Source organism: Diadema antillarum, unplaced genomic scaffold (assembly GCF_040938485.1).
Source record: "Diadema antillarum isolate AM-2024a unplaced genomic scaffold, OU_Dant_1.0 scf00000068, whole genome shotgun sequence".
Taxonomy (NCBI): Eukaryota; Metazoa; Echinodermata; class Echinoidea; order Diadematoida; family Diadematidae; genus Diadema; species Diadema antillarum.
In genome coordinates, this window is record NW_027270957.1 from 362,145 (window position 1) to 417,550 (window position 55,406).

General features: G+C 37.3%; 1 protein-coding gene across 1 annotated transcript; it reads right to left on the bottom strand.

Annotated features, from left to right (window-relative positions):
• Positions 1 to 5,491: 5,491 nt before the first annotated feature.
• LOC139716637 (synapsin-like) lies at positions 5,492 to 43,916 on the bottom strand. The gene is made up of 7 exons (XM_071628165.1): positions 43,905 to 43,916; positions 41,784 to 41,846; positions 37,363 to 37,505; positions 13,500 to 13,574; positions 7,706 to 7,808; positions 6,944 to 7,056; positions 5,492 to 5,798 (listed from the first exon to the last, which is right to left on the bottom strand). Exons 1-7 carry the CDS (start codon positions 43,914 to 43,916, stop codon positions 5,492 to 5,494), a joined length of 816 nt encoding a protein of 271 aa, XP_071484266.1.
• Between the last annotated feature and the right edge of the window lie 11,490 nt (positions 43,917 to 55,406).

A 55,406-nucleotide genomic window follows, 5' to 3' on the forward strand; every position in this document is an offset into this window, starting at 1 on the left:
TTCAACTTGTCTTGCTGATTTGCATAATCATCCATATGCATATTCTTTTTTGTTTGTGTGTTTATTGTTTGTCTGTGTATATTAAAGAAGTGTAGCTGTGGACTAATGATGTTTCAAAAAGAGGAATGTACAGATTTATATTGAGTGAAGAAATAATTAGATAATGTTACACCCTTTGGTATCGCTTTGCTCATATCAACCACCACAAATAAAACTGTATTTATCAAAGCAAAGAGAAACTTTAAACTGTCAGTACCGATAGCAGCATAGTATGCTCATGATAGGGTCATCTTCTTCCATATTTCGCTTTTGAAAGATACATGTACACTCCTGCTATCATCCCTGTGAAGTCTGAACAGCACTGAACGTATTTACACCATTTAACCTTTTCTGCAAAGGTGTATGTCTGTACCCTCAGCGAAGTCACATATTTCATTTTACACCAACTTGTTGCAAGCAGTAATTGTTTTTCTTTTGAGAAATACTTTTTGTGACACCTGTGTCAGGGCTTCATGACAATGTTACATTTGTGTCACACATGTCCTATTGATGTTATTCTATTGAAATGAAAACTATGCAAGAAAGTTTTTCTTCACTGCTGCAGATTATTACTGTACTGTGACACGAATATATAAAGATATCTGCTTAAGAAGATATCACGAGATTGTAAAGGAAAGAGGTATAAATATATCTTTCTCTAGATTGCTTCATTGAATATTGGAAAGTGTGAAAAGAGACAATTTTATTACCTTCACTGCAGCTTGAATTCTGCAAAGAATTTCTTTTAGAGGAATGCAAGTGCAAAGTTATTGCATTTGAATATCATATCGACACAAACTCTTTTCCTTTTGAGATTTGTGTGGTTTTTTTTTTCAAAGTTTGGCATAATATTTCATAATTGTTTATTGCATAGATGCAATTCACTGCAAAGGTGCAATTCACATTGCAATACCATCATTTTTCTATTTTCTATGTTTTCTTTATATTAGTAAGATCTGGCCACAAAAGTTTCATACAACTAATTCATCTTGAGACATAATAAGCACAAACATAAACTGCATTTTAATTTAACGAGAGTACAAAGAATAAGTACAGTGCATATGTACAGCCAGCAAGAGATATCACATAAATTTAAAATACTCATAGCCCATATAGTTCAAGAATTTTCATAATGTATTCATTTTTTAGAATCATCATTCAACAACTTTGTGTTACTACCACTACATTGTTATTACTATTACTGTTATTAAGAATGATAGGGATCTGAAAAAAAAGCTTTTTAAGAATAGTTTGCACACGATGCAATGTGAAATGAGAATTAACTGTTATATGTCATGAAATAAAACATGAAGTAGCATGCTCATAAGAAGTTATGTGAATTATACCTGATTCACTAACATACCATTTTCATTGATGAACACTGATAAAATCCTGCAAAATGATTACAAAAATTGGGATTTTAATTGTACATTGCACTATGAGCAGAGGATCAAAAGAAGAAATCAAATGATAGTTCGCCTATCTTAACCCATATCGGGCCATCTACGGGATATTCCGTAGTTCGTTCAAACGCCGCAGGGGCCACATACGGAATATCCCGTAGTGAATAAAATGACATATGAACGACGTCATTCACTTCCGCCGAGTACTATGAGTGTATTATGCATTAAATGGCAGCATGTTATATACCATATTAAAGAGATGTTTTTCCTCTTTCAAATGATATATAACTTGGCTATGTTTTTTTCATTGCTTGCTAATGAAGAGCGATTGTTTGGAGAGTTGTCTGTTTGTCGGCGTGTGTGCGCGAACGGTGCTGGGCCACTTGGGTGTTTGTTTACACAGGTGCATTGGCCCGATATGGGTTAAGAATGGCACCCTGTAGGACCCTACTTCATGCACAAAATGTCCTTTTCTCTTTTTTATTTGAGAATGAAATGTTATGCTTAATCCACAACTTTTTACTTTATTAAAGACACAACTTATTTGCCACATAAGGTAAGCCTCTAACGTGCTACATGTATGCTTTGGGTAATGTTGTTTGAAATATGGATTTTCAGACATGAATACATTATGAAAATGATCCATCAAATAAAAAAAAGAGTCACTTTACAGTGACATCTCAAAAGCTTTTGGAAGATTCATCCCCAACAATAGCAAGTAATTGAAGAAAAAATATAATTATATAAATGACGGTTTAGTGCTGTGTCACCTATAAAATTGAATAAATTTGTCTGTGTCGAGGGTAAGTGGAGTACGGGAAAGGAAGAAATTGAAAACTTTATAAATAGAGTAAGCCTATTTACAATACAGACTGGCGACAGGATGATAAATGGAAGATACGAAAGAGGAATGTATGGTGAGGTTAGTGTATGTACACAATGCACAGTCCAGTGGTATGCATAATAATGGTTTTCTCCTTTTTTTTTTTTCACAGAGGTACAGGTAAGGGACAAGGTCAATGTCCTTCAGTACAATCAATACATGGTAATACTTGCCATTTAATCCATTTACAAAATACTTCTGTATTTTTTATCACATATACATGAGACAATTAATGCATGCAGTAAATACAATGTACATAATAAGATCACAAAAAAAATACAGAAAAAAAATATTTGAACGAATGTATGCCAGACCATTGAAATGAACATCGGAAAAAAATATTTTGCTTTCGAGGGAGCAAAATCATATTTCTTTTTTGTCTGTTTTCATGATTTAAAAACCATATGCATGATATATGAGCAAAGTGAACAGATAGCTACAACCTTGTACAGGCAAAGAAACCGTGTGCCTGTAATGTCGACATCTACTGGTCAAACCAGTACGCCTCGTTTCCCTTCGACCAATCAACTGCACATCTCCACATGTGAGTGATTTGTGAGTGTATTGCCCAAGAGTAACAAAATCTTGAGTTCCATGGAAGTCAATACAAACTGATTCTATAGCCTAAACATACTCTATTTCTCCAACATCGTGTACACATTCATGATATTACGAAAATAACACATTGCTACAGTACTTCTCAGCCATAGAATTGGATTGTTCAGCAGTATTTGAATGAAAGAAGCAGACCAGTTTAAAACATAAATGCAGCACTAAATCAAATGCCACTATTCTGCACTTTAATACATACAATGTACTTGATATTATACAAACCTATAATTCCTATCTCAGTTTCTAATGATTTTGAACATTTGTACAGATGATTATCACAATGTTGAGTGATTGCCTTATACATGACAATTGTGAAAAAAAAAATTCAAATGGAAATGGGAAGGTTACAGGGAAATCTGAAAACTGAAGTCAAGATTTTTTTTTTGTTTTGTTTTAGGTGACTCCAATCCATGTTTCAATTGACTCAACCAATTACAGGTAAATCCAACAGCACAGTGTTCAGAACCCAACCCTAAATTTGTTTAATTTATCATCTAATTGGTTGTTGACAAAGTTGTGTTTGTGTATTCATATCCCCAGGTGCAATGCAGTCTTTAGCACCTGTTGCATATTTGCAAATCCATGCACCTGTCTTCAAATCAATAGTACTATTGTGACAGGAATGTAGATTTCTCTCTACAGCTGCAATGTTATTCAGGAATGTGTATTTTCAATGTAACTATTGATCTGTTTATGTACATGAAGCATGCTATGCTATAAATATATACAGGTGTATTTTGCAGACTCAAACTAATACAATGCAGCATAAACAACTCTGCATTTTAAATATAGGTAATAAAAGAAGCAGAAAATATCTCAATGATATTAAACAGAAAGAAAGAGCATGTTGCAAGCGTCTTTGGGAATATCGCTGGATGAATACTCTGCCATAGAGGTCCAGATAAACAGATTGTCCATACATGTACATATTCATTTGACCACACCTTGTACAATTCACCCTTGCACCAAACCGACATGACTCAAAATAGGACATGAACTGTATTCTGAACATGAAGACATACTTATACTGTTGATAAGTGGTATATGATAATGGACGTCAATAACAAAACAAAACAAAAATATAAAAAAAGATGTTTATGCCCTGCTCTCCTGATTATTTGTAGTTGCATGATGAAGTGTGCCCTCTCTTGTTTTACTAGTGAACAGTGTTTTATTTGATGGATTTTGTGGTGTGCTATACTGCCCTCTTACAACACATATCAGCAAAGCCTCTTGTTTGAGTTAAAAAAAAAACCCAAACACAAAACAAGACAAAAATGGCAAGAATGATATAACATGAGATCAACAAGCTTAAGCAAGCTTGTTTCTGAACTGTCAATATTCCTAAGAGGGGGTTAATTAAGAGGTGATAAATCTTGACAACAGACTGTAACAAAAGTAACATAAAATGATATTGTCACTTGTTTGAATAAATGCAGGGTAGCTGATCAGCATGTGTGTAGCCACTCACTATTGAAAATCACCCCAATTTTTCAAATCATCATATGGCAGTAGGCACCAAATTTTTCTCTTCTATGCTATTCTTGTTCATTGCATACAACTTCAAAACATGTCGCTTCCAAAGTTTAGAAAATAATACATATGCATGCATTTATCTGAGCCCTTGATATCTGTGATATTCTTTAGAGAAAATTCAACCCAGATGAAACAATTCTCTTTAATACAAGTAAAAGAAAGCAGTAGCAATACAGCAGAAAACAATTACAAAATCATGCTGAACTCATGGAAAACAAGCTGATTTTGTTATAAAACACATTTCCCATGCATAGACACCTGTCCAAGTATACTCTGGACTAGTCTTCAAGGGGTTAATCAGATTGAAAGAGAGCCATGACCATCTAAATTTCAGTGTATCAACTACCATGATATGTGGGCATTACTCCAAACCACTGCCCCAGGTTACTTGATCTAGACTTGCTTGGTACTCTTTACTATGCACTGAAATCATATTCAAAATTATCACTTTTCCATGGTTGAAACATTTGTCTTTTCCTTGACCCTCCTCACTGCATATCACAATGGACATCGACAAACTCTTAACCTGTCAGAGTCATCAACATCCCCCCCAAAAAAGAGAAAAACATTATTTTTAGTGATTTTTTAAACACTTAATAAATGCAGAGAACTGCAGAAAGGAGTCACAGTCAAATGCAAAGACACCATATTGCACTTAACACTGATACTGACATAGCTATGTAACTTCTCCATCTACATGCCATAACTTTGTTCACCAGGCTGCCACTTTTTTTATATGACAGCGATGAAGCTTCCCACTTTAAGGTACAATGTAAATCCCTTTGAAAATAGAAGAAAACTGTCACGATTTCTCACATATGCCAACTACTGGGGTCACAACAATTGTGTTAAGTTTGTAGTTACAGATTTATTTCTAAAGGAAAAATGACCAATGGCATACAATTATAGAGTGAGAGCTCCTAACTTGAGAAAAACACAAAACATTGAAAATTTATTATTTTCAAGTATTTCATTTTTGCCAGAAAGAGGAACACATAAACAGGACGATGCTGTGCGATCACAAATCTCCAAAGATGCTTGCAAATGTCTTCTTTAGATTCTTGAACGTGTCCTCTTCCTCTGTGGGGGTCACCCTGGCTGACGAGGAGGCCTGCGATCCCCCGGCAGTGGCGTTCGACGTCGACATCGATGCTAGACTGCCGGCCGCGGAGGATTTGATGCTGTTGGGCGTGAGGTTGTTGGAAACGGGCGGGGCCTTCAGCGGGGTCATGGCAGGGGAGGTGGAGGAAGGGGAGTGGGGGGCGGAGCGGGATGTCAGCATATTGGGACTGGTGCTTAGTAACAGGGAGGAGTTGGACTTGGCACTGGAAGAAACATGGAAGGAAGAGAGAAAGAGAGAGAATTTATGGAAGATGCAGTCATCACAATATTGTCACTTTGCTGATGATGGTATATGAAATCGACTCATTTAAAGGGACTGTACAGTACTGGTTGAGGTAGGGATTCATGTTTTGAACATTTCTAAGTGAGATAATGAAAAGCCTCTTATGAAATATGAAAGAGCGTGTAATTTTAAGAAGGATTTAACATTTATTTGATGAAAATTCGTTTTCAAATGGCTGAGATATCCAAAAAAGTGCTAATAATAAAAGGCGACATGCCTCAACTTTATTAGTATCTCTTTGTTTCACCTTGTTTTTGGATATCTCAGCCATTTCAAAACCGATTTTCATTGAATAAACTTTTGATACCCCTTAGAAGCGCATGCTCTTTGACATCTCATAGAGTGGTTTCTGAATATCTCACAAAACGTTAAAACCTAAATCTTCACCTCGACCAGAACTGTACCCTCCCTTTAACTGATTCGAAATAAAGGAGAAATTTCCTCAAGGTTTTCTCACATTTACCTTTTTGTTTTGCACTCTTGACTTTACAGAGGAGAATGTTGTCAACTATACTTGACAGGGTCTAAACATTTCAATGGCCATTAATATTGCCCAAGAAAAAATGTTATACATGTACCTTTATCATGATTACTTTTTATCAACTATGTAAGTTATTCTGTATGGAGAGCCTAGAGAAATAATGACTACAGAAATATAATTATATATTTCCCCAATTATTTTGCCTGTGGTGAACAACAAGAACAACAACAAAAAGACAGAAAGACAGACAATTCATATCCTGAAGGTATTTGATAAAATGACTGAAAGACAAACAAATCAGTTATAAGATCTTGCTTTTCATATTAAAAAAGATGTATTTCATGCAGACATCTAAGTAATGAAGTTCAAGCGCACATGGTCTTCATTATTATCCCCCCCCCCTTTTACTGCACCCTCTCCAACTAATCCTACAGTAAATTATGTTGTGGACATTAATTTCAACTTCATAAACAATCAACAACACCAATATTTGTCTTGAAAAAAACAACAACAACAACAAAAACCCACCCCAGTTGTTAAATTATAAGGAAGGGGTAAAACAAGAAGGGAAACGCTGAATTTACTTGATGGAGCTGCGGATGAGAGTGGCGTGCATCTTCTGGATGACGAGGTCAGCTATCAACTTCCTGTCCTCCTCCTGATTCTCTCCCATCAAGGACATGGAGGAGTCATTGACCTGGTCATAGGTCAAAGTATGAGAGGTCAGAGGTCACATATATGTGTGTGGATTTAATTCTATAAAATCCTATTCAAATCAACATTCTTCCTTGAAATCATGTATAGAATATTTCACAAGTGGATATCACACATGTATAAAGAAAAAAAATACCGTAAAGATTTGGTAATTCAAAATTTCAAAGTAATTGTCAAATGCAATGAGTATTGTCTGACTTCATAGAAAACCCTGAAATTGAAGAACAGTCAGCTACAGTAGGAATTCATTGCTCAATTATTGCAGCATATCCTAGAAAATTCTCACATGATGTCATAAGAGTAACAAAAATAAATCTTCTCTTGATTACCTAAATTTCAGTCCTTTAAGCCCCTTCTTGATCCCAAGCAACTTTATACCAACACATCAATTATCAAAAACTAAGAGTTGTGAAAAAAAAAACCCTAAATCAAAAACAACATTATAAAAGCAAATTCACCACACTCTGCACTGATAATGCTAGGGCAGCATGCAGTGTAATATAATATAACATTATTCAAGGTTATTGGAACGTGATCTAATGCTACCACTACAACGATCTTGGCCATAGAATCACTGTCATTAATCCGTTGAGGATAACCATGACCTCGTAGATATAGGACCCTGTGCTTACCTCGATGATAAAGTCCTTCCCGTCCTTGGTGTGAATGGCCTCCACTGTGACTATATCCATTCCGCCAAAGAGTGTGGCACATTCATCTACCCACAGTTTGAATCTAGAGGGAGGGAATGAATAGTCATATTTTAATGGTAGATTATGAACCAACAACAACCAACTATATGCTGCTGCTTCATTTACATCACAGGTGTGACTTTGCATCAAAAACTTTCAGAATATCACTCAAGGTTGGTTTCTTCACAGACATGAAAATATTGTATATCCTGGTTCAACTGTATGAAGTTTTTATTTCTTTTAATCATTGGCGAAGTTGTCATTCTTCTTTCCACAAAATATGACGTTTTGGGATATATGATAAAGTGTGTTTAGCAGTTTTTTTCACAGTATATATACATGTATTGTATGTTTACTTAAACTGTGATTTTTCTATACTTTCCACCCATGAGGCATACACACACAAAAAGCCAAAACCAAAACATAACATGAAAACATTGGGACAGTTGTCAAACAGGATCATCAATAGTGTGACTACTTTGGGATAAATATCAAAATATGCTTGATGTAAAATGTACCAAATACACAGTGAATCAGCAAGTTTTAGCAGAGCCTCAACTGCAAAGCCCTTTCAAATAAAAGTGATAATGATACATTTTGAATTTTTCTATCACCAATGACAGCTGGTCACAAATATCAAAGTTTAATGTTACATATATCGCTATAAAGTTGAGGATCTTCACAAATCTGACTTTAGTTGAAGAAGAAAATTGTTCATGTTGAAAAATTGTGGGTGATACACATTATCTGCTCTCTGATTGTTCATATCGAAAGAAAAAGTGAAAATAAAGGAGCAGAACCCACGCATAAAGAAAAATGGAACATTTGGATAGAGAATAAACAAGAGGTGAGCAGAACAGACTTTGTAGGAAGCAAAGCAATGGGATATTATACAAATGTGACCCACTACAACAAAAGGATCCGAAAGTCGGGTGATGAAAATTTTATGAAAATGGCATGACATTATTCCCTTACTCTTCTACTTTAATTTCATATATAGCACAACTCATAAAAGTGCTCGGTTACGGAGATATCGATGATTTTGTTAGCGCATGTCAAGTGGTTGAGGAAATCAGAGTTTCGAGAAAAATGCCTCCAAAGTTTTTCCTTCCGACGCTATCATGATCAAGGGGAGGTGAGACAGTTTTCACTGCTTGACAATAGAAGGTATGCTCCTAGCGACCTCCTCGATGTTCATTCAAGCTTAGTGCCAGCGCTCTACGTGCAACCAATCAGTAATCATGATGCCACGCACTGACCAATAAGATCACTCCCTCGTTGCTAAGGGTGGAGTCTAGCTGCGGCGCTAAATCCAAATCTTTGGACACGTTTCTGTTACGTTGAAAGTCGGAAAATCATGGCTCAGAAAAATGCTGATTTCTTGCCTTTCCTTTCAAAATCAAGCTTCGAAACTTTGGCAGATGATAGACAAAACATTGGACTGCAAAATTATGCCAAAAACAGAAATCTGATTGTTTTGACCAATTTTGATGATGTGACTTTAAACTCGATTTTCTCGGCTCAGCCGTCAGCGACTTTAGGATCCTTTTGTTGTAGCGGGTCACAAATATTCCCCTTTAGAGGTGTAACATAACACTTCACATCCCTGTGGGAGTTATATTTTCTCCAAGGGAATATATTCTCCCGCAGAGCACAGCGTTGAAAGATATTTTTGTCTTCAGGGGACAATATAACCCACATTTGACTGTTTAGTAGTGTTACATTTAAAATGATAGACAAAGAAACAATTCTTTGCTGGTCTACATAAACACACATTATTTCATTCTAGCCCTGTCAGTACATTGCCAAATTCTGGAATTATGTTACCTGATGTGACATCACTGCTGGCAATATAACAATTTTGATCACAGCTGCATTAGTTGTGTGATTACACTATGACCATTACTGACCACTACTTGTTTAGACCATTTAAAATAAACATTTTATTTGGTACTAAGACCGAGAGTTAATTTTATCTGGAATGTTTATGTAACTTTCTTTCACTTCATGTTGCATTTTTTGGTAAAAATATGACTGTAAATTATGCTTTCTTTCTTTTTTTTTTTACAATAGAAAAATGACATCTCTTTATTATCAGGCTCAACTAGTCCTTCACCGACGTGTCATGAAAACAAAAGAAAGCATCAAAGTAAGACTGAGAGGGAGAACGTGCAGTGAACAGAATGGCAGACTGCAAGGTGTAGTAGTAAGTCGTGGCATGCGTCCAAGCTGCGTACATCAAGGGACGGTCTAAGATAATGGGTAGGATTCTGTCATTATCCTAGAAGCGCTCGGAGTGGATGGACCCTGGACGGCCACGCTGGCAGTGAGCCAGTCGTACGTTTTGACGAGGGACGCAATATCAAGGGACCATTGGAGAAGACTAAGACAGACCAGAGAGATGAGAAAGAAAGAGAGCGAGCGAGAGAGAGCAGAGTAAAAAGAAAAGAAATGGAAGATCGCTCCTGCTGACTGCATCTGGATCTACAAATAAAGGAGAGCTATTTCATATCTTTGATTTAACTTGCTCTGAACAGGCAAGGTAGTACTACAAAAAGTGACAGAAAGCGAGAGCAGAAAGGCAAGATGTTCCAAATGTCAAGTTTCACATCACATCGCCAAAGAATGTTTAAGCTTAAATGTGTACACTTCACATGGTCAAACTTGTCAGCTGTAACTACAACAAATGTGAGAGTCCTGAAAACACCACAGCTTATTAGATGTGGCAAGTGTACATTTTGTAAAGAAGCATAATTAGTGATGAAAGGCATTATGTTGGAGCAAATGCAAATTGTCAAAAAATGTTCTGACTGTCGCAGAAGGTTTAAAGTAACAAGCTAGATGATTTTGATGGTAGATATTCAAGAATATCTGCTGAACACACCTAAAGAAGCAAAAAGTTGTGAGAAACCTACAAGTGATTGGTTGTCTACATGTATAAAAAAAAAAAAAATCCCCCAAAGAATACCTGATAAGAAGCGATAGTGAACAATGGGCAGCTGTGTATACTGTCCTTCATCTTTATGGTACCACAGAGAAAGAGAAATGAAGACAAACAAAATGAAAGATGGACAGAAAAAAAGGAGAAGAGCGAAGGATAGAGAGAAAAAATGGGTGAAAGGTTGACAAGAGATCATGTTGAAATAGTAAAGGATGGAGGTGGGTAATTGTGGATTCTGTATCTTATGAACAGGACTAGAAATCTCAAGGGGGACGGGGGACTTGTGTCGCTGTATGACTCAACCATTCTCAGCAGGTTGCACACCTAGTACCGCGCAGTGCTTGGTCGGGGACAGAAGGGCAGAGTAGCCTACAAAATGACTCAGAGATGGTAAATTAACACCCGCCAGTAGGCGGTCTAAATTTTGCTCTCTGAATAACACTTTCTGTAATCACTCGCACACTTGTAATTCGATAGTGACAGGCGATAATATATGCCGTGTTGCGCCACAGTGATGCGTCACAGCTAGACGTCTATGTATTATTTTGGGAAACTATTCTTAAAATATCACAATGCTTTGTTTCTTTTTTTTATATCTGAAAAAGTTGATTTTGTATACAAAAGTAAGCATTTAAACAGAACTCACATGAAGATACACTGTATGACTAATAGAGATTAACATATTTGAAATTGTTCTACAAGATTTACCAAAACTTCTCAAACACAGCCCACACCCATACATACCCATAGGAGCAAATGACATGTGCTAGCTTTTGGTAACTTTTTTGGGAATGACGCTTAGTCAAAGTTCGGCAAAGAAAATGACCGAGAGACCTGCACATAGCACTCCTTGTAAAGTGAGATAGAAATATGAATCAAAATACGATTAAAAAACAACTTTTCACCTGCAATGACTTGCATGCTATCATTAAAGAATTATGGACAGTCATCAAAACTATGTGGAAAATAATCTTGACTTGTTCCCTGCAAGATTTCCAAATTCCAATACACTTTGCACAGTGTCACCCAGGTTTTATACTTCAATGGACTATTACATAACCATGATTGAACTTTCACCCTCAAACAAAGTTTTAAAGGACAGGTTCACCTTCATAAACATAAGGATTGGGAAAATGCAGCAATATAAGTAGAACACATCAGTGAAAGTTTGAGGAAAATTGGACAATCGATGCAAAAGTTATGAATTTTTAAAATTTTTGTGTTAGAACCGCTGGATGAGGAGACTACTGCAGCTTGTGAGTCATATGCGTACAACAGTATAAAGAAAATGTAAAGAAAATTCAACATATTTTCGCTTTTTTTCGCATAATAAAAGACCACTTGACTTGTCTCTTTCTAAAGGCAGGGGGAATAATATTATCCACAACATATGTCGGTAACGAGTCAAGGGAATGTGTACTTTTTTTCAAAAGATGAAATTTTGTGAAACTCTCTTTATATTTTCCTTATATTGTTGTACGCATGTGACATCTGAGTTATTCATACACTGCAGTAGTCTTCTCATCCAGCGGTTACTGCACAAAAACTTCAAAAATTCATAACTTTTGAACGGATTGTCCGATTTTCCTCAAACTTTCAATGATGTGTTCTACTAATATTGCTACGATCGCTCAATCCTTATGTTTATGAAGGTGAACTTGTCCTTTAACTGCTAGACATGGATGCAATCCCAGTGGCTAATGACAAAAAAAAAGAATCAGTTTACAGTGAATGCGCAGAAAAAAGTCACATGAAAAATACAAGCATATACAAAAATATGTCAGCCATTTTTTTTTCTTTTTTGTCATAGTGTGTCATTTTCTGTTTCTACTGTACAGAGAGTAGCGATCGTTTTTATCCCTCTGCCTAAAATCACAGACAAGTATAAGCTTACTTTACCCGTGTTGCATCTGATAGTTTGTGACACTGGTGTCGTCCTCTCTGTAAGTAATTTAATATCAGACCTAGATGTCTGAACCATAGTTTTTAGAAGTGCTAGTCTTTAGTCTAACTCCATGTCTGTTGGGTCGTCAGAAGAAGAACAACAGTGGGGTCATGGAAAGGTCATCATGTGGCTGGAATTACACAACTTACTGGCTGTCTGGTCTTACGCTTGTTGATGACACATAGACAGGCGAGATAATTTGCTGGCTTATTGAATGTGACTGCCGCGACAAACCGTCAAAAGGTCACATGGGAAAATGCTAAGTAAATGGGCAAACATTCAATCAGGGTATGGACTTCATATTTTTCCAAATATTTGATGAGTATTTTTTTTTCTGTGTGTGTGAAATCACCTGTTTCATATTCTATAACTTTTAAAGATGGGCTTTTTTTTTTAATTTTAAGAAACATCGTTTGAATATTTCCTAGGGATTTCTTTTCTTTTGTTTTCAAATCATCATAACCCCAGTCAATAGAAAAAGGGAATCTCTCAGACAGTGAGAAAGCCCCTTTGAGGAATGCCCAGAAAATTTAACCCGTTGAGGACGGACTAATTTTGCTGCAACATGCATTTCCCATTGACACCTGCCCGAGTATACTCGGGACTCATCCTCAGCGGGTTAATGTAATAGCAGCAAATGTATGCCTAATGTTAACACTATTTTTAAATATATCTATCCCTTCTGAAAAGCAAGCTAATGATTTCCCATCAAAGATATAATAGACACTGCATTTGTGTCACAGCTGGCAATACCTTATTTGTGTTGTTAATGTCACAAATCTCTGTTGGGACACAAAAGTTGCAAAAATAAAACCTAAATGCAGTGATGAGGAAGACATAACACTTACCTGTCTGTCATAGCGATCTGTTCAACCACAGATGATCCTGTGTTTGCCTTCCAGTTGCCAGATATGGAGGTCCTCCTGGATTTGACAAGAAATTAAATGTTACATGAAACGTTTTTTAATTGAAAAACTTTGAACAGCAAGGTCCAAAATGCAGTTGCGGTTCATTATTCCAAAAGTTCATTCAGCCAAACTGAAATAAGTGTTGTTATTCCAAAAGTTTGTTAATTTGAAAGTAAAAAAGTTTGTAAATCAAAAGGCTTGTTAGCACCTTTCTTATTCATTCATTTATTCATTTTTCATTTTATTATTTACAAACCATACTTCATTTTTGTATTAAAAAACCTTTGGAATAATGAAGCTTATAATGATTATATATGTATATATATTTTTTAATGAATCTTTTTTTTTATTTTTAACCCATTGAGGATGGGCTGGTTTTACTACAACACACAGTTCCCATAGACACTTGCCCAAGTATACTTGGGACTCATCCTCAACGGGTTAAAATTCAACCCCCACTGAAGTAAGTAATTTATTAAAGCACACAACTAAAACACATTATATTCATTTGGTATGATCAAATGTTCTGTGGCAGAAAGTTTCACTTTCAAGACAGCATGTTCTAGATTCATTCTCCTTGTCTTGGTATTGTGTTGAAGACACATGCTTCTTGTCATCTTTTTCTCTTGAGACCATGACCCTGTGGGGACCCTGACAACCGATGACACCTAATTCTTTGTTTCATTCTCCTTTTACAGAAGTAATCCAGCCTTTCTGTTGTCAGTTTATAATTCTTTTCCTGCTTTCCCCTTCCTCTTGTGTTAGTTTGTAATTCTGAATGTCAAGTTCAATCTCTTCTTTTCCTTCAAGCTTCTCATTTCTCATTGCATGAACTTTGAACTTGCAACGTTGTATCTTCAATCATTCTGTGTTCATCTTTCTATTTTTTTTCCTAAAATGCTTGTTACAGCTAGATGTGTGTAGTGTTGTTTTTTCCATGTAAAGGTTGACTGAGGTATATGGAAGATTATGTTAATTTTCATTTCATAGACCAGAGAATAAAAATTGCAACCAAAGATGAATTGATAGACACAAAATATAGATAAAGTGATGAATAATAAATCAATATAGGGGAGGGAGGAGAGAGGAAACCCCTTTTATCCAGATGCATACAAGCATACTAACATAACTGGCAACATTGCACAGTAATCAAGTATTTCACAATGACTTGCATTAATGAAAGTAGCACCTTGCATATCCTCAATTTCATTAAAATGCATCTACAGATCTCTACTTGAGGTGGTGTAAAGAATCAAACAGGTATCTGCTAAAGTCCTTCATTTAACAATCTCCTCACTAGGCAACATGAAGTGGCAAGTGTTTTGCAAGTTGACCATTCCAGAAACAAATTCATATTGCCCTTGAGGTGAAATTAATACCATTTTCCACTTGATACTTAGTTGTGATCTGAATGATGTTCATGGAGTGAGTTGGGTTTCAATGTTCCTACGAACTGTCTGATTGGGAAGAAGTTTACCCTGCCCTACAAAGCAGATCTACTCAGCTTCAACATGACGCAGATCTACGCAGAAAATCTGGGGCATGCAGCTATCTGGTGAACAGGAGCCAGATTTATGCGGGCTGTCTTGTCAGCCAGCCGCCCACCTGAAGGTGATCTTGATGCAGACTGTTCCTGACAGGCCTGTCGAGGGAGCTGTTCATGTTTGATTACCCGACTCGGAGTCTAATTGACTATTTAGTGTGTCGTAAGTTGAAGGACACCGGCGAGCTTGCTGTCATGGTGGATCTATCACTCAAGCTACACACCCATCGTTAATTATCACCTGGCATATTTCCAGGAACACAAATTAAATTACAAAACCCTATAACTATCGACATTACGATACTTTAAAAAACAACAACAAACAAACAAACAAATAACCCAGATTTTATCATCATTATTTTTTTGTGTGACAGGTATAACTGTAATGAATATGTTGTCAGCTGAGAACCAGAAGGGTGCCATTGTATTCTCAGATTTGAGAGTAAATAAAAGCGAAACAATCAATTTCCACGAAATAAAAAGTTTATTCGATCAAAAGTGGGCAGATTTATTAGCATTGTTTCAAATATACGGTAATATAGCACCCTTGTCGTTTAAATTTGTAACATTTTATTGAAGATGAAAATAATTCAAAATTGACCCCATAGTGTAGAGGAGATCGAGCTCTACAATATGATATCAATAATTCAATAGCCTCAAAACTGCAGTAAAGCCCTTCTGGTTCTCAGCCAATGATGCATCCAGTAAAATAAATCACTGATAAAATTGTAAACCATATGACTTTCACAATATTTCCAAGAACAGTTTCAAGAAGTGGCACAAGCCTCTTGAGATGCACCCACCCCCCCCCCTCCCAAAAAAGAAAGAAAGAAAGAAAGAAACAAATGACGAAACTTAATAAATGTTCCTTTTTTTTCTGGACACATTGTTTAGACAATATGCATCCTGTGCAGTGAATCACTGCTGAAGATATTATCAAAGTAGATTTCCAAAGATTCTGTGGTAAGAATTCTTGGAAATATTCAAAACTTTGTCTTCTCACTTTAATCCTCTGATGAAAACCTCATTCAGTCAGTGATTCACATCTAAACACTCAAATAACTGGATTAAACTGGATTAACATTTCAGAAAGAAGGAATCAATCTAAAACAATATCCCACAAAGGCAGCATGAAGTTTGGCATAAATTTAAACAGTCTAAAGTAATTTTGCAGATATGCTGAAAAAAGAAGCTGAAGAAGTCTAAATGTACATTTATTGAGTATTTCAAAAGTTCTTCTCTTGGGAAGATTTTTTCTTTTTCAAAGGCAACCTATAACTGGCCCTTGACAACTGTGTGACATCTGTCTTCATGGTACGATGTACAAGGTTTTGTTATTTTCTTATTGCAATGTAATTGAGAAACAATGGATGATTCAACACTCCCCTCATTATCTCATCTAAACATTTCAGGTCCAATTATGCCCGAGTGATGTCGACGCGGCCTCTCTGAGTCGGGATCTGTCCTTTGGGGGAAAGAGATGTCTCCTCCATATGCCCCAAAGTGGGTGAATTCACTTAACTTTGAGCTCATTGCAGTAAAAAGTAAGATGTAAGGCTACATGGCTACCCATTGCAATCGCATACTGTGCCAGGTGTTCTTGTCAAAATTGCTTAACCCGTTGAGGACGAGTCCCGAGTATACTCGGGCAGGTGTCTATGGGAAATGCGTGCTGTAGCAAAATCAAACCGTCCTCAACGGGTTAATCACCGCAAGCATTGTCTAGCTAGGACATGCAGATTTATATGACAGTTGATTTCTGCACAATATTTCTTCTGATATGTCAGGGGAGATGAATTCATTGCTTATGAGTTTCCCATATTTGCATCTACCTGTCAGCCAAAGAATAACCGAGACAAGTCTGCAATATGAAGAACTGTAGTTTTTTATGAAGAACATTGCCGCGACATCCAAGACGTCTTCTCAATTGCAGAGATGTCTCTGGGACCTCTCGAGTAGGTTGCATATTGATTTGTTCAAGAATGCAAAGAAGTCTCTGAGACCTCGCTGACAAGTCTCCACAACATGGCCACAACTGAGGATACATCTTGGAGACATCTCTAAGACCAGCTGGAGACTGTAAAATGTCTCCAAAAAAATCAAACATGTTTGATTCTCTTGTGACTACCCGGAGACCAGACTAGTCTCCAAGAGACGTTACGAAGACGTCTCCATGATCACTACTTGACCAGCGAGACTCGAGTCACCACCAGGTCACCGCCATGTTGTCTTCAAGCCAATGCGATACCCACTTTACCCTTCAAGTCCCATAACTACATATCTGTGGTTTGGTGAAGGAGCTGAAGGACTGGTTCAAATTGGTTCAGGAGCTTGTAGAATGATAAACACATGCAAATAAAAATGATGATAAAAAATTCATTCAACCAGCATGCTGCCTCCTCTTCTGCCAGAAACTTGTCAAGATTTATGTACAGATTCAGAGAAAAGCAATGAATAGCACACTAATCATTTAACCTAGATACCTCTACTCTACTTTGGCAGAGATTTAGTGTCAGACCTGACCAGCAGACTAGCGGTTGTGTACATGAAATGGCAGGACTGGAGATTCAATGACATTTCATAAGGTCTGTTTACTTTGTTTAACTCTTTATGTGCCATGGTGTAAACTCCTGCATGTGTGCCACATTATTCTGAGACAGAAATGTAGTCATGCTTTGGAAAAACATTCTGTTTTTCAAATCTATGTATCTTTTGTATATTTGTGTTACCCTGTACATGTGATGAGCAAAGTTGTGAAGAAAATGCAGAGCTTTGCTTTAATGTACATTGCACGACAAATCTAGTAGCTACAAAATTGTAAAGGCATGACTTATGCACACAAAACAGCGACAGAAACTTAGAATTTACTCTCAAATCCAGTGAGGAACACCACTTGATAGTCAATCACCACATAAAATGCAATTAGCTACATGTGACAGGAAAAGAAGGGTGAGAAACTCTTTCATTGCACTGTGGCATTTTGCGATTTATGGATCGGTTTGGGCAGGTTTGTGCATTTGAGCAGAATATGCGAACGTCATCGACTGAGTCAGGCGTGCGAATATGGCACATAAAGAGTTAAAAGAGAGTTGAGTTTCACACTAACGGTTTCCTTGTTATAATGTTAATCAAAGATGCACTTTTCACAAACTCTACTGATCACTCTCATGTGATGATTTTTATTTTGGTTGTCAATAATGACTCAGAAATTACCCACTGTGATCATGATTCTGCCATCATGATTACATCGAGGAATTCATAATAAAAGCCCAGGACCACAGTGTGGCTGTCTTCATGTGCAACGGAATTGATAGCATCTCGCAGACAAACAAAAATACAACATTCAGGAATAATCACAGCATGAATAGAAATGACGCAGCATCTGATTCATTGTCATAAAAATAAAAATTTTTCCCCACAGAGTAATTGAATGATAACATATAGATGAGGATGATGCAGAAAAAAAAAATATTGCAAAATCAGAAGAGAAAAAAAGGTTAGGCCCTATCAATACTGCAAGGGCCAGTGCTTGTGAAAGTGCTAGACAACTGCATCAAATGCCACACTCAAAACAATGCCAGAAAAATTGCTGACCAGGGTGAGATTATTTCCTTTTTTTTTTATCTTGCATGAAGTTTGCGATGGCATTTTGCAATGACAATGCTGGGGGCAGAGAAATCTTAATGTTTGCCACTTATTTTCCACCTGATGCATGGATTCTTCCCCGTGGCAACGCCACTCAGACTGTTGTTGCATCATAGCTATAACTGTGTGCGGCAGACTGATGGAAAGCAAACTGTACATTATAGTGGCAAAATACATACAAACAAACAAACTTGTGCTATTAAAAGTAGTAGTGCTGCAACTGTGCAAATTTTCTTTGCAGTGCAACTGGAAAACTTAAACATTTCAATTTTAAATGTTGCAATATTTCCCCGACGCAAATGGGCCTCCAACATTTCTATTCCCTGCCTCTCCTAACTCCTACATTTCACCCATCCCTCCTCACACAAGGAAAGAGAACACAGGATGTAATGGTGTGATGAGCTCAATTGGGTCCGATGTATTCCAGCAGTGAGATGTAAGTGGACAAGAAAAAAAGATGCAACTCTTGTTTCCAATGAAATTACATTACAGCTCACTGTTTTCATGTTTGGCAGTTGCCATGGACATAAAACTTCATTGGCACCAACAGACAACCTTAGCCAGAAAAAGAATTGGCCTCATCGGCAGAGCTGGAACCACCGTGGAAAAAAATAAAGGGGAAGTAGGAGAAAGAGAAGTGGAGCAAAACCTGTGTGTAAAGACCATCTAAAGGAGATATAAACAGTGGTCTCTGTGAGCAGGTAGTCCTTATAAGAGTACCAAAGTGTGATATCATAGCCATTCGTTGCCACGGAAACTGGTTCTAAGCAACCTCACTGACCCTATGCTCTAAACCATGCTCGCACCTGCCTCTAACCAAAGCAATAACAAAAGACTGTAACATCATCACTTCAATCACTCTATAGACAGGTTCCTTACCATGCAAAATGATTTGAAGGGGGACACAATTATGTAGTGGTCTGACTGGACAGGCATTTTTTTTTTAACTGACAGGTGGTTACTGAAGCATCTTTTACTGTACACATCATGCAAAATGTGAAATTTTTATAATCCATGCTGTCTTGAGTATCCCCTCGTACTTCTTACCAATTCTGCAAGCCTACTGTTTAAAGATGATAAAGACCTCAGGGTTCATAATGATAATGAGTGAGAACTTTGACTGTATGGTGATGCAAATTCTCTTCTTGAAGCTATAGAAAGGCACTGTAAACTCCAGAGCAAAGCAATAATGGGCTAGGTATCTGAATTGGTACTTTAGAAATCAACACATAAATCTGATGGCTACTGTTGCTACCTTTTCCATTTTTGTTATCATCGTTGTTGCAACCATACAAGTTTTCTGTTGTCTCATTTCTGGCAAAAAAGTTAAACATAACACTTTCATACTTGGAGGGATCTACCAGCTCATATTAGCAGCAATTCCTTATGGTCCTTCCCCTCTGACTTACGTCTTTCTTGCTCAAACCTGAGTAACATGTATCTGAGCATCGCACAGGTGAAGGAAAGTGACCTACCGTCTACGAACTGGGCTACTGTACGTGGCCCCCGTGCATCACAGAGAAAGAGTGGGGGGGGGGGGGGGGGGAGAGAGATCGAGAGATGGCAGAGACGAAACTTGTCGGTCCCTGGGAAACTTGTCGAGAGAAGAGGGTTCCTAATTAGATGAGAGGGGTGTAGATGCTCATCCCCTGGCCACCTGCAGCAGGGTTTCACTCATCGTGAATTAACACCCAGCTATTGTCTGACCTTGTCCAGGTGAGAAGAAGTACGGGGGGGGGGGGGGGGGGGGGGGGGGGAAGGGGGGGATCCCCAGATATTTCACAATGATGATAGGGCAATATACATCATACAGAAGGAATAAAAGATGTGAGAGAATGGGAAAGAGAGAGAGGGAGGGAGAATGGGAAAGAGAGAGAGGGAATGAGAATGGAAATTCTTGATATTTTACAATGATGACTGGGACATACTTCATCAAGAAGGATGGAGAGTGTGAGAGAATGAGAAAAAAGGGGAAGTAAAAAAAAAAATAAAGGGAGAGAGAACAGCAGGTATATAAAAAAAATGACGGACTGCGTTACAAATAAAGAGAAGAAAAGACAGACAGAAATTGGAAGAGAGAGAGAGAAAGGGAGAGTGAGCCACACATACAAACCTTCTGCTAGGGTTGATTCAACGAAATGAAGGGGCGGGGTGCCAACTACACCCATACAGTACCTGGGAATAATCCAACGCCCAAACTGCAGTTTGTTTATGGGAGTTGACGACGGGCGGATTATGAATTCATGGGCATACATCACATGCTGACAATCATTAAGAAGGTACGCACATCCTCTAATCTCGAAAAAAAAAACTGAAGTAAAAAAAAAAAACTGTGAGGGAAATTTACAAATATGCTTGATATATGGCTGTCACAACAGGTTACAATGCATGATTGATTTCAGTGTTTTGATATTTTTCCCTCATTTTTGTATCATCTGGCAAATTGCATCAATTTATTTCTTCCTTTGCCCTGATTATCCATGCTTTCTGCAATTATCAGATTAGAATTTTCGTGTGGCAAGAGAGGATTATTTTTTAAAAAAGCAACGAAAAGAAAACAGAAGATTGGAGACAATTGAAAGGAAAATTGATGAATGTGACAAAAATCATGACTGAATGTGGTCATACCATCAAAACAACATGTCATGGGGGAAAATGAACTAAAAAACAGTTTGCATTATATACATATGTGTACCTTTTTCTTTCTTTATCTACCTGCACCTGTGTTCCCCTTTTAATAAGCCTGTTTCTTTTTATCCGGGAAACCATAATCTCTAGTTGTTTGATTCCTTTTCCTGTCATTAAATCACAGGTAGCTTATATTGCTCATCATTCGAACATAAGGAAATGTCTTGAATCAAAGCTGTAACATACACCATACTGAAACAATGAAAACATTTAAAACTACAACACATCTGATCTTACCGCATGTTTATTTTTCACATATGTGTTATGCCACAATCAAAGAAGCAAGATTCACTTTTCCCAATAAAAAACTGGTGAGACTTAAGAGACTGGATTGCTGTTTATCACTATTATCATAATTTACAGTGATATAGGAAGCAGGGTGTATATATTCTATACAGCTGAATTGCATTACAGTTTCATTTTCCCTTCTCATTGAATGCAAAAATTTTCCGCTCACAATGCTATCAGTATGATAGCATGAAAACCAGCAACTTACCCAGTACTGCTCAGGTACAGTATTCTGAACAGCCTTTTCCAAGCCTTAGTCACTGAAAACCACAAGATTCTCAAAACATAAGCTCGCCTGTTGTGGCATATGGGATAGACCTTGAATTGGTCTATGGATTATTGTTCAGAACAACAACAGTGTACTGTCCCCCAAAGATAGAGCCTTGTATCGGCTTACAGCTAAGTGTATGTGCCGTATTGATCGGGATCTTTCTTTCATCATCCTAATGATTAATTTTTAAGATAGTTGTCACAAACTAGATACATGACTCATTAATGATTCCAATGTTGTCGTTGTTTTATCCTGTGGTGGTCATAAGAAGTCAAGTAACATGATAATTCTGTACAGAGAAATAAACCTGGCAAATAACAATAGTTTGAATACAATGTGTTATGACTACCTAAAAGCTAGCTATCTTGCAAGCTCATTACATCCACTGTCTTATGACATACTGATGTGGTAATAATTTTTCAGATGATATTTGAATCTGTTTCAGGGAGCGATTACTACAAAACTTCTTTTTCTGAAACAAAAAATGTCGCTCCTTTGTTTTTCCTTTAATCTTCATGGCATTGAAGGAACAGCCGACTGTTAGTGCTTTCTTCGTAAGATGTGAACACATGCCACAATATTGGAGTCAAGGGCAAAGTAAATATGGTAAACAAGCATGATGTGGGCAACTGTTGATTTTATTCCTATTTCATTGTTTTCTAACACAGCAACAGGTATAAACACGCATCATCCAAAATGAATCAGCATAGTCTTAATTCAGGGAGATGTATGAAATGTTGCACTGAAGTCATTAGTAGCTACTGAAATAATTATGTACTTTTGCTATCTACAATGTCCTTATGATGATAAATTTTGCATCATACTTTGCTGTTTCGAAGTCACCTTTCATTGGGTACATGATTCTGTATCAAACTATGATACTTCTTTGACACATCAATACTGTCCTGCAAGATTTGTGCAATCTTCAAACATACACACGTGAAGGTTTCTTGACGTAGGCCTACTGAAAAGCACAACTTCATGGGGGGGGGGGGGGTAGCTGTAGGAATAAAGCCTTGATGCATCCTGGAATCTTGCTCCTAAGTGGAATTCCCCTTCAAATTTCAAAATTTCTTTTTAAGATCTGCTCTAAAGGCATACTCGTATCTGTTCCTTCTTGCCATTGTGCAGATTCATACTGTTTCTCTGTCTCTTCATGTTCTTTTTTTTTAGCTGTATGTAGATATTTCATGCTGTACCTCAGCATCTGGCCAGATGGAGTTGATGATTAATGAATTTTCACAAGTACTATTTCTTAACACATTCAGGACGGACTGATTTTGCTACAACACGCATTTCCCATAGACACTTGCCCGAGTATACTCGGGACTCGTCCTCAACAGGTTAACAGCCTTATTACTAGCATAATTATATCTGGGGAGTGCTGACGGTATGCTATGGGTACAGACTGGATAAGCAACATAATATTATCTGGTGAATTGCACTGATACTATTTATGACCACAACTGAACAGGAGCGCTAATCCGATCCATCAACATAGTAGGCCTATATGCTTACAGAGCTGAAAGAGAGATCATGCTACAATCCTGAATGGGATATATATGACTTCTTTTTTTTTTTGCAGCCACCGTGTACGTTTACACACGTGGTTAAAAAGCCACGATCGCAGGGTTAATCTAGGATCTGCTTCCGCTCAAATGTCTAGGGCATGTCTGATTCCCAACTGCCCGGGACCTGAGCTTCGGGCATCTTGTTAAACATCGTCAGCGTTACCTGTGGCAGGATCTCATAATGCCACGGTTCCTCCTGTGTTTCTTCATACGTGAATCTTTGTAGCAGACGATCAACAGACACCATGGGAGTGACCCCCTAATGAACTCCCCCTTTTTCAGTAAAACAGGTCTCTCCAGAGCACAAGGAACAGCCAAACAAAGTCTAGTCTTTGCATCCAGGTACTAACTCTCTTCAATAGCATTCAAAAAAATATTTGATGCACTGTTGCCATTTTTTGCCATATACTGATTGTGATCAAACTCATGTTGTTTAATCTGTTGAGGACGGACTGATTTTGCTACAACATGCATTTCCCATAGACACCTGCTCGAGTATACTCGGGACTCATCCTCAATGGGTTAAAGGTGAATATGCAAACCTAAGATTGGCAGTTCTTTACATTGCCACATTCAATGAACAAATCTACTCCTTAATTTCCACATGCCACCATACTTTATAATGTCAGTTTGTTTCTTGCACTTCAGTACAGTAGTTTCCACCTGTAGTTACTCATAATTTTTTTTCCCACTAACAGTCTTCCCACTAACCGTCTCAGAAAATTGAGATATTGGAACTCTTCATCTTTTTTTAAATAAAAGAAATCCTGTCACTCGTGACAACAGTCTTGAGCCTGCTTTTAAATTAGTCATACTCAGCTATACCCCTAGATAATCATATGGAGTGGTGGGTGAACTATGACCTCATTCAATCAAGTGGAACTGAGAATGATTTACTGAAATATGTCTGGCAGAAAGGTGCCAATAACTTGAAATAAACTTTTCTGTGACATTTGATTAACTGCATGCAGACAACCTGTGTTCCTTCCTAAAATGACTCAAAGAAAATCAAATAAAACAACAACACATACCATTTATGGTCTTAGTTTCCTTTGATCATGTCTATGAACAATGTATGTGGCTAATTCCATATCTCTTCAAATGTAAACTGTAAAAATGGTTATGTTTTTCATAATGTCCGATAATCATACATGTACTTTAGGATTTAACTACCCTCTGTCTTTGATATTACTGTTGCCACAAAACTTTGCTATTTGCTAGTTTGGCATTTGGTGTGCATATTTTACTTTTTCTTTATGGAAGTTTCGGAAGGGTGCAGAAATTCTTTATCCATTCTTACATCATTACACTTAAGAGGTCTGTGCTGGGAGACTACCTGCACACTGTCCCATCCTATGACAATGAGGTATGATTCAGAGCCTGATAATAAGCAGGAAAATAAGAAGCGCAACGCAACGAGGAATTCTTGAAAACATGGTCACATGACAGATGTGGGGAGAGGGGAATCCAGGGCAGCCACGCCAACAACGATGAGATGATGTCGGGAGAACTTTGTCAACATCTTTGGAAAAAAAAAGAAGAAGCTCTTTTGACTCTTTCTCTATCATTTCTCTCAAGTCACTTGCGTACCCAGAGGTAGATTCCTTTTCATGCTTGAAAGCTTAAGTCACATATCTTTTTAGGCAATTGCAGACTACCCTGGAAAGTGATGGGCTGTCAAGCAACAATTACCAGTAGCCTTGCTCCAAGACTTTTTTTAATCATCAGCCAATCAGTAAACAACATCACAGGTCTACTACTGTGAAACGCTTCTTTTGTTTTCTTTCTTTCATGCGGTTGCAGATGGTCACGCTTAAAGAGTACAAGTTTCCAAATGTCTCTCCTTGTTGATTATCAGGGTGTAGTAAGGTAATTTGTCTGTCCTTTCTATTTTGTGTTCTTCTAGCAGAGTGGATTAAATGATTTGCTCGGAGAGGGTCTGTGTGAGATAAGAGTAGCCTTTGAAGACACCTGACAGTATTGTCATTAGCTCATCAATGTCTCCTCAGGGGGGTCCCCAACCCCTCACTCCTAGCCGAGAAGGCTCCCTCGGGCAAAGGCAGTGGAGGGGTGGAATGGGGTGACTGGGGAGCCACTGATTATTAATTGCAGCTGCCATTCCTGGAGATGACACTGACTCAGGATCCTGCCTCGACCAGGGCTCTTTATAATGCTGTTTGTGGTTTCCATCCAAAAAACCTTTCCCAAAACGTGCCATGGATTCTGCCAAGTGCTGAATATTCCATGTTTCTTTTATTGCAATGTGTCAAAGTTGGGGCAGCTACTTGGTTTGATCGTTTGCTCAATTGCTTTTGATAGATAGAACTTCCAAATGTCATGGTGACTAATATAAAATAGATGAGTATACTTTAGTCAGATTGAAGTTTATTTTTCAGACAAAGAGTATTTCAATCTACAAACTTAAAAGCTTAAAAAAGCACCTAAAACACTAGAATACACAAATGCAAACACAAACACCCACAAAACAAAATACACAGAAAACATTATTCTCTACTTTTCACAATAATAAGATTTCTTTTTCGATTTCTTGACATCAAACATCGTACCACATTGGATTTGTAAGTGTCTATTCTGATTCGTTTCTTGCCATGCTGTACATGTGTTCCTTTGTGCCTTGTGAAATGGATAAAAATCATTAGAGAAATGTGTGGGTTTAATTGTACAGTATGGTGTGGATCCCTTTGACAATCACAAAAATTGAAAATATAGTCCTGTTATTTAAACTTTGACTGATAATATGAGGACAAATTTTGGTCTTCCAGATTCATGGGAGATTTCTTGGATCAAATTGGAGGTAAAATTAGGGTTATTTAACAGGTTTTGTTTTGATCCTCCCCTAACCCATAGGTATAAGATTTCTGAAAATACATAATGTGATAAGCAACAGGTGGCATCCAAATATATTTTGAGAACAGAGTCATTTGGGGAGAAAAGTATGCCCAAGGTAACCTGTATTTATAGTATTAGATAAAAATGATGCCTGGTTCTGATAAAAATGCATCATGTATCTATAAAAGGTGGCTTTCTATTATATCATGCAAGTCATGATGACTAAGTGTACCATTAGTGTACTTTGCATGTAATAGGCAACACTCTACACACTCTGGCCAGCTGATTATCTGGGTGACTCCCCCCCCCCCCTCCTCCCCTTTTTTCCTGCCCACTCTGTTCCTACGATTGGTCACTATGCAGCATGCAATACCAATGACATATGAAGAAAGCAGTAACAAATGGGTTCATTGTGAGTTCTACAAAATAGGGAAGGGGATCATGGTATCCTTTGCAAAAACAACAACAAAACCTGTTGAAGACGAGTCCCGAGAATACTTGGGTAGGTGTCTATGGGAAATGCGTTATAGCAAAATCAGTCCATCCTTAATGGGTTAAAAAGTTGCAGTCACTCCAAGAACTTGAAACACCAAAGAGTCTTTGAGGCCCTTTGTGCTCTTTGAATATCACCCTCCCATTATCTCCCCCCCCCTCCTTCTTTGTTGGTATTTCCCAGTCTATTTAGCCGAAATTTACCTGTCATCGGCCTTCGAGTAGCTTCTCCTGATTAGGTCATTGAGTGACAGTATTGTAGAGGTGGGCAATCCCTGGGAGCAAGATCACGCTCCTAGAGTTGGGCCTACGACTTTACCCAACCTGTTCGACAACAGCCCGCTGTGCCATCCTTTTCCCCTACCCCCTCTTCCCCTAATGAAAGTGGCCTCCTAGCTATCACTACCAGGAACCTCGACAAGTTCCTGCTATTTACTACTGCAAAACCGCATCAATGGCTCGCGGCTGCCAAGACGTGGGACTGGCTTGGCAAGAGTGGTTGGAGTGGACAGAGCGTCGGAAAAGAAGCAAAAATTGCCTGTCAAAAGCTCTCTCTCCATCTGTTCTTTATTTCCCAATGCTGACAACTGACCATCATCGTCCTCAGAGAGAAAAAAAAAATAGGTAAATAGAACTCTGTGACACATAAAAACACTGAATCACCACTAGAAATGTGCTGTAAACAAAGTGACCAAAAATACACACAGGTTCCCAGTTAAGTACTTTTTGTGTGTCCCTACAGACCATGTACATATATTCACTATCTGTGTCAGTGATGGAATGATATACGGAACTGGACGTACCATTGAGTGTCAATAAAAGTGCACACTGGTGGCTCAGTGAAAAGCTACTTGCAAATTCTGATATTCGATAGAATCATCTTTCTTTTTTTCTTGAAAACATAGGAATATTCTTATCAAAAAGCAACTGATCATAGGCAGGTACATTTGGTACACTACTGACCAGAATAAAAAGAGCATACAAGTTGCAGTGCACTCTTCATTCATGTTTGCAAATCCCCCTTTTATGCTCACAGAATTGATTGTAGTTTTGTCTGAAGATGCCATTGAAAATCAAAGTGCACAAGCAAAATTTCCAATCAAGCAACAAATGCAATGTCTTTGAGATATGAAAGCCTTGTACAGTGAAATAAAAAATATTACTGTTAGCTTCGTGTACATGATTCACGTTTTTTCCATCACAGAAATTATCAAAAGTTGAAGCTATGCCTTTAAATAAATGGGTTCAAGAATATTTTGGCAGTGGTTGCCAAGGTTGATGTATGTAAACCCTATTTTAGAAAGTCAATGCTACAAATTGTGTGTTAGTATCATGTGTACATGTATGATTTTGTATTTAAAAAAATGGAAAAGACATTGATTTGAAATTTCATGACACATATACAAAATGTACCATTCAGCAAAATCACCTCATATGGATCATAATTACCGTATTCTATCACTGGTACTCTTTTATCGTAACTTTGCCAATTGTGATGAAGAATGTGACTATGGCTATTATGATAATGTAGAAGAGATGATTGGTAGCATATATACAAACTGTACGTTCATATTTCTTGAAATTAATTGTCTAGGAAGAAAGAATACGATATTTCCTATTCTACACTCAGCAAAAAAAAAAAGTTCATATTTTTCATAGAAGATTCTCATCATTGTGTCATATACCATATCAAAGGTTATTTCATTGGCTATCAACCTGGTAGGTTTATACAAAGGGAAATTTTATGCATGAGTGAACACATTCGTTTTTGTCCTCCAAGGCACAAAAGTAAAGATTGCAGAAATTCACATAATGAAATTAACAAGCAAATGCCCTTCAAGATAACAATGATAACGAAAGACCAATCTAACGCAATGAGAGATATGAATGAAATAGCGGAAATAAGCTTTCATTCTCTTATTTCTCTTTATATTCTCAAACAAAACATAGTGGGGAAACTGAAGGGGGAACAGGGAATTTTCTGTCAACTCAAAGTTTAAATGACATAGGGAGTAAGCCGCAAAAGTGATAAAATGGACAGAATATCTTTATTTCCTGTTTTATCTAAGGAATTTAAGGATTCATGAGACAAATTCAAGAACCAAATATTATTTCAAATTTTCTTAATTTGGAATAACATTTCAAATTTCGACCATCTTCATTACCATTGCTTTTTCTCATATGTCTTTCAATATGGATTTGACAAAAGATTCTTCATTACCCTCCATTATTATTTGTCTTTCTTTATCTTTGGAGGGTTACAGAGACATTAAAGAGATCATAGTTTGATTTTTGTAAATTAATTTACATTTCTTATTGTGTTGAATCTGTCTTTTGTTTCATTGTTATATGGAAGAGCACATACGCTTGAATAACAACTTGTCCATTTTTGCAATTTTTATTTTTGTGCCTTGGAAAAGAAAAACGAATGTGTTCAATCATGCATAAAGTTTCCCTTTTTATTGACCTACTAGGTTGATAGCCAATTAAATTACCCTTAACATCGTATATAAAACTTTAATATTAGCCAAATAATCTAAGAGAAAGTTGAAGCTGAAAAAGTGTTTACTTTCTTTTTTTTTGCTGAGTGTATAATACAGTGTAACAATCGCTTCCTGCTTGACTGAGGCACACTACTACACCCGAGCGGGCTTCCTAACTTTACAACTTGGTCGAGTTTAGATGGACTATATATACTGAATGCTAATGAAAAAGCTTGAAAGGTTAAATTTAACCAGTTCCATACTGAATTCTGAAATGCCCATAGACTTAATACGCAGGCCACCAGGTTCACGTACGGAACAGGTTAGGAACCTGGGCACTTAAAGGGTTAATTGCCAACAATAAAAAAATCAAATTTAAACCCATAAATGGTTAATAATTCTGTGATTTGGTGCATGTGCATGTTTGTCAATGTTACATTTTTATGCTTATTTGTGTCGTAACATATATTTACTTTGTGAGTCACATGTTCAAGGATATGATAAGACATCCTTGTCTGGTTTAGACATGTGCCAACATAATCTTTAAATGAGACAGAATATCTTACTTTCTTTTGTATTTCCAATTTTTATGTATAACAGCATATCAGTCATATAATTGGCTGTATTACGCATGGGGGGAAATGCACCATACAAGCACTGCTTTTTTAGCATTCTTCCCCATTCCCAGCATTTCTGTATACTTAAAATATTCTGTAAACTTATCCTCTATTATGTATTGTGATGAAATTTATGTATTCAATTTCTGTAAAATATTTATATGTTTCTGTTGGAAATGGAAATATAAATGAAAGAATTAATATTTGCATGCCTGACTAGTTGGAATACACTTGTTATTCTGAAGATTCATTAATCTAAAAATGAAATAAGGTTTGTTATTCCAAAGCTTCATTCTTTGAATGGTTCAATATTCTGAAGGTTCATTAATCCCAAAATGACATGAGATTAATCATTCTGAAGGTTCATTAATCTGAAACCAGCTTGTTATTCCAAAGGGTGATCCATCTAAAAATGAAATAAGGTTTGTACTTTTGAAGGTTCATTGGTACACACCTTCTATGCATTTTTGGATTAACAAATCTTGTTTCATTTTGGGATTAATGACCCTTTGGAATAATGAGCCTATTTTCATCATTGGAATAAAGAACTCTCGGAATAACAAATTCATTCAACAAATAACATTCAGATTAACAAACCTTTGGAAATGATGAACATCACCCATCCAGCTGAATATAAAGTATGCCATTTCCTAACCCATTTTTTGTTTCTTGTCCGAACCTGAAATTTACTGGTCCTATTATCATTATTTTTTTTGACTGGCAGGGACAATGTATTTGTTTATTCTTCTTCTTATGATTATTTATTTATTTATTTATTTTTAACTGTTCATGTCAAACCAGTAAATTTGGCAATTCCTGTCAAGTTACTGGCCTGACAGTGATTTTTACCTGTCTGGGACCGTTGGACCGGCACTTGTTTTAAGCATTGCTCTACATGAGATCCATTTGAAAACAAAAACTTGAAGTCACAGCATCTCTCGTGTCTGCCAGTGACAGTACACTTCAGTCTCCCCCTCCCCCTTTTACCACAATAATGGCAGGATTGATGATACCGCAAGAAATGAGGAGGAATGTGTTGATTGGTTATGACAGCAAAAAAACTGGAGAATTTGGAATAGTCAGAAAAGACCATTTGCAGTTTTTAGAGTTGCTTCCCCCCAAATTTAATCTAACTAGGAAGTGGCCTGGAAACTTCAACCACCCCACCCCACCAACATTCAAAACTGTCACATGACAGAGAGTAAATATTCAAAGAAGCAAAATTGTGGTTGTGCGGCACTGCATGAGCAGCTGCAGTTACCAATGACACATACATGTCTCTTTACATTATAGTTTTTTTCTACATGCAACAAAACAGCAAACATTGTCACTGCTCATTTAGCCAATCCGCTTACTTCCTTTCCTGTTTACTCCGAGATTCGCCTCGTCTGAATCATGTTATCACCAGGTTTCTGGGATATGTATAGGTATGTAGGTGTAGGTATACTATGAATGTGAATGTATTGTTTATATAGGGTCTACTGTAAATCCAAAAACATTTGCAGCATAAAACTTTCGAGAATTGGAGCGACAGCCTTTTTTTTCGTGGCATGAAACTTTCGTGAATTGGCGACTGGCATTTAGTGCATAGTTAGACAAAACTTTCATGTGCATTTTACCTTTGGGAATCTAGGCTCCTTGCAAAATTAGTGAAAATGCATGCATATTTCTGGTTTTACAGTAGCATGCACTGCTGCAGATATCAAAAAGACACAGGAGGTAGGTAAACAACCATCCCTTTTAAAAGACGTCAGATCTTCACACAATTTTGTGGTGGACTGAAGTTCTGAGCCAAGCTGGACTCGGGTGGTCAGTAAATCAGATGCTGAACTGTCTGGCAAATAATCCTTAGCTACTGCCGAGTGCAAATACATAAATACATAGTTTCTGTGACCACTACAAAGGTTATCTTGATATACCAAATTATTTTGGTTTGCATTTATTCATTTTTGAATAATGATTGTAATTTGTTATTAGAATGATCAGACTGTACACACAGTATCTTGGAAACTGTGAGTTGATTAATTCGCGGAAGGAAGTGCAACCTAATCCTTTGTGGCATGTCAATGAAACGTGAATGTTTAGCATGCTATGCATCCACCGTCAGTATGAACTATTTATACACGTGTGGTGTGTGGTTTATCGGCGGAAGTTGGTTGGAAGGTCACGTGAGAGCCGCCTGCAAACTCACGTTTTAGAGGTCAAGGCGTAAACATGAGAATCTGTACTGCGATTTTGAGTAATTTTGTTTTGTAGTGGAATGTACAATTGTACCCCAGTAGTAGAATTTGGAATTTGTGATCGCAATTTGAATCATGATTCTAGTTTGTATACACACATCCTACAAAATCGTAATTCCAGTGTTTTTCTTTCTTCACCTGAATCATTCAAATGACAAATTTTCTCTCATGTGCAACACCTCTGATACTACTACAGAAGTGATTAATTGTCCCTGAAAGCTAATTTGCATGCTAATGTACACCTGTTTCCTTTTCGAGAACAATCCGCGGCTTTGAGGCCATACCCTCAAAATATTTCACACTCTGAGTTGATGTGACACATGTTTAATTGTGAGAGGCAATGATGCATTCAACATTCCCTCGCGGCTTTTCCATCAAACTTGAGACTCCCTTTCACAGCATTTACGCTGTTATTCATAGCAACTGCGGCTACACATGAAAGCAGTGGTTAGATTCACAGGGAGAATATTAATATCATCACAGCGAAAAGTAATTTCAGACTATCGTACATAGAAGAAACAGGCATCTGTAGATCTCAGTCCTACTAGAAATAGACAAAATTTCTAATGTGACCTGATGAATAAAACTGTCATTTTAAATGCATATTCAAACTGGAGCAGTGATACTGTACACACTTTCAGTAATGTCACATACATCAACTTTTGAATTGGCAGAAAACTTGTTTGTGACATTATATCTATAGTTATAATAATAATTCATATTCATAAAGTGCATAATAACTATCACTAATTCTCTTTGCGCTTGACATAAAATATAAAATCATTAATGCCTTATCAGGAAGATTTTCTGAGCCTTCTTGAAAGAATCAAGGGAAGATAAACTCCTTGTTGTGTGGGGTAATGAATCCCTCAGAGTAGGAGCTGATGATGTGAAGGATCGGTTACCATATCTTTGTGTGTTTATAGGATAAACTAACAAACGATTATTTGATTGCATGTATTTAGGGCCTCCATGGAGAGCAGTACCTGCTTACGTATGTTACACTTTTATGTAAATGTCATTGTATAGTTAATCTTTTGATTTTATGTATTCAGGACCCCTAGGAAGAACAGTACTTGCCTACTGATGGGGCCACCGTGTTGAAATAAGACTAAGTAAATTGATGAATAAAAAAGATGTTTTGATGATGATCTTTGATGAAACTGGGATCACCAAAATTGCTTAATTTCTGTTTAATGATGTTCCAATTTATATTCCACTGCTACAATAGCTCATGGATATTAATGAACAAGATTCCTCTTGTTAATTTGTAATCATTTATCAAGTTAAAAAAAAAGATATGCACATGTGAGCCTCCTACAACACCAAGGAGATCAATGCACTAACTGAAATCACTGGAAGGAATTTGTAAACACAAAGTTTGCGGTCACCGTTATCTGTCAACCTGCCTAAACTTGACGCAGCAATGACGAGGAAAAAGAGGAAAGAAACTCTGCGCTAATTTTCAAAACTTGGACCCCTCGGAAAGCACTCTTGGGTCAGGTGCAGGAAAACAAAAATTGTTTGGACTCTTGGTAAAATCAATTCTTATTCCATGTGACCTTGTTTATTTTTGCACGCTAATAGATTCCAATTTAGACTGGTGAAAGATTTTCCCCCCACTTGAAGCCAGGGGCTTGATTTACATATCAGGATATTTCAATTAGTGCATTTTATGTTGACAGGTTTTGAGCTGAATTTTACCTCCAGTTTGCCTCTGAATGAAAACAGCGAATACCCCGAATGACATTGACTCGCTGACAGCTGTACTCTATAAATGCTTGATTACTGTCATTTCATGTGATAGCAAGCCCTCTTTGAGGTATTGTTTCCTCCCAAGTGATGTATGATAACTGAAAATACTGCATTTGACCTATAAATAAGTGCTTTATATGGTTTGATCTCATGACAAAAAAACAAAAAAACAAAACATAACTATGATCCTTTTTTTGTTTGTTTTCATCACGAGTCATGTGTATTTTTGGTTAAATTTCCTTCCACTGTCTTTATAAAATTTAATTTTGCTATATCTTATGTTCTGTCACATGAATTGGTATTCAAAAACATCAATTTCTCACTGCCAGGAAATGATGTTTGGTGCAATCAAAGAACTTCCAGTGCGAGAAATACATGTAGATATTTGATGACATTTGCTGGACAAGTTTCCAATAACCTTGAATGGATTAACTGTAAAGAACATCACAGGTGGCAACACTGCTACAGGATAGGTATAACTCTTCTTTTTTTATCCTGAAAATCATAATAAAGCAAGTACATTTGTGAATGATGATATGATACTTTGGGACAAGCAATACAAGGAATAATTTTCCAATTTGCTTTGCAATTTTATACCTTTTATATTTTCATATTTTTTTGTAGCAGCTTTCTTCCATACAAATGTACAGGATACCATTTGAAATATTATTCATCAGTTGAAATTGCTAATCAAATAAAGTTTAACAAAAAATTACCCCAAGCAACATTTATTAAAGAAATTTGATGAACAGAGTGATGCTTTGATATTTCTAGAAGTCAAAAAAGGAAGACATTCCTAAATGCAAACACACTCAAGTACATTGTTGAAAAGTGGTTGCTGTTTTAAGTGACCAAATTGTACTCTTTGGTGAACATTTTAACATGGTTTCAGTAATATCATTTTTTGGGATAAATTAAAGCAATTTTTAGTGAATAGTAATAAACAATTCAGCACAAAACTAAGGTCTTTCTAATGATGTACATCCTCACATACTATAACAAGATATGTATGTTACATTAAAACAGAACTCTGTGTGTGTGTGTGTGTGTGTGTGTGTGTGTGCATACTTAATGAAATGAATACACATTTTCATTAAATAGGAAATCAACAATTCATCACATATCCCAGACTATTACTTGTTACCCACGCCGATGAAAATCGGCAGGGGGTTATGTAAAGGGTTCCGTATGTTTGTTTGTTTGTTTGTTTGTTTGTTTGTTTTTTTTTTTGTTTTTTTGTTTGTTTGTTTGTTTGTTTGTTTGTTTGTTTGTATGTTTGTTTGTTTGTTTGTTTGTTTGTTTGTTTGTTTGTTTGTGTACAAGATAACAAGAGAACGGGTAAACGGATTTGCACGAAATGTTCAGGGAATGTTTGGATAATGACAGGAAAGAATCGATTAGATTTTGGTGATAATCGGTTGACCCTTGCAAATTCTGTGTGACCTTGAAGTTTTGACCCCATGGTATAGTGACCATTCCGAAAATTTCCCGTTTCTCACTTTGCGATTTTCCGCTACCATACGAAGACATAAACTCCCCAACGATCCGACTTCGCTGCTCAAATGTTCGTAAGAATTCCGAAATTTACGTTTAGGCCTATTTGAGGGACTATGTCCTTCTAGATTTATGAAAGTTCGTTCTCCGTCATCACAAACTGGCCCGTATTTTGATGATTTTTCAAATTAACATTGATTGTTTTTTTCGTTGGAGGAGCATTTTGCTCGGTCGCAGTCACACTGCACGATATGCGTGCTCAATGTCAATGCGTGTGCAAGGCCGCTGAAAATGCATCGCGCTCTACACTGTTGGTGCAAAATTGCACCGGGGACGTTGCGGCGCTCGTTGGTGGCCGAATACTGGTGCAGTAGACATTTGCATTCAACCCTTGCATTGAATAATTCCCGTAGACACTAATCATAGGGGTAATTGCCTAGGGGGTACGTAAATTTTGTTTTTCTTTTTTGCTTTTGTGGATACCATCAAAGATCGTACACTCATACGACCTTTGATATTTGATGATTTTTCAAATTAACATTGATTATTTTTTTCGTTGGAGGAGCATTTTGCTCGGTCGCAGTCACACTGCACGATAAGCGTGCTCAATGTCAATGCGTGTGCAAGGCCGCTGAAAATGCATCGCGCTCTACACTGTTGGTGCAAAATTGCACCGGGGACGTTGCGGCGCTCGTTGGTGGCCGAATACTGGTGCAGTAGACATTTGCATTCAACCCTTGCATTGAATAATTCCCGTAGACACTAATCATAGGGGTAATTGCCTAGGGGGTACGTAAATTTTGTTTTTCTTTTTTGCTTTTGTGGATACCATCAAAGATCGTACACTCATACGACCTTTGATATTTGATGATTTTTCAAATTAACATTGATTGTTTTTTTTCGTTGGAGGAGCATTTTGCTCGGTCGCAGTCACACTGCACGATATGCGTGCTCAATGTCAATGCGTGTGCAAGGCCGCTGAAAATGCATCGCGCTCTACACTGTTGGTGCAAAATTGCACCGGGGACGTTGCGGCGCTCGTTGGTGGCCGAATACTGGTGCAGTAGACATTTGCATTCAACCCTTGCATTGAATAATTCCCGTAGACACTAATCATAGGGGTAATTGCCTAGGGGGTACGTAAATTTTGTTTTTCTTTTTTGCTTTTGTGGATACCATCAAAGATCGTACACTCATACGACCTTTGATATCATCACACTCTCGGCTTGCTATAATCAAAATATCCCGCAAGAAAACGGCGTATTTCTCGATTTTTAGCGCTTTTTCCGCGACCCGTCGCGTAGACAATACTCTTAAAACTGGACTTAATTCGCGCGCGCTTGGAAAAGTTCCGATTCTGCACTTTTGACGGTGGAATTTGGGATTTTCGATGGATTTTTGGAGGAGACTTAAGGACTTTCCTGTACGTGAATGAGTGTTAATACCGTATGTGTAATTATGTGATTTGCGTGTGATGTGACTGTAGAACCAAAGATCGTACACTTCAGTGTACGATCTTTGGTAGAACTCACTGGCTGGTGATAAAGCACACTGGCAATTAAGTGGCCGAATTCTGGTAGATGACCGAATGCACATTATGTTTACCCCGACTTTGTACTTAGGCGTGGGTCTGCCGCCTTTGACGGCCCCTCTCTAGTTATAATATAATTTTACGTTGCATAATGTGCCTTTGTCATTAGGCTAATTTGTGAAAGGATGTGTATGTGTGTGTCTGTCTGCATGTATGTGTGTGTGTGTGTTAAAGGATTTTTTAAATTTTACACATTGCCAATACACAAATGCTGATAACTATCAACTTCAATGCTGCTCGCCCAGTGTAAAGTTAAGAATTACGACAGAACTCACATGAAAGCCTTGTAGTTATTGCCGATCTTCTGTACTCTGATGTCGTACTTGGAGTCGAGGAATGTCTCGGTGGTGGCGTAGCAATTCGTGATGGCGACCACACTGGCAAGATCCTGGAAGTCTTGGTGGTTGTCAACTTTCACCTGTCAAAAGGGACAAAAAAATGATAAGAATATATTGCATAGTAACAAGTGTAAGAATGGTTACTTTCAGACAGTCATCCTTAATCTCGAGGATAGCTCTCTTCGAAGATAAGCTCTCGCCCCCAAACGATGACATGCGTTCACACGACGAAGCTTATCCTTGAAGGTAGCTATCCTTGAAGATAGGCTCACTCCCATTACAAAACCATTAAAGAATATTACACACATGTGCTGGTGTGTGTACATTCACACATATTTGTGTGACTAAGCTAAAGAAACTTGCAATTAAAAAAAAAGATGCCATGTTTGTAGGCTGCAGAAAACATCCAAGATATCTCAGTTAACCTATGTTTTATCAATGTGAAGTATTTATTCTTCATTTACCTTTTTTTCAAATTGCCACCTGCTAAATATCAGAGCCTGACAAAGCTGCCAAACATTGATATCTAGTGATGTTTCTGTTTCACCCCCCCCAAAAAAAAAAAACTCATACAGAAAGGTAAGAAAGCCAACAACAACACAAGTACATTTCATTAATTGTAATTGTAAGCATAGTTTTGATAATTTTGTGATAATTAAAAAGTGTTGCACAACTACTATCAATGCAAAACACCATTTCGAATATATTACAAAAGCAACAAGGAGTTTCTCATTCAAAATATTCTTAGACATTAAAACCACAATGACTATCTATTTTCTAATCATTTGGGCTGTTTTTTTTTTGTGTAAATATAATTTTCTGCAATTTTATATTTGTAGCTCTGTAAGTGATGAAGTGAAGGGTCACATACATTGAAACTATCAAATGTGATAGACCGATGTCAATCTGCAGTCACTGACAAATCAAAGGTTTATATAGATCACTTTCCAAAGAATATATGAAACTATATAATAATCTATTGTACACAGGTGTACATCAGACAATAAAGGAGAAACACACTCTGAGAAACACACACACTCCGAGTGTTTTTCTGTGCTTTGTTTACACCATGGTTTGTGGTTTCTGTCTGTAAACAGGCTATTCGAGGCTAATTCAAGATGATTTTGCATCCTTTATTCAAGCCACAAGATTCTCTGTCACTGTCACTGTCAGCTCTGATTAAACACTCAATCACATCATAGGAAATTGACGGTTAAGAGATTTTTTTTCCTTCAAATCTGCAATACAAGAAATTCACAAACCCCAAGAGGAACCACTCTTGTTCCATTCTCATCTTAAGAAGATAAGTCACATGCAGTTGTCTTATGATTCATAGGTATCTCCTCATTGAAATGATAAACTGCATTCAAACTTGAAGTAAATATGAGTTGTCAAGTTTGTGATTTGATATTTTTCTGAAACATCCCTGAAATGAAGAGTGTAGTTAAAGGAGACCTCCAGATGATTTTCAGATTTTTACATTTGAACAACTATAAATTAGTTATACTGAGGACAGAGTTTCAGAATTTGTTATAATTGGAATAAAGAATAAGAATATTTTCAAAATTTAAAACAAATTGCAATGAACAAGGATGATGACATGGCAGAGTCACCATAAGAATGCATGAGTTGGGGCTCAAAGAAGCAGAACAAAAGAAGAAGGCATGCATATATTATACACAGGTGAACTCGGAAGCAAGCGGTATTGTAATGGAATTACACTGCTACATTTCTGAAATATGTGAACCTCCTATGTCATCATCCTTGTTCAGTGTAAGTTGTTTAAGGATTTTCAAACTATTGTTTCTCTTCTCAAGAACCACAATAAATTCTACAAATCTGTACATGGAGTTGTCAATTTATGTACTACATGATGTGAAATTATGAAACTTGTTTGGAATGTCCCTTTAACCCTTTGATGCTAATTTGGTCAATATAGGCATCCTCCCCCATGTTCCTGCCATGTGTGCACTCCAAGCTCAAGTACTGAAAGGGTTATGAAGACTCAAGTGATGCATAGTGGAGGAGGGAAAAATGGCTGATTGGGCAAATGGGCAGATGTTTTGTCAGGTCATGCTATTGTGACAAACTAGAGTGGACATTCTGCTTGTTTTTGTCCCCCCTGTGTCACGCTTCAAAAATGTGATATTTCTCAACAGCAGTGATGAGCTTGGCATACCACTGGCTTGAGAGCTTTTGGCTGACCTCTGCTGGACTGTGACACACTTCGTTCATGTACAAATTTAATTAGAGAACAATAGCAGTGACAAGACAGAGTCACATGTGTTTCTTGTTTATGACCTAACAAACTACTACAGTGGACTCCCGTTTTTTACGAAGTCCTTGGAATCGGCAGATTTCCTTTGTTATATCAAAATTTCGTTATAACCCAACATATCGTCTGTTGAGAATGAGAAGGGCGTTAAGTGGTCTTGAACACTATGGGTTTAAAACGCCCTTATCATTCTCAACCGACGATATAGACAATAACAAACATAGAGCTGATTAAGTTGCGGCCTGAATTTTTACTTCGTTGTAACTGGAATTTGTTATATCTGTGTTTGTTACAATGGGAGTGCACTGTATGTCTGTGTTTAATGCCTGCCCCAGCCTCAATTGCGGTACTCAGCCCCGCAATTTTGTCTGTTTACAGTGCCGGGCTTGGCCCGGGCTTTTAATTCAAACCTTTAAATATTTTGTTGTAGTGGCGCTCTGCCTGTAAACAAACTCTATTATTGGGAGGGCGCCAGTTGCAATGCTGTATAGTCTGGTTTCCAGACCCTTTGCCAACTGGACTCCGCGGTGACTTGACGAAGTCGCCGCCTTGAAGGCAAAGACCTCTGTAGGACAAAACTACTAGTTTTCGACATTACGGGCGTTAATATCCTGAATAGCGAAATAGTACGGGCAGAGGGTCTGGAAGCCAGACTAAATTTGGTACCGCATTTGGCCCAGTTTGCGTTAACAGTGAGAAAAGGCCGGGCTCGGCTGCGGCTCGGCCGCCTCGACTACCTCCAGAGCTTGGCCAAATGCGCGGCCGATTTTGGTACCGCATTTGGCCTTCTGCGCGTTTACAATGAAATGAAGGCCGGGCTCGGCCACGGCCGAGCCCGGCCATTTCACTCACTGTAAACGGGGCCGTAGTGAGACTATGTGTCAAAAGACCAGACTGCAGGAATTTTTGGTTTGTGATCAGGATTATGAAATGCCTCTTTAAATGCATTTGATTAATGATTATTCACATATCCAGCCTGAATCTCATGCTGATTGCAAAATACGAACAAACAAAGGAAAATCATGACAAGGATGTGTTTTCCTAGAATTGCGTTAACCCGATTTGTTTGGGTATCAAATTCTTCTCCCTTTTGGAAAGCTGGGGCAGGATTATCTAGTTTCCTGCGGGAGATGTGGCTGGAAACTGTTCTGGGCAGTAGGTAGGATGGAGAAAAGCCTCACCTCCAGACCCTTGTCTTTGACGTAGGCACACTTCTCATCCCTCTTTGCTACCAAAGGCCCTTTCACACACACTAAGAATTATTATCTTTTCGACAATCAACTTTTGCAATATGATGCAAAACCCAAAATTCTTGTGTGTGCACACACAATGAATAATTTACTATCAAGATCCCTATCACAATGTGAAAATTGATCTGTCGTGATTCCTATTTTTGTAACCCTTATTAACGACTATGTTTGATTTTTATGTATTCCTAAAATTGTATTTCATTCATGGTACTTATGTTTAGTTTTTATGTTTGAAATCAATCATAACTCTTTCTGCAACAAAGAATTATCAAAACGATATATATATTTTTTTCCTTTTTTGGACTTTTCTGGAGTTTGATCTAACAGAACCCTGTTTACTTATTTATCATTCTAAGGACTGTTATTGACATGGCATGCAATGTAATTGTCAGCGGTGCTGAAAGAGTTGAATGGGTCTATTGTACCTAGGCGTGGGGGGGGGGGAGGGTCTGTGGTTACCCCTATTAGAACTGAACCTGAAAAACAAAAACAAAAACAAAAACTGATACACTAGATTTGGTGAATTAATAACTGGAAGATTCAATTCTGGTGTGCAGCCAACCATTTCTTTCTTTCTCTTGTCCCATCGAAATGATTAACAGCTGACAACGTAGGACCGTAATTGATCCTGACCTAGCCTGTACTCTGTTTCCTGTGTGTTATACTGACATTGTGACTAACAGAACTTAATTCAGTGAGTCATTGACCTTTGGTGTTAAACAGGACCATTTGTAATTAGCATGGAAACATTGATACCAAATGGTTTTAATTAACAAATTTGTAGGTCAGGGCACTGGTCTGTTGTGAAGACATTTATTTGGAAACAACTTTACCTTTCCCATTCCAGCGTGTGCATGGCCGATCTTTATTACCACAGGAAACTTTGGCGTTGTGAGCTGTAAGAAAACAGAGCAAAGGACAAGTTAAAATACAAAAACATTAGAAGTTTATTTCTGACATGGGAATCAGCTGTTTTATCACTCCTCAAACATCATGGATGAATACGAAATTAAGAAAGTTATTTTGTATTGCAATGTTTTCATTATTGGTTGGGGTACTTCATGCTAAAGTGTTTTGAAAAAGAGTGGCTACAGTTTAACAATGGAGAACTGTGAATCAAATCATCCATAAATTCCCAGATGTGAGCACCAAATTATTTTTGAACTCTCATTATCTAGGCACAATCTTATCAATTTGAAACAGATTTAAAAAAATACTGCTTTATCATTTTTGTTTTGGTATATCTTATCGAATGCCTGACAATAATTACAGTCCGTAAGTTTTGCATAAGACTGATGTCACTTAAATTTGAGTTCAGCAAATTAATCCCATGATACAAAGAATGATATGTGAAATTTCAAATGCTGCACTCATGTGATGCATTTTATAAATGGACCCTAAAATCCATGAACAGCCATATACTGATGCACTGCATATGTTGCTGAAATTCATGGCTATGTTAAAAAATAACTACAGACGAATCTATGTAATTCATAACAGGGATTGGGTCACGAAAAATCAAGACATAATCTCCTACGCAGTAATTCAGCACAATATCACAAGCAACAAAATATACAGATAGAGGCTGATCTCTCCCCTAGAATGGACGAGTAAAACAAGAACAGATTATAGATTTCAGAATGAGTTTCTCCTTTGAACTGCAAATGCAGTTCAAAGGAGTTTTCAATCAACTGACATAAAAAGAGTACGCTGTAAAGATCAGTTTTTTGTTTAATCCTCTATAGTATTAGTGTCCAACATACTCAAGCTGAAGTTATAAGGGTATCTATAGTTAAAGTAATTCTCTATTTTTCTTTTTGTTAAGTATTCCCACAAGAGACGTGAGATGATTAAACGTCCAGTCATATTTCTTCTTTTAAATAATCTTTTTGTTTGTAAGCTTCATTTGATTAGGAAATAAGTGGAAATCCGTCAGATTTTCTTAAAATTCAATTTTTCTGGTGTCATTCTTTATTACTTTTGTATTTTAAACTGTCTTTGGAAATGCTGTGGGACAAATCATAAAACCACAGGAAAAAAAAAAATGGAGTGGTATTTCTGATATACCTCACAGGAAACAATTGATTTCCACTATATAAAATGAAAAAAAAAAAGATACCAAAATTACCACACTTAAGCGGTGATAGGTCACAACTTTCTCCAAAATATATTTAGGAGAAATTTCAATCAAATGCAACAAAAACCAATATTTTTTTCCCTAAAATGAAGACTAAAAAGTGTTTCTAGATGGATGCACCAGTGGCAATTACACCATGAGACAAAATGCACTTTTGCACAAATGCACAAACAAACAAGTTCATCTACAGCATTTTTTAAAAAATCTTTCCATTTCTCAAGATTTCACTGCCACAAACATCATTACAAGGTGAGTTTTCTTTTGTCATTATCTCTTGATTTTCAATGCAAGGGTTCGCTGAAGCAAACAGAGATCTCATGATGACTACCAGGACACCGGAGAATGCGTGATGACAAGCAGCTTGTGGTTGACATGGCAACAGTGGGGGGAGGGGTGGAGCAGGATGAGAGAGGTGAAAGAGGCATGAGTGATGGTGGGAGGGGGAGGGGAGGAGGAATCTACCTAACTGCTATTAAGAGTGAGAAGAGAGTCTCTGTCGTAAGTGAACACTTGCTCTTAGAAGGCTCTCAACGTCGAATGCACACAGCCAACATTAATTTTGTCAACTAACTGTCTTTTCTACACACGGTACAGTCATGATGTGGATGAACAACAAACTCCCATTACTAAAGCAAACAAAAATGGCACATTTAATAATGTTTTCCTTTTAAAGACAGTACTATTCTTATCCTGGATGACAATGAATGAAAATCTACTCAGACTAATGTTCTACTACAAGCTCAACACACAATAGTTCAACTTCCAGCATGGAAAACAAGTGCAGCATCATATTGTGAGCAATTGTACTATCTCATACTCGATTTGACATGGTTACTTTTAGAGTAGCAAAATACTTTTTTGACTACTTTTTGTTTTGTTTTGTTTTGTTTTTCTTATGGCACAACTATTATACTGGTGTAAAAAGAGCATCATTTAAATTATGTATTTCTCTTATGAACAAGAAATGCTGCAAATTTGTACATATAAAGATTTACAGACTAAATCACCTGAAATGTGTAAATGGTCTTAAATCTGAGAACAAATTACTTGATTTTTCAGATTTTTGAAGACAAAGGACTGTCTAGATAATTTTTTAAAAGAATCAGTCACCCTTACATAATGGTATGAATTCCTAAATTCCATAACATAAATATATTTAGGACTATGCTTTCATTAATTTCAACAATAAAGCTAGTGAGATTGAGTCCAGATCTATACCATTTTGCTGAAAATTGATAAACCATCAAGGAGTTCTAGTATATACGAAGCCACTTGCATTAAAGCAGTTACTTTTTCCCACTATCACAGAAATCTCAACTATACCAATCACAATTTCAACCACTCAAAGTGTCTACCAGAGTCACAAAACTTCCAAAGTATGGATTTGCAACATGAAATACATTCTCCTAGGTTTTCAGTTTAAAAAAAAGATCTACAGAAAGATATATGAGACTAGAAATTACAGGGGAAGATTAGGGGAAAGAGACATGAGTAGACACAAACATCAGACAAGCATTACAATTTTTTTGTGTGTGTGATTTGAAAAACACTTATGTGGTCGAAGTAATGAGAGTTTGGCACTCTGCATTTTGCATCACAGATTGCTTATTCTTTTATATTTTTTGTTTTGTTTTTAAGTTTGAACAACTATAACACTGACACAATGGCTCTAATTTCTTTCCTTGTACCACATACATTTGCATTTTTTTTTTGAGTGGCATTTATTCTAAAAAAAGAATCTGATGCATTGGAGCTATCATAAAAAAAGATGGCAAAAAATGAAACAACAAATAAAAACAAACAAAAAATCAGCGTCTGTGGGCAAAGGCTAAAGTTGTGGAAAGCTAAACCATATCATATTACCATATTACACAATGGAGACTAAAAACACAATTTTGTTCATTATTATTTTTCTTGAGAGACCACAATCTTTGCTGTGGATCTATGCAGCCACGGAAGTGAATGAACAGTCGGGGATTACAGACGATGCAAAACATATACTCGTACGTTCAAGTTAGCTAGCTCCCATGCCACACCAAACAACTTGTGCCATACAAAACTATGCACATTTACCACTCGGGGTGACTGATTGAGGTACAGAAGAAAGAGAACACCAACAAAAGAAGAAGAAGGAGAAGAAAATGAAGAATGAACAGAAGAAGAATATTAAGAAATATAAGTGGATTGAGAGAGAAAGATGTGAAAATCATGACTATAGATGAGATGATTGTAGAAACTAGTGAAACTCTAGAGCACAGGAAAACATTGATGTTCAAAGAATGAGTGGCTAGTCATGCATCTTAAGAAATATTTACACTAAAAGGAAAGGAAAGTGATATTTTCTATACAGGTGTACATGATGAAGATGGTCATAAAGACAAAGTGAGAGAGATTCATGACATACAAAGTAGATTGATATATTGAAAGACAGATGTCTTGATAGATAAACAAGTACAAAGAAGAGATGATAGACAGCAGAAAAAGTATGAGAGAAAAGAGGCAAGAGAGACAAATAAGTGAAGAATTAGGGTTGACCAGAGACATTTGGTAACACACAACAAGATCAGCATGCCTTTGTTGCACACAGGACACAAGGATTTTGGGGATGGCAAAGGTTATGTTATACACTGGGGTTGGGTAATGGATGAATGTTAGTAGATTTCAACCAAAAGGAAAATGCTACACTTTGATGTATACTGAACTATTTTTCTTCATATATTCATGCTTGATCATTCAAAGAAGTTTATCAATTAATTTAGAGTTAATTTCAATTCCATTTCGCAGTCATATCACTGTGAACACCAACTATAGCTGACTTTTGATAGAATGTTGGAATTCCTGTGAAATTTCCTGTGAAATTTCCTCTACCTACACTCTTCCTAACCGTCTGGATGCACTCTGATTTTGATTGATAAAACTTAAAAATCCATACACAAAGCTCCTTAAAAAAAGAAAGATGTTTACACTTATATCTACTATTATCTTCTCAAAGGAAAAAAAAAAACCTCTCAGAATTTGATAACATTACCCTTGTTGAGAATAACTTTCTTGAAAGCATTACATCAAAGTTTGTTTGGAAGTGTAGGAATGCCTCCTACGTGAAGTATAATCCACTAACATTATTGCAGTATTTGTAATGAGTAACCACATTCATGAGTATATAGCAATGTACTGAAATATCCTAGGTGTATGAAAGATACTTTTTTCAATAATCCCATTAAAAAAAAAGCAAACCACTGCATATACACCAAGAATTAATACTAAATTATGTAGTAATCAAAATGACAGAAGGTAAATCAATTGAAATACAGTCTCTTTTGTTTTGTGAAAGGGATAGACTGGAATTGGGTATGGGAATGGGGTTCACAATACGGTGCAAGTGAAATGTGAATCAAATTACCATGCCTGTGTAAAATCCAACCGCCTAGATGCAATAGGCAAAGTGATCGACAACAAAGAAACATAAAAAAAATGACATTGTGCGATGAAAAAAAAAGAGAGGAAAGAACAAGGCCATGGAAAAAAAATCAAGCAAATAAACAAATATATCAAGAAAAATATGCACAGAAGCTTAAAATTGATTCTTGTATCACCTGCATTACATGTGCTCTGAATTGACCTGACTTTAATGTCTACATTTTTTTGTTGTAAAGAGAGATTGGGGAATGGGAAGGAGAGGGAGGAAACAAAAGAAGAGAAAGAGAAAACAAAATAGAAAAAATGTCTTGGTATTAAAGGCTTCACACACAGGGAAACTGCAAGAAATGGTTTCTGCTCTCTCTATAAAAAACAAACAAACAAAATTTGTCTCTGTCAACTATAGATGATCTCCACTTCAGTTGCATAAATGAATGCCAAAACTTTCCGTTCCCACTATGGAATAATAACAGACATACATGGTGCTCTGTACTTGATAACGAACCATAAAAATTCGCAATCCTCAGGAAGACAACTTTTTTTTCTTCTTCTTCTTTTTTTGTTGTTGCTCATTTAACTCATCACGTCATGGTGGAAAGTCAGGTATTTTTCACTTCATATCTTATATTGGATACAGATCTGATAAAAATGGTTATTTCCAATTCAATCTGCATAAGATCTCAAAGATTTACCTAAACAGTGTCAATTTGAGAGAGAAACAGGAAGTTTAATCCTTTAGTATGCGTTGCCAATTTGATAATCAATCATAAATCAAGCAGTTGACCGCCTTTTGAAAATTATGCGACGAAAGCAAAGTATTACATATGTACAACAAGGGGTGGAAATGAACAATAAAAAAATATGCTCTATAGAACATCAACAATGAATGAATAAATACCCTAGCAAAAAGATATAGCACCAAGCCACAATAATGTGGTTTCTAGCACTTACAGGTTAACCTCACTGGTCTCTATAGCAAGTATGTGGATATCTCATTGGTCCATTCACACTGTGCAAACAGTTGAAGCCATTGTGCCACCATGTTACCAGGCACACTCTGTGGGGACTTCCACACATTTTCCAGCAGAGACTGTTACCAAGATCACGTGACGTCATGAGCTCCGTACACAAGTGTATGGGTGATGTGCATGGTAAAATGGCCGCATGGTGGCTTCAAGGTGATTGCCCAATGAGATATCCACATAAATATACAGATTAGTGGTTAAACTAAGTTTAGCAGTAGGTTGAAAGAAAATCCAGTTTCCTCCCTGTGCCACATCATTTCTCCCATCACAAGTGTTCCAATTGCTCACAATCTCACTCGCAATTCTAGAGACCAATTATACCTTGACTGAGATTGTCTCACAAGTGTGTACTAACTAAACAATTTATGGAAAATTCAACATAAGGTAGAAAACAGGGGTGGCATGTGAATATATTCACATAAACACACACATACAAACAGATCAGACACACACACAGTTTGAAGATATTTCATTTCATCACTTTTGTAAACAAAACTGGTAAGACATTTTCAAGGTAAGATATTTATGCTACAGCAATTTGCCTGTTTCTTGTTTATTGGAGGCAAAAGACTTTCCAAGGTTCCTTCCTATAACCTTGAACCTTCCAAGGTTCCTTCCTATAGCCTGGTTTACCAATAGATTCAACTTCATGCATTCATTATTTGTAAAGAAATTGTTGCTCCTGACAACAAGAGGCTTGCCAGATGTAGCAACATGTGATTCAGGGAAAGTGGATTCAAATTACTGGACAGGTGAATCACACAGCTGGTTCATGGGGCAACAAGGGAAACTGCACATGAATTTGGCTACCAGGTATATCAATCTGTTGATCCACTAGTAACGGGGGAGGAGTGTGCAGGTTTCGAATTGAGACCGATGCAAACGCACTCACCCACTCACACACCCACACCCACATTCACATCCCTAGAAACTGGCACATGTGTGGCAAATTTCAAGATTGGAAACTTGTGGTTGACTACTACAGGAACCTGTGGTGTTAGCTGTGAGTAAATGGTTTGCCCCTCTCGGAGAGCCAGGCTGGGCTCCAGCGCACTCGGGTGATCACGCAACACTCAAGAAGTCTGTGCCGCGGACATTGTTTTCATTGTTTTCTTTTTTCTTTTTCTTTTTACTTTTTGGCGTTTATATTTCTCCAATTCAGAAATTGTCATTCCTTTAATTACATACCCAAGTAAGAAATAATCTCACATCCGCATCTGGGAATCTACACCCTACAAGCAATGCTTCTATGTAGATTCCTCATATTTCACATGTTTTATTGTCTTATAAGCTGTACGTGACAATTCATCCAGGCTTTTGTATTGTGATGTTTATGTTTTATGTATTTGTCGAAATGTGGAATATGGAACAATAAAAAAACAAAACAAAAAACTCCCACTCCACGCTTCCTGGGGCAGGGGAAGGGGCTCATTATGGGGTGGAGAGGGGGGAAGCCACAACAATGGCCCAGGTGGCACTTCCAAGCCCCCTCATTTCTTTGTTTATTTCATGAACCCTTTCATATTGGCAAAAGAACTCATTTGCGAATGTGTTCCCAAACTTTCTTTTTTTATGCTGATCAAGTACTTTTTTTTTTCTGTAAGTCTGAAAGCACACACCCTTCTTCCATTTCTGACACTTCTCATTTCTCATTTCCATGTTTTTCATTTCATATTTCTCAGATCATGATTGGCCTATTATAATCCTGAGGTGTTTTCAAGTTGAATTTTACTTAAATCTTGGTTTGTGATTTTCAGTTTAAATGGTTTGACCTCTAAAACACAATGGAGGAGATGGAGCTTAGGTTGACCATGCATTCATTTCCCATCATGATTTTCCCAACATTATTGGTGTGCACATCAATATGTACTCTGGCATATAAGCTTACCAAGAGTTGGATGTTAGTTTGACTGAGAGGCCATGGGTTTTTCTTTTTTTGGATACACCTGTTATGTGAAATGTGGTTTACAACTAGCAATGGGTTAACAAACTCTCTCCAGCATCTGAACATCCCATAACCCTAAAAATGTTAAGTGGGTATCTCATTGGGCTGGAGACCAGTTGGAGACCTGGTGATGACTCAAGTCTTCCTGGACATGGAGACATCTCTGCAACATCTCTTGGAACCTAGCCGAGTCTCCAGGGAGTAGCAGGAGAATCAAACATGTTCAATTTTTTTTTTCAGAGACTTTTTCCAGTCTCAAGCTGGTTTTGGAGACATTTCTGCAATGTCTCCACAGCGTCTCCTTCGTCATGGCCAAGTCACTGAGACTAATTTTGCTCACAAGGTCTCCGAGACGTTTCCACGATCTTGCAGAGACTCATTGTCAACCTAATGGAGACCTTGCAAAGACTCATTTGCGACCCACATGAGACGTTGCAGAGACATCTCTGTGACTGAGAAGACGTCTTGGAGACATCGCAACAATGTATCCACGACTTTCGGACAAATGAATCATTATCTTATTTGGAGATGTCTCTGAAGTTGCCATTGAATCACCTTCTTGGTGAGAGAGCAAGTCACTTTTTTTTGGTCCCAACAGTAGCGATAGTTGCAGCAATGTCTCCTCCAGTAAGACAGGCACTTAAAGAAATGTGTTCATTAGAAAGAGTGAAACAATCCCTGTCTCTCCCTCTCTCATTTCTTAGATTGTCATATCTTTTTCACCTTGCTTTGCTCATTACTCTCATGATTACTTCTGATGATTACTCATGTTTCTGAGCTCTGATGTTGCAAATTCAAAGTGTTAACCCATTGAGGACGGGCTAATTTTGCTACAACATGCATTTCCCATAGACTCCTGCTAGAGTATTCTCAGGACTCGTCCTCAACGGGTTAAAGATCAGACTTTGACATTCACAGCACCTCCAAATATTTTGTCACAATTTGAAAAAAAGACAAAACAAACAAACAAACAAACAAACAAATACAATTTTGTTCCTTGAGGTATCTGTTATAACTAATGGTTACCAAAATCTTATAAAACTAGTCTGGTCCAACTCACACCAAGTCCAGTGACCAGCTGGACATTTATAGATGACCAGCATCTTTAAAAATCACGAACTTTTGACTGCCCATCAGTGATTTGCCTTTATCAACTAGGTAGTCTCTTTTCAGTGATTTGAAAGATATCATAATTTGGCAGTGAAGGAAAAGTGGTGACATTTAACTTGATGTATATATTTTCATACACGATACTTTGAACAATTCATCTTTCCTTTTGGGATTTCCTCGATACTTTACAAAACCAATTTGTGACTCCTTCCAGAACAGACAAGAAATAGTTGAAAACAGCTCAAACCCTGACACTTGTGGGTGTAGGGATCTGATTGATGGATCAAAATGGTTGTGAAGTTTCCTATAATAAAGCACAGAAGGGTAGATCTTGTCTCTTGATCTCTAGCTAGACAAGACAGTTGTACTGCCTCTCATTCTCCTTCATCGCAGAAAAGGGCAAATAAAGTCTGAAGCAGATGGTGAGAATATTCTATATTTCCCATGATCAAAATATTTTCTTTCTTCAGATATACATCATGCATTGCCTTGTGCTTGGCATGACCTTGAGCGTGGCAGAATGGAGTCAAGTGAGGCATGGCAGGATTGGGTTTGGGAGGCAAATACTAGGCAATTGGTTTCCAATGCCTGTCATTGTCTTGTCTCATTACGTGGCATTGCTCAACCCCCAAACAATAAATATATCTTCTTGTACACTTGACAGTTCCCCAAGGCATCTGCATTTCGAGCCGGCAGGAATACGCCAATTTCCGCCCCTGTCCTCGGCTCTACTACAACTCTCTGCTTGGCTCAAAACCAAAAAGCTTGCGCGCAGCCCCATTCGCACCTGAAAGATAAGAGATAGCTATGAGAACTCTGGTGATTTAATCACAATTGCACAGAGCTATATTGTTTGACTCAGATTACTGTTTGGAGAGTTTCATGCTCTTATCACGTCAATCTAGGAGAGCAAAAACATAATTCACGATATCCTGAAAGCCACCAGACACTCAGGACATACTTTAACCCACTGCATGAAAGAACAACAAGCTGTTATATCAAATCTTTTGCAATCACTACATCTCAAAAGCAATGATTTAAAAGGTTTATCATTCCATCGATGATGCATGTAATATCAATTTCAGGTAATGAACAAAATCAATGCAAAAAAGGAAGAAAGGAAAGCATGGCTTTAATTACAACCTTGCGTGATGACTTTACTTCATGTATGTGATAAGTTTTGATATGATTGACAATGCTTTGATTTGTACCTGTCATAAGTGCAGACATTTTACAATAATCCATTGATATCATAATTTGTGATCAGTTTTTGCTCACACCATCTGTATGATTTTTCAAGATCAGTAAAAATATGAACTTCTACACTTTCCCTTGACTCCTAAACTCACTTGGCATCTGAACTTTAACCCATTGAGGATGGACTAGTTTTGCTAGAACGCGTATTTCCCATAGCCACTTGCCCGAGTATTCCAGGGACCCGTCTTTAATGGGCTAATAGACAGTATACATAAATAATACATCTTTTTTTTTTTCGCTTCTGTTTGACCACAATCAGTCATGTTCATCTGTATTTAGCTCCTTCCTTATGAGTGTATGAGTTCTTATGATGTCAACAATGCATCTTGATCATTAATTGCCTGATATCAAGACATAAACTCAATTTTTCATTCCCAACCTTCTTCAGAAGTTAAAAGACTTGCCTTTAATTCAGTTGACACCTTGAAGCACATTTAAATGCTCAGCTTCGTGATTACATAATAAATGATTACGAGAAAAACTATTGGAAAAAGAATGTTTGCGACAATTTGTATGTGTATAAATGGATGTAAACTTCTGTGTTTGTGGACGGAGCGCCTTCTTCGCTTCACACACATTCTGCATTATATCTTCACCAAAAATTCAAAACATGTGGTCATTTCATTGGTGTAAACCTTATCATTCTGATAACTGATGAGTTACCTGTAGGTCACAGAAGAAACAAAAAAAAAAAATCAAAGCAAAAATGCAATGGACATCCCTTCCAAATGGAAAAGAAACAGAACCTAAAATATCTACAGAGACTCCAACTCTCCCGTTTTCGACGGGAGATCTCCCGCCGAAAGCCCAGTTTTGCAAAATCTCCCGTTCTCCCGTTTGAGATTTGATTTCTCCCGCCCTGGCTCTGTGTCTCCCGGTGGAAAGGATTTCTTACTTATTGCTATCGTACCTTGAAAAAATAAGCCTTAGATAGCACCAGAGAACATCTAGAACCCTAGGAACGTCGCGCTTCGCACACATCAACTTGGAGTCTCCCGTTTGCTGGGGGTTTCGGGCGGGAGAATCTCCAGATCAGAAGGTCCTTGGGGTTGGAGTCTCTGCATCTATCTGATGAAAAATGGATACTACGATATCAGCAGGAGGGAGAGAGAAAGCCCCTGATGTCCCACTGAGATTTAGAATTGAATTGAATACTTTCCTTGACCAATGATCCTGCAAATATTTGTCAAAAAAATTGTCTAGGTATGATCTGCAATAAATAAATAAATGAATAAACAAATAAATGAATGAATAAATCAATCAATAAATTAGATAAATGAATTAAATGAATAGATAAATAAATAGATAAATATATCCATAAATCAATAAATGAATGAATAGATAAATAAATGTTGCATTACTGATGGTGGTTAGGTGGTATGGAAGAGTAATGCAGACAGGTATAATTAAAGCTTGATGAAATTCACGCAGTCAGAAACAAGATTAAATGATTAGAAAAAGCCATGTGAAGTGGTCAGTTGTAGAATTAACTCATATGTAAACCCTCAAAACATTGGTCTCTGGCCAACTAGCTCTCCTCACGTAGTACCTGTCAGACGTAAACTACGTGAGCTAATTAATGCTTAACAGAAAAAAAAAAGTGAGGAACACACGGACCTGATTTTTTGAGTGTGCAGAACTACACTCCTGATACATGATTAATTGTGATCTGTTCCAAAAAAAAAAGAAGAAAATTACCAGAGTAAAAAGAAAAATAGCATGCACCACAAAACACAAACTGATACATTCAAATTTAAGGTAGCTATCCTCTGCGGACCTAAAAACATACAATTTCATCAAATGCTAAATGCATTTCAATATTTGAAACACAGTTAGCACATTAGTTGTTGCTGTGTTGGGCAAGCCTCTGACTAGATTTCTGATTGTCAGGACAGCATTTGTTATAAACAATGACATTTAACTGAGCCCTGCACAATGTAGCAATAGATACATAGCAATGAATGCTTTATAAGAGTCCACTATTATTATCATTATTATAATGCAAAAATATAAATTGCAATAGAGAAGGAGAAATAAAAAATTATTCTAAAGACTGTGAACCAAAAACACGCAGAATACATGGACAGCTATTCTGCTACAAAACTTGCAGTTGTTGAATGTATTAAAAATGAAAAGATGGACTGACCCTAGAAGCAGCAATATTTTTTAATTTGTTCAATTCATGATATTATCTTTTTTCCCCAAAAAATTTGTCCAATAAAATGGTTATCCAGGTTACATTGGTTAAATGACACAGTAAAGATTTGATACTAGACTAAGTTGGTGTGTGCATGTGTGTCTATGTGTCTGTGTGCATGCATCACTGCATAGAGCAGATGATCACAATGTATATCAAGACAGAAGACATTTTTTTTTTTTGGGGGGGGGGGAGGGAGGATGGGTCCACACCTGAGGTTTTTGCATCACGATGCAAAAACTGATTTCCAAAAACAATTGATTTGAATTTGTAGTTGGGATGTTTACATTGCAATGGAGGGAAAGGGGAGGAATGCTCATGTGATGTTTAGACCACTGCAACTACATAGTCTTGCGTCCATGAGGGAAAGGTGTTTACCAACACGCAATTAGTCACATGCCACGGCTTGTCAATCAATCATCCGGACACTAATAACAGAGGGTCACAACCTTCCATCAACCCCCTCCCCCTCCCCCTCCCCATTGTGATTCAGATGCTTCCCCAGTACGGAGAAACTCCTGATCTGTCTCTGCAGTGCAGTCAAAAGAAAAACCTGCGTAATCTACATTGCATCTTTTGGCCACATGCCATAGTTCCTGTATACATCTCACCGTTTCGCGTTTGTCTCACGGCCGAAAAACTCCTACATGTGCTGTACTCGTGTGTAAACATGGATGTCTGAGCAATGACCTGTAATCTAATGTAGGCTCATTCCAGAAAATTGCATTTTGCCATTTTTCACTCTTCCTTAAAATAATTCAAATCGAAGACTTATATCATTTGATGTATTGAATACAAAGAGGATACTCATGTCCAAAGAAGTCTAGTATGTACAAGAAAAGATCAATCAAACAACTGGCTAATAAATATATCTTTCCTGCTGGCTCAAGACGTTTCAAAAACACGACGCAACAATTTTGTATCTGACTTAACTCTTTATGTGCCATGGTGGAAACCCCCTGTGTGCTTCATTATTCTGAGACACCAACATTGTCATGCTTTGAGAGAAAATTATGTTTTTCAAATCTATGTTACTTCTATAGATTTCTGTTAAGCTGGACACATGGTGAGCAAACTTGAAGAAAAAATGTCAAGCTTTGCTTTGATGTAAATTATATGACAAATCTATGATTGTTTTTCTTTCAAATGACTAGTAGCTAAGTTACTGTATAAAAGGCATGACTTTTGCACACAAAACAGTGACAGAAACTTAGAGTTCACACGCGAATCCAGTAGGGAACACGGCTTGATAGTCAATCACAGCATAAAATGCAACCTATATGTGATAGGAATGGAAGCGCAAGAAACTGCGCCATTTGGTGATTTATCGGTCGGTTTTCGCAGGTTTGTGCATTTGAGCAGAATATT

Coding starts and splice junctions, on each gene's coding strand:
- LOC139716637 (XM_071628165.1), bottom strand. Junction 13,575..37,362: donor AATAACTACAAGGCTTTCAT/GTGAGTTCTGTC, acceptor TGTCAAATCCAG/GAGGACCTCCATATCTGGCA. Junction 7,809..13,499: donor CAGATCGCTATGACAGACAG/GTAAGTGTTATG, acceptor CCCTCCCTCTAG/ATTCAAACTGTGGGTAGATG.